The 72089-nt window shown below is 38.9% G+C and overlaps 1 protein-coding gene across 1 annotated transcript; it reads right to left on the reverse strand.

The window, feature by feature from the left end:
- Window positions 1-25950: 25950 nt before the first annotated feature.
- On the reverse strand, window positions 25951-52597 carry LOC124121632 (dnaJ homolog shv-like). The gene is made up of 10 exons (XM_046484669.2): window positions 52501-52597; window positions 46835-46991; window positions 39112-39203; window positions 38810-38936; window positions 36589-36731; window positions 34880-34962; window positions 32524-32581; window positions 32131-32242; window positions 29850-30009; window positions 25951-28611 (listed from the first exon to the last, which is right to left on the reverse strand). Exons 1-10 carry the CDS (start codon window positions 52569-52571, stop codon window positions 28547-28549), a joined length of 1068 nt encoding a protein of 355 aa, XP_046340625.1. The 5' UTR covers window positions 52572-52597; the 3' UTR covers window positions 25951-28546.
- Between the last annotated feature and the right edge of the window lie 19492 nt (window positions 52598-72089).

Here is a 72089-nt window from a genome sequence, read left to right on the forward strand (position 1 = left end):
CATCACACCTTACATTAACTTCACCCCAAGAGTATATAGACACAAAACATCACACCTTACATGAACTTCCCTCCAAGAGTGTATAGACATAAACCATAACACCTTACATGATCTTCCCTCCAAGAGTATATAGACATAAAACATCACGCCTTACATGATCTTCCCTTCAAGAGTGTATAGACATAAAATATCACGCCTTACATGAACTTCCCTCCACTAGTGTATAGACACAAAACATCACACCTTACATGAACTTCACTCCAAGAGAGTATAGACATAAAACATCACACCTTACATGATCTTCCCTCCAAGAGTGTATAGACATAAAATATCACGCCTTACATGAACTTCCCTCCAAGAGTGTATAGAGATAAAATATCACGCCTTACATGAACTTCCCTTCAAGATTGTGTTTAGACACTTCCCTCCAATAGTGTATAGACACAAAACATCACACCTTACATGATCTTCCCTCCAAGAGTGTATAGACATAAAACATCACACCTTACATGAACTTCCCTCCAAGAGTGTATAGACATAAACCATCACACCTTATATGATCTTCCCTCCAAGAGTATATACACATAAAACATCACACCTTACATGATCTTCCCTCCAAGAGTGTATAGACATAAAATATCACGCCTTACATTAACTTCACCCCAAGAGTGTATAGACAGAAAAGATCACACCTTACATGATCTTCCCTCCAAGAGTGTATAGACATAAACCATCACACCTTACACGATCTTCCCTCCAAGAGTATATAGACATAAAAGATCACACCTTACATGATCTTCCCTCCAAGAGTGTATAGACATAAAATATCACACCTTACATGAACTTCCCTCCAAGAGTGTATAGACATTAAATATCACGCCTTACATGAACTTCCCTCCAAGAGTGTGTTTAGACACTTCCCTCCAAGAGTGTATAGACATAAAACATCACACCTTACATGAACATCCCTCCAAGAGTGTAAAGACATGAAAGATGATCACACCTTAAATGAACTTCCCTCCAAGGGTGAATGTACACAAAACATCACACCTTACATGATCTTCCCTCAAAGAGTGTATAGACATAAACCATCACACCTTACATTATCTTCCCTCCAAGAGTGTAAAGACATAAAACATCACACCTTACATTAACTTCACCCCAAGAGTGTATAGACACAAAACATCATACCTTACATGATCTTCCCTCCAAGAGTGTAAAGACATAAAACATCACACCTTACATTAACTTCACCCCAAGAGTATATAGACACAAAACATCACACCTTACATGAACTTCCCTCCAAGAGTGTATAGACATAAACCATAACACCTTACATGATCTTCCCTCCAAGAGTATATAGACATAAAACATCACGCCTTACATGATCTTCCCTTCAAGAGTGTATAGACATAAAATATCACGCCTTACATGAACTTCCCTCCACTAGTGTATAGACACAAAACATCACACCTTACATGAACTTCACTCCAAGAGAGTATAGACATAAAACATCACACCTTACATGATCTTCCCTCCAAGAGTGTATAGACATAAAATATCACGCCTTACATGAACTTCCCTCCAAGAGTGTATAGAGATAAAATATCACGCCTTACATGAACTTCCCTTCAAGATTGTGTTTAGACACTTCCCTCCAATAGTGTATAGACACAAAACATCACACCTTACATGATCTTCCCTCCAAGAGTGTATAGACATAAAACATCACACCTTACATGAACTTCCCTCCAAGAGTGTATAGACATAAACCATCACACCTTATATGATCTTCCCTCCAAGAGTATATACACATAAAACATCACACCTTACATGATCTTCCCTCCAAGAGTGTATAGACATAAAATATCACGCCTTACATGAACTTCTCTCCAATAGTGTATAGACACAAAACATCACATCTTACATGAACTTCCCTCCAAGAGAGTATAGACATAAAACATCACACCTTACATGATCTTCCCTCCAAGAGTGTATAGACATAAACCATCACACCTTACATGATCTTCCCTCCAAGAGTGTAAAGACATAAAACATCACACCTTACATTAACTTCACCCCAAGAGTGTATAGACACAAAACATCACACCTTACATGATCTTCCCTCCAAGAGTGTAAAGACATAAAACATCACGCCTTACATTAACTTCACCCGAAGAGTGTATAGACACAAAACATCACACCTTACATGAACTTCCCTCCAAGAGTATATAGACATAAAACATCACACCTTACATGATCTTCCCTTCAAGAGTGTATAGATATAAAATATCACGCCTTACATGAACTTCCCTCCACTAGTGTATAGACACAAAACATCACACCTTACATGAACTTCACTCCAAGAGAGTATAGACATAAAACATCACACCTTACATGATCTTCCCTCCAAGAGTGTATAGACATAAAATATCACGCCTAACATGAACTTCCCTCCAAGAGTGTATAGACATAAAATATCACGCCTTAGATGAACTTCCCTCCAAGAGTGTGTTTAGACACTTCCCTCCAATAGTGTATAGACACAAAAGATCACACCTTACATGATCTTCCCTCCAAGAGTGTATAGACATAAAACATCACACCTTACATGAACTTCCCTTCAATAGTATATAGACACAAAACATCACACCTGATATGAACTTCCCACACAGAGTATATAGACACAAAAGATCACACCTTACTTGAACTTCCCTCCAAGAGTATATAGACACAAAAGATCACACCTTACATGAACTTCTCTCGAAGAGTATATAGGCATTAACCATCACACCTTACATGAACTTCCCTCCAAGAGTATATAGACATAAAACATTACATCTTACATGAACTTCCCTCAAAGAGTGTATACAAACAAAACATCACACCTTACATGAAGATCCCTCTAAGAGTATATAGACACAAAACATTACACCTCACATGAACTTCCCTCCAAGAGTGTATAGACACTTCCCTCCAATAGTGTATAGACACAAAACATCACACCTAACATGATCTTTCCACCAAGAGTGTATAGACATAAACCATCACACCTTACATGATCTTCCCTCCAAGAGTGTATAGACATAAAATATCACGCCTTACATGAACTTCCCTCCAAGAGTGTATAGACTTTAAATATCACGCCTTACATGAACTTCCCTCCAAGAGTGTGTTTAGACACTTCCCTCCAAGAGTGTATAGACATAAAACATCACACCTTACATGAACTTCCCTCCAAGAGTGTAAAGACATGAAAGATCATCACACCTTAAATGAACTTCCCTCCAAGGGTGAATGTACACAAAACATCACACCTTACATGAACTTCCCTCCAAGAGTGTATAGACACTTCCCTCCAATAGTGTATAGACACAAAACATCACACCTAACATGATCTTTCCACCAAGAGTGTATAGACATAAACCATCACACCTTACATGATCTTCCCTCCAAGAGTGTATAGACATAAAATATCAAGCCTTACATGAACTTCCCTCCAAGAGTGTATAGACTTTAAATATCACGCCTTACATGAACTTCCCTCCAAGAGTGTGTTTAGACACTTCCCTCCAAGAGTGTATAGACATAAAACATCACACCTTACATGAACTTCCCTCCAAGAGTGTAAAGACATGAAAGATCATCACACCTTAAATGAACTTCCCTCCAAGGGTGAATGTACACAAAACATCACACCTTACATGATCTTCCCTCAAAGAGTGTATAGACATAAACCATCACACCTTACATGATCTTCCCTCCAAGAGTGTAAAGACATAAAACATCACGCCTTACATTAACTTCACCCCAAGAGTGTATAGACACAAAACATCACACCTTACATGATCTTCCCTCCAAGAGTGTAAAGACATAAAACATCACACCTTACATTAACTTCCCTCCAAGAGTGTATAGACATAAACCATCACACCTTACATGATCTTCCCTCCAAGAGTATATAGACATAAAACATCACACCTTACATGATCTTCCCTCCAAGAGTGTATAGACATAAAATATTACGCCTTACATGAACTTCCCTCCAAGAGTGTATAGACATAAAATATCACGCCTTACATTGACTTCCCTCCAAGAGTGTGTTTAGACACTTCCCTCCAATAGTGTATAGACACAAAACATCACACCTTACATGATCTTCCCTCCAAGAGTGTACAGACATAACACATCACACCTTACATGAACTTCCCTCCAAGAGTGTGTTTAGACACTTCACTCCAAGAGTGTATAGACACAAAACATCACACCTTACATGATCTTCCCTCCAAGAGTGTATAGACATAACACATCACACCTTACATGAACTTCCCTTCAATAGTATATAGACACAAAACATCACACCTGACATGAACTTCCCACAAAGAGTATATAGACACAAAACATCACACCTTACATTAACTTCACCCCAAGAGTGTATAGACACAAAACATCACACCTTACATGATCTTCCCTCCAAGAGTGTAAAGACATAAAACATCACGCCTTACATTAACTTCACCCGAAGAGTGTATAGACACAAAACATCACACCTTACATGAACTTCCCTCCAAGAGTATATAGACATAAAACATCACACCTTACATGATCTTCCCTTCAAGAGTGTATAGATATAAAATATCACGCCTTACATGAACTTCCCTCCACTAGTGTATAGACACAAAACATCACACCTTACATGAACTTCACTCCAAGAGAGTATAGACATAAAACATCACACCTTACATGATCTTCCCTCCAAGAGTGTATAGACATAAAATATCACGCCTAACATGAACTTCCCTCCAAGAGTGTATAGACATAAAATATCACGCCTTAGATGAACTTCCCTCCAAGAGTGTGTTTAGACACTTCCCTCCAATAGTGTATAGACACAAAAGATCACACCTTACATGATCTTCCCTCCAAGAGTGTATAGACATAAAACATCACACCTTACATGAACTTCCCTTCAATAGTATATAGACACAAAACATCACACCTGATATGAACTTCCCACACAGAGTATATAGACACAAAAGATCACACCTTACTTGAACTTCCCTCCAAGAGTATATAGACACAAAAGATCACACCTTACATGAACTTCTCTCGAAGAGTATATAGGCATTAACCATCACACCTTACATGAACTTCCCTCCAAGAGTATATAGACATAAAACATTACATCTTACATGAACTTCCCTCAAAGAGTGTATACAAACAAAACATCACACCTTACATGAAGATCCCTCTAAGAGTATATAGACACAAAACATTACACCTCACATGAACTTCCCTCCAAGAGTGTATAGACACTTCCCTCCAATAGTGTATAGACACAAAACATCACACCTAACATGATCTTTCCACCAAGAGTGTATAGACATAAACCATCACACCTTACATGATCTTCCCTCCAAGAGTGTATAGACATAAAATATCACGCCTTACATGAACTTCCCTCCAAGAGTGTATAGACTTTAAATATCACGCCTTACATGAAGTTCCCTCCAAGAGTGTGTTTAGACACTTCCCTCCAAGAGTGTATAGACATAAAACATCACACCTTACATGAACTTCCCTCCAAGAGTGTAAAGACATGAAAGATCATCACACCTTAAATGAACTTCCCTCCAAGGGTGAATGTACACAAAACATCACACCTTACATGAACTTCCCTCCAAGAGTGTATAGACACTTCCCTCCAATAGTGTATAGACACAAAACATCACACCTAACATGATCTTTCCACCAAGAGTGTATAGACATAAACCATCACACCTTACATGATCTTCCCTCCAAGAGTGTATAGACATAAAATATCAAGCCTTACATGAACTTCCCTCCAAGAGTGTATAGACTTTAAATATCACGCCTTACATGAACTTCCCTCCAAGAGTGTGTTTAGACACTTCCCTCCAAGAGTGTATAGACATAAAACATCACACCTTACATGAACTTCCCTCCAAGAGTGTAAAGACATGAAAGATCATCACACCTTAAATGAACTTCCCTCCAAGGGTGAATGTACACAAAACATCACACCTTACATGATCTTCCCTCAAAGAGTGTATAGACATAAACCATCACACCTTACATGATCTTCCCTCCAAGAGTGTAAAGACATAAAACATCACGCCTTACATTAACTTCACCCCAAGAGTGTATAGACACAAAACATCACACCTTACATGATCTTCCCTCCAAGAGTGTAAAGACATAAAACATCACACCTTACATTAACTTCCCTCCAAGAGTGTATAGACATAAACCATCACACCTTACATGATCTTCCCTCCAAGAGTATATAGACATAAAACATCACACCTTACATGATCTTCCCTCCAAGAGTGTATAGACATAAAATATTACGCCTTACATGAACTTCCCTCCAAGAGTGTATAGACATAAAATATCACGCCTTACATTGACTTCCCTCCAAGAGTGTGTTTAGACACTTCCCTCCAATAGTGTATAGACACAAAACATCACACCTTACATGATCTTCCCTCCAAGAGTGTACAGACATAACACATCACACCTTACATGAACTTCCCTCCAAGAGTGTGTTTAGACACTTCACTCCAAGAGTGTATAGACACAAAACATCACACCTTACATGATCTTCCCTCCAAGAGTGTATAGACATAACACATCACACCTTACATGAACTTCCCTTCAATAGTATATAGACACAAAACATCACACCTGACATGAACTTCCCACAAAGAGTATATAGACACAAAACATCACACCTTACATGAACTTCCCTCCAAGAGTATATAGACACAAAAGATCACACCTTACATGAACTTCTCTCCAAGAGTATATAGACATAAACCATCACACCTTACATGAACTTCCCTCCAAGAGTATATAGACATAAAACATCACACCTTACATGAACTTCCCTCCAAGAGTGTATAGACATAAAATATCACGCCTTACATGAACTTCCCTCCAAGAGTGTGTTTAGACACTTCCCTCCAATAGTGTATAGACACAAAACATCACACCTTACATGATCTTCCCTCCAAGAGTGTATAGACATAAAACATCACACCTTACATGAACTTCCCTTCAATAGTATATAGACACAAAACATCACACCTGACATGAACTTCCCACAAAGAGCATATAGACACAAAACATCACACCTTACATGAACTTCCCTCCAAGAGTATATAGACACAAAAGATCACACCTTACATGAACTTCTCTCCAAGAGTATATAGGCATAAACCATCACACCTTACATGAACTTCCCTCCAAGAGTATATAGACATAAAACATTACATCTGACATGAACTTCCCTCAAAGAGTGTATATAAACATAACATCACACCTAACATGAAGATCCCTCTTAGAGTATATAGACACAAAACATCACACCTTACATGAACATCCCTCCAAGCGTGTATAGACATAAAATATCACGCCTTACATGATATTCCCTCCAAGGGTGTGGTTAGACACTTCCCTCCAATAGTGTATAGACACAAAACATCACAACTTACATGAACTTCCCTCCAAGAGTGTATGGACATAAAAGATCCGCCTTACATGAACTTCCCTCCAATAGTGTATAGACACAAAACATCACACCTTACATGAACTTCCCTCCAAGAGAGTATAGACATAAAACATCACACCTTACATGATCTTCCCTCCAAGAGTGTATAGACATAAAAATATCACGCCTTATATGAATTTTCCTCCAAGAGTGTATAGACATAAAATATCACGCCTTACATGAACTTTCCTTCAAGAGTGTGTTTAGATACTTCCCTCCAATAGTGTATAGACACAAAACATCACACCTTACATGATCTTCCCTCCAAGAGTGTATAGACATAAAACATCACACCTTACATGAACTTCCCTACAATAGTATATAGACACAAAACATCACACCTGACATGAACTTCCCACAAAGAGTATATAGACACAAACCATCACACCTTACATGAACTTTCCTCCAAGAGTATATAGACACAAAAGATCACACCTTACATGAACTTCTCTCCAAGAGTATATAGGCATAAAACATCACACCTTACATGATCTTCCCTCCAAGAGTGTATAGACACAAAAGATCACACCTTACATGATCTTCCCTCCAAGAGTATATAGACATAAAACATCACACCTTACATGATCTTCCCTCCAAGAGTATATAGACATAAAACATCACACCTTACATGAACTTTCCTCAAAGAGTATATAGACACAATAGATCACACCTTACATGAACTTCTCTCCAAGAGTATATAGGCATAAAACATCACACCTTACATGATCTTCTCTCCAAGAGTGTAAAGACACAAAAGATCACACCTTACATGATCTTCCCTCCAAGAGTATATAGACATAAAACATCACACCTTACATGATCTTCCCTCCAAGAGTGTATAGACATAAAATATCACGCCTTACATGAACTTCCTTCCAAGAGTGTATAGACATAAAAATATCACGCCTTACATGAACTTTCCTCCAAGAGTATATAGACATAAAACATCACACCTTACATGATCTTCCCTCCAAGAGTGTATAGACATAAAACATCATACCTTACATGAACTTCCCTTCAATAGTATATAGACACAAAACATCACACCTGACATGAACTTCCCACAAAGAGTATATAGACACAAAACATCACACCTTACATGAACTTTCCTCCAAGAGTATATAGACACAAAAGATCACACCTTACATGAACTTCTCTCCATGAGTATATAGGCATAAAACATCACACCTTACATGATCTTCCCTCCAAGAGTGTATAGACACAAAAGATCACACCTTACATGATCTTCCCTCCAAGAGTATATAGACATAAAACATCACACCTTACATGATCTTCCCTCCAAGAGTGTATAGACATAAAATATCACGCCTTACATGAACTTTCCTCCAGGAGTGTATAGACATAAAATATCACGCCTTACATGAACTTCCCTCCAAGAGTGTGTTTAGACACTTCCCTCCAATAGTGTATAGACACAAAACATCACACCTTACATGATCTTCCCTCCAAGAGTGTATAGACATAAAACATCACACCTTACATGAACTTCTCTCCAAGAGTATATAGGCATAAAACATCACACCTTACATGAACTTCCCACAAAGAGTATATAGACACAAAATATCACACCTTACATGAACTTCTCTCCAAGAGTATATAGGCATAAAACATCACACCTTACATGAACTTTCCTCCAAGAGTATATAGACACAATAGATCACACCTTACATGAACTTCTCTCCAAGAGTATATAGGCATAAAACATCACACCTTACATGATCTTCCCTCCAAGAGTGTATAGACACAAAAGATCACACCTTACATGATCTTCCCTCCAAGAGTATATAGACATAAAACATCACACCTTACATGAACTTTCCTCCAAGAGTATATAGACACAAAAGATCACACCTTACATGAACTTCCCTCCAAGAGTGTATAGACATAAAATATCACGCCTTACATGAACTTCCCTCCAAGAGCGTATAGACATTAAATATCACGCCTTACATGAACTTCCCTCCAAGAGTGTGTTTAGACACTTCCCTCCAAGAGTGTATAGACATAAAACATCACACCTTACATGAACTTCCCTCCAAGAGTGTAAAGACATGATAGATCATCACACCTTAAATGAACTTCCCTCCAAGGGTGAATGTACACAAAACATCACACCTTACATGATCTTCCCTCAAAGAGTGTATAGACATAAACCATCACACCTTACATGATCTTCCCTCCAAGAGTGTAAAGACATAAAACATCACACCTTACATTAACTTCACCCCAAGAGTGTATAGACACAAAACATCACACCTTACATGATCTTCCCTCCAAGAGTGTAAAGACATAAAACATCACACCTTACATTAACTTCACCCCAAGAGTGTATAGACACAAAACATCACACCTTACATGAACTTCCCTCCAAGAGTGTATAGACACAAAACATCACACCTTACATGAACTTCCCTCCAAGAGTATATAGACACAAAAGATCACACCTTACATGAACTTCTCTCCAAGAGTATATAGGCATAAACCATCACACCTTACATGAACGTCCCTCCAAGAGTATATAGACATAAAACATCACACCTTACATGATCTCCCTCCAAGAGTGTATAGAAACAAAACATCACACCTTACATGATCTTCCCTCCAAGAGTCTATAGACAGAAAACATCACACCTTACATGATTTTCCCTCCAAGAGTGTAAAGACATAAAACATCACACCTTACATTAACTTCACCCGAAGACTGTATAGACACGAAACATCACACCTTACATGATCTTCCCTCCAAGAGTGTATAGACATAAACCATCACACCTTACATGATCTTCCCTCCAGGAGTGTATAGACATAAACCATCACACCTTATATGATCTTCCCTCCAATAGTGTATAGACACAAAACATCACACCTTACATGATCTTCCCTCCAAGAGTGTATAGACATAAAACATCACACCTTACATCATCTTCCCTCCAAGAGTGTATAGACACTTCCCTCCAATAGTGTATGGACATAAACCATCACACCTTACATGATCTTCCCTCCAATGGTTTATAGACACAAAACATCACACCTTACATGAACTTCCCTCCAAGAGTGTATAGACATAAAATATCACGCCTTACATGAACTTCCCTCCAAGAGTATGTTTAAACAATTCCCTCCAATAGTGTATAGACACAAAACATCACACCTTACATGATCTTCCCTCCAAGAGTGTATAGACATAAAACATCACACCTTACAAGAACTTTCCTCCAAGAGTATATAGACACAAAAGATCACACCTTACATGAACTTCTCTCGAAGAGTATATAGGCATAAAACATCACACCTTACATGATCTTCCCTCCAAGAGTGTATAGACACAAAAGATCACACCTTAAATGATCTTCCCTCCAAGAGTATATAGACATAAAACATCACACCTTACATGATCTTCCCTCCAAGAGTATATAGACATAAAACATCACACCTTACATGAACTTTCCTCAAAGAGTATATAGACACAATAGATCACACCTTACATGAACTTCTCTCCAAGAGTATATAGGCATAAAACATCACACCTTACATGATCTTCTCTCCAAGAGTGTATAGACACAAAAGATCACACCTTACATGATCTTCCCTCCAAGAGTATATAGACATAAAACATCACACCTGACATGATCTTCCCTCCAAGAGTGTATAGACATAAAATATCACGCCTTACATGAACTTCCTTCCAAGAGTGTATAGACATAAAAATATCACGCCTTACATGAACTTTCCTCCAAGAGTATATAGACATAAAACATCACACCTTACATGATCTTCCCTCCAAGAGTGTATAGACATAAAATATCAGGCCTTACATGAACTTTCCTCCAGGAGTGTATAGACATAAAATATCACGCCTTACATGAACTTCCCTCCAAGAGTGTATAGACATAAAAATATCACGCCTTACATGAACTTTCCTCCAAGAGTGTATAGACATAAAATATCACGCCTTACATGAACTTCCCTCCAAGAGTGTGTTTAGACACTTCCTTCCAATAGTGTATAGACACAAAACATCACACCTTACATGATCTTCCCTCCAAGAGTGTATAGACATAAAACATCATACCTTACATGAACTTCCCTTCAATAGTATATAGACAGAAAACATCACACCTGACATGAACTTCCCACAAAGAGTATATAGACACAAAACATCACACCTTACATGAACTTTCCTCCAAGAGTATATAGACACAAAAGATCACACCTTACATGAACTTCTCTCCAAGAGTATATAGGCATAAAACATCACACCTTACATGATCTTCCCTCCAAGAGTGTATAGACACAAAACATCACACCTTACATGATCTTCCCTCCAAGAGTATATAGACATAAAACATCACACCTTACATGATCTTCCCTCCAAGAGTGTATAGACATAAAATATCACGCCTTACATGAACTTTCCTCCAAGAGTGTATAGACATAAAATATCACGCCTTACATGAACTTCCCTCCAAGAGTGTGTTTAGACACTTCCCTCCAAGAGTGTATAGACACAAAACATCACACCTTACATGATCTTCCCTCCAAGAGTGTATAGACATAAAACATCATACCTTACATGAACTTCCCTTCAATAGTATATAGACACAAAACATCACACCTGACATGAACTTCCCACAAAGAGTATATAGACACAAAACATCACACCTTACATGAACTTTCCTCCAAGAGTATATAGACACAAAAGATCACACCTTACATGAACTTCTCTCCAAGAGTATATAGGCATAAAACATCACACCTTACATGATCTTCCCTCCAAGAGTGTATAGACACAAAACATCACACCTTACATGATCTTCCCTCCAAGAGTATATAGACATAAAACATCACACCTTACATGATCTTCCCTCCAAGAGTGTATAGACATAAAATATCACGCCTTACATGAACTTTCCTCCAAGAGTGTATAGACATAAAATATCACGCCTTACATGAACTTCCCTCCAAGAGTGTGTTTAGACACTTCCCTCCAATAGTGTATAGACACAAAACATCACACCTTACATGATCTTCCCTCCAAGAGTGTATAGACATAAAACATCACACCTTACATGATCTTCCCTTCAATAGTATATAGACACAAAACATCACACCTGACATGAACTTCCCACAAAGAGTATATAGACACAAAACATCACACCTTACATGAACTTTCCTCCAAGAGTATATAGACACAAAAGATCACACCTTACATGAACTTCTCTCCAAGAGTATATAGGCATAAAACATCACACCTTACATGAACTTTCCTCCAAGAGTATATAGACACAATAGATCACACCTTACATGAACTTCTCTCCAAGAGTATATAGGCATAAAACATCACACCTTACATGATCTTCCCTCCAAGAGTGTATAGACACAAAAGATCACACCTTACATGATCTTCCCTCCAAGAGTATATAGACATAAAACATCACACCTTACATGAACTTCCCTCCAAGAGTATATAGACACAAAAGATCACACCTTACATGAACTTCCCTCCAAGAGTGTATAGACATAAAATATCACGCCTTACATGAACTTCCCTCCAAGAGCGTATAGACATTAAATATCACGCCTTACATGAACTTCCCTCCAAGAGTGTGTTTAGACACTTCCCTCCAAGAGTGTATAGACATAAAACATCACACCTTACATGAACTTCCCTCCAAGAGTGTAAAGACATGATAGATCATCACACCTTAAATGAACTTCCCTCCAAGGGTGAATGTACACAAAACATCACACCTTACATGATCTTCCCTCAAAGAGTGTATAGACATAAACCATCACACCTTACATGATCTTCCCTCCAAGAGTGTAAAGACATAAAACATCACACCTTACATTAACTTCACCCCAAGAGTGTATAGACACAAAACATCACACCTTACATGATCTTCCCTCCAAGAGTGTAAAGACATAAAACATCACACCTTACATTAACTTCACCCCAAGAGTGTATAGACACAAAACATCACACCTTACATGAACTTCCCTCCAAGAGTGTATAGACACAAAACATCACACCTTACATGAACTTCCCTCCAAGAGTATATAGACACAAAAGATCACACCTTACATGAACTTCTCTCCAAGAGTATATAGGCATAAACCATCACACCTTACATGAACGTCCCTCCAAGAGTATATAGACATAAAACATCACACCTTACATGATGTCCCTCCAAGAGTGTATAGAAACAAAACATCACACCTTACATGATCTTCCCTCCAAGAGTCTATAGACAGAAAACATCACACCTTACATGATTTTCCCTCCAAGAGTGTAAAGACATAAAACATCACACCTTACATTAACTTCACCCGAAGACTGTATAGACACAAAACATCACACCTTACATGATCTTCCCTCCAAGAGTGTATAGACATAAACCATCACACCTTACATGATCTTCCCTCCAGGAGTGTATAGACATAAACCATCACACCTTACATGATCTTCCCTCCAATAGTGTATAGACACAAAACATCACACCTTACATGATCTTCCCTCCAAGAGTGTATAGACATAAAACATCACACCTTACATCATCTTCCCTCCAAGAGTGTATAGACACTTCCCTCCAATAGTGTATGGACATAAACCATCACACCTTACATGATCTTCCCTCCAATGGTTTATAGACACAAAACATCACACCTTACATGAACTTCCCTCCAAGAGTGTATAGACATAAAATATCACGCCTTACATGAACTTCCCTCCAAGAGTATGTTTAGACAATTCCCTCCAATAGTGTATAGACACAAAACATCACACCTTACATGATCTTCCCTCCAAGAGTGTATAGACATAAAACATCATACCTTACATGATCTTCCCTCCAATAGTGTATAGACAAAAACCATCATACCTTACATGGTCTTCCCTCCAATAGTGTATAGACACAAAACATCACACCTTACATAATCTTCACTCCAATAGTGTATAGATACAAAACATTACACCTTACATGAACTTCCCTCCAAGAGTATATAGACATAAAATATCACGCCTTACATGAACTTCCCTCCAAGAGTGTATAGACACTTCCCTCCAATAGTGTATAGACATAAAACATCACACCTAACATGATCTTCCCTCCAAGAGTGTATAGACATACAACATCATCACATCTAACATGAACTTCCTTCCAAGAGTATATAGACCCTTCTCTCCAATAGTGTATATACATAAAATTTCACACCTTACATGAACTTCCCTCCAAGAGCGTATAGACACTTCCCTCCAAGAGTGTATAGACATAAAACATCACACCTTAAATGAACTTCCCTCCAAGGGTGAATGTACACAAAACATCACACCTTACATGAACTTCAATCCAAGAGTATATAGACATAAACCATCACACCTTACATGAACTTCCCTCCAAAGGTGTATAGACATTAAACATCACACCTTACATGAACTTCCCTCCGTGAGTGTATAGACATAAAACAGGCAAACTTGTAATGATGGAATAGCAAAAGAATTATATGACTTCTACAAACTGTACTGACTGAAATTCTTATGAACTACAAAAGCAAAACATTTACAGACGGTTGGCATTGTCCGTGACAAAAACGAACCTTTGCCTTTTACTTTTTTTAAGCGTTAAGCTTGTATTTTCATTGAAAATTCACGAAATTCAAACGCTCAGCTATGTCCATGACAATTTGTTTCTGAAGGAAAACAAACCTTTAGAAGAATGGGTGATGTTCTCGGATGTCATCAGCTGTCCCACAGACGACACAGCGGCCATCTTGAATCGTCTGGTGATCAGTGGTGTACAATCAAGTTAGACGGAGACTTGAAACCAGTAATGGGCGATTTGGGACAGCAGGCCACTATTGTTTTTCATTACGACCTAATGATTCCCCGGTGAATATCATTTCCACGTTAATGTATCTTTGATAGCTTGTGTCCACCGCAGTATCTCCAACTATCATCGATAGGACAATGTCCGATAACCAATAGCAATGATTTCCTACCATGGACATGTGTATGCTCGCTGTAATTTGCACGGACACAATGGTCGTTCCGAATGAAGGATTTCATTTTGTTTGCTGAATAAAAATTATGAACCTATATAATGTATACTTTGAATGACCATTCTAGATGATTAAGACAACGTTACGGTCATAAAGTCCTCCGAAGCTGAAGGTATTGTCGTATGATACTTGCTCTCATTTCCGAAATAAAAGGTGAATGTTAAAAACAACTCATAAGGCTGATAATAAGAACCTCGCTGTGATGTTGCCAGCTACATATACTTGTGAACAAAATATGCAGAAGAGAAGCCAGGTCAGCGTACAGTCGCATGTGCGTGCTATTTAATTTTCATTTGATTCAGAACCTTTTCGAATATGTCATCAATAGTCACCGGCCGACCGCAAACAAGAGAATCATCTTCAGCTATAGCCAGATTTTTCCACGTAGCATGAAGCACCATTACAAACCTGTGGAACCGTTATCAGACACACGGGATAACACGGGACCTTCTTCGAACACGTGTCACCAGTTTTGAGAAAGAACCACCATGGCCACCTGTACAACTACGACAATACCAGGATTGCGTACGATATCAAGCCTCACTTTCTACCATGGACATGTGTATGCTCGCTGTGATAAGTTACGAGGGATGTCAGCTTCACTGTCTACCATGGACATGTGTATGCTCGCTGTAATAAGTTACGTGGGATATCAAGCCTCACTGTCTACCAGTGACATGTGTATGCTCGCTGTAATAAGTTACGTAGGATGTCAGCCTCACTGTCTACCAGTGACATGTGTATGCTCGCTGTAATAAGTTACGTAGGATGTCAGCCTCACTGTCTACCAGTGACATGTGTATGCTCGCTGTAATAAGTTACGTAGGATGTCAGCCTCACTGTCTACCAGTGACATGTGTATGCTCACTGTAATAAGTTACGTAGCATATCAGCCTCACTGTCTACCATGGACATGTGTATGCTCGCTGTAATAAGTTACGTAGGATGTCAGCCTCACTGTCTACCATGGATATGTGTATGCTCGCTGTAATAAGTTACGTAGGATGTCAGCCTCACTGTCTACCATGGACATGTGTACGCTCGCTGTAATAAGTTACGTAGGATGTCAGCCTCACTGTCTACCATGGACATGTGTATGCTCGCTGTAATAAGTTACGTAGGATGTCAGCCTCACTGTCTACCAGTGACATGTGTATGCTCACTGTAATAAGTTACGTAGGATATCAGCCTCACTGTCTACCATGGACATGTGTATGCTCGCTGTAATAAGTTACGTAGCATATCAGCCTCACTGTCTACCATGGACATGTGTATGCTCGCTGTCATAAGTTACGAAGGATATCAGGCTCACTGTCTACCATGGACATGTGTATGCTCGCTGTAATAAGTTACGTAGGATATCAGCCTCACTGTTTACCATGGAATGTGTTTGCTCGCTGTAATAAGTTACGTAAGATATCAGCCTCACTGTCTACCATGGATATGTGTATGCTCGCTGTAATAAGTTACGTAAGATATCAGCCTCACTGTCTACCATGGATATGTGTATGCTCGCTGTAATAAGTTACGTAGGATATCAGGTTCACTGTCTACAATGGACATGTGTATGCTCGCTGTAATAAGTTACATGGGATATCAGTCTCACTGTCTACCATGAACATGTGTATGCTCGCTGTAATAAGTTACGTAGGATGTCAGCCTCACTGTCTACCATGGACATGTGTATGCTCGCTGTAATAAGCTACGTAGGATGTCAGCCTCACTGTCTACCTTGGACATCTGTATGCTCGCTGTAATAAGTTACATAGGATATCAGCCTCACTGTCTACCATGGATATGTGTATGCTCGCTGTAATAAGTTACATAGGATATCAGCCTCACTGTCTACCATGGATATGTGTATGCTCGCTGTAATAAGTTACGAAGGATGTCAGCCACACTGTCTACCATGGACATGTGTATGCTCGCTGTGATAAGTTACGTAGGATGTCAGCCTCACTGTCTATCATGGACATGTGTATGCTCGCTGTGATAAGTTACATAGGGTGTCAGCCTCACTGTCTACCAGTGACATGTGTATGCTCGCTGTAATAAGTTACGTAGGATATCAGGCTCACTGTCTACAATGGACATGTGTATGCTCGCTGTAATAAGCTACGTAGGATGTCAGCCTCACTGTCTACCTTGGACATCTGTATGCTCGCTGTAATAAGTTACATAGGATATCAGCCTCACTGTCTACCATGGATATGTGTATGCTCGCTGTAATAAGTTACATAGGATATTAGCCTCACTGTCTACCATGGATATGTGTATGCTCGCTGTAATAAGTTACAAAGGATGTCAGCCTCACTGTCTACCATGGACATCTGTATGCTCGCTGTAATAAGTTACATAGGATATCAGCCTCACTGTCTACCATGGATATGTGTATGCTCGCTGTAATAAGTTACGTAGGATGTCAGCCTCACTTTCTACCATGGACATGTGTATGCTCGCTGTAATAAGTTACGTAGGATATCAGCCTCACTGTTTACCATGGAATGTGTTTGCTCGCTGTAATAAGTTACGTAAGATATCAGCCTCACTGTCTACCATGGATATGTGTATGCTCGCTGTAATAAGTTACGTAAGATATCAGCCTCACTGTCTACCATGGATATGTGTATGCTCGCTGTAATAAGTTACGTAGGATATCAGGTTCACTGTCTACAATGGACATGTGTATGCTCGCTGTAATAAGTTACATGGGATATCAGTCTCACTGTCTACCATGAACATGTGTATGCTCGCTGTAATAAGTTACGTAGGATGTCAGCCTCACTGTCTACCATGGACATGTGTATGCTCGCTGTAATAAGCTACGTAGGATGTCAGCCTCACTGTCTACCTTGGACATCTGTATGCTCGCTGTAATAAGTTACATAGGATATCAGCCTCACTGTCTACCATGGATATGTGTATGCTCGCTGTAATAAGTTACATAGGATATCAGCCTCACTGTCTACCATGGATATGTGTATGCTCGCTGTAATAAGTTACGAAGGATGTCAGCCACACTGTCTACCATGGACATGTGTATGCTCGCTGTGATAAGTTACGTAGGATGTCAGCCTCACTGTCTATCATGGACATGTGTATGCTCGCTGTGATAAGTTACGTAGGGTGTCAGCCTCACTGTCTACCAGTGACATGTGTATGCTCGCTGTAATAAGTTACGTAGGATATCAGGCTCACTGTCTACAATGGACATGTGTATGCTCGCTGTAATAAGCTACGTAGGATGTCAGCCTCACTGTCTACCTTGGACATCTGTATGCTCGCTGTAATAAGTTACATAGGATATCAGCCTCACTGTCTACCATGGATATGTGTATGCTCGCTGTAATAAGTTACATAGGATATTAGCCTCACTGTCTACCATGGATATGTGTATGCTCGCTGTAATAAGTTACAAAGGATGTCAGCCTCACTGTCTACCATGGACATCTGTATGCTCGCTGTAATAAGTTACATAGGATATCAGCCTCACTGTCTACCATGGATATGTGTATGCTCGCTGTAATAAGTTACGTAGGATGTCAGCCTCACTTTCTACCATGGACATGTGTATGCTCGCTGTAATAAGTTACAAAGGATGTCAGCCTCACTGTCTACCATGGACATCTGTATGCTCGCTGTAATAAGTTACATAGGATATCAGCCTCACTGTCTACCATGGATATGTGTATGCTCGCTGTAATAAGTTACGTAGGATGTCAGCCTCACTTTCTACCATGGACATGTGTATGCTCGCTGTAATAAGTTACGTAGGATATCAGCCTCACTGTTTACCATGGAATGTGTTTGCTCGCTGTAATAAGTTACGTAAGATATCAGCCTCACTGTCTACCATGGATATGTGTATGCTCGCTGTAATAAGTTACATAGGATATTAGCCTCACTGTCTACCATGGATATGTGTATGCTCGCTGTAATAAGTTACAAAGGATGTCAGCCTCACTGTCTACCATGGACATCTGTATGCTCGCTGTAATAAGTTACATAGGATATCAGCCTCACTGTCTACCATGGATATGTGTATGCTCGCTGTAATAAGTTACATAGGATATTAGCCTCACTGTCTACCATGGATATGTGTATGCTCGCTGTAATAAGTTACAAAGGATGTCAGCCTCACTGTCTACCATGGACATCTGTATGCTCGCTGTAATAAGTTACATAGGATATCAGCCTCACTGTCTACCATGGATATGTGTATGCTCGCTGTAATAAGTTACGTAGGATGTCAGCCTCACTTTCTACCATGGACATGTGTATGCTCGCTGTAATAAGTTACGTAGGATATCAGCCTCACTGTTTACCATGGAATGTGTTTGCTCGCTGTAATAAGTTACGTAAGATATCAGCCTCACTGTCTACCATGGATATGTGTATGCTCGCTGTAATAAGTTACGTAAGATATCAGCCTCACTGTCTACCATGGATATGTGTATGCTCGCTGTAATAAGTTACGTAGGATATCAGGTTCACTGTCTACAATGGACATGTGTATGCTCGCTGTAATAAGTTACATGGGATATCAGTCTCACTGTCTACCATGAACATGTGTATGCTCGCTGTAATAAGTTACGTAGGATGTCAGCCTCACTGTCTACCATGGACATGTGTATGCTCGCTGTAATAAGCTACGTAGGATGTCAGCCTCACTGTCTACCTTGGACATCTGTATGCTCGCTGTAATAAGTTACATAGGATATCAGCCTCACTGTCTACCATGGATATGTGTATGCTCGCTGTAATAAGTTACATAGGATATCAGCCTCACTGTCTACCATGGATATGTGTATGCTCGCTGTAATAAGTTACGAAGGATGTCAGCCACACTGTCTACCATGGACATGTGTATGCTCGCTGTGATAAGTTACGTAGGATGTCAGCCTCACTGTCTATCATGGACATGTGTATGCTCGCTGTGATAAGTTACGTAGGGTGTCAGCCTCACTGTCTACCAGTGACATGTGTATGCTCGCTGTAATAAGTTACGTAGGATATCAGGCTCACTGTCTACAATGGACATGTGTATGCTCGCTGTAATAAGCTACGTAGGATGTCAGCCTCACTGTCTACCTTGGACATCTGTATGCTCGCTGTAATAAGTTACATAGGATATCAGCCTCACTGTCTACCATGGATATGTGTATGCTCGCTGTAATAAGTTACATAGGATATTAGCCTCACTGTCTACCATGGATATGTGTATGCTCGCTGTAATAAGTTACAAAGGATGTCAGCCTCACTGTCTACCATGGACATCTGTATGCTCGCTGTAATAAGTTACATAGGATATCAGCCTCACTGTCTACCATGGATATGTGTATGCTCGCTGTAATAAGTTACGTAGGATGTCAGCCTCACTTTCTACCATGGACATGTGTATGCTCGCTGTAATAAGTTACGTAGGATGTCAGCCTCACTTTCTACCATGGACATGTGTATGCTAGCTGTAATAAGTTACGTAGGATATCAGCCTCACTGTCTACCATGGATATGTGTATGCTCGCTGTAATAAGTTACGAAGGATGTCAGCCACACTGTCTACCATGGACATGTGTATGCTCGCTGTGATAAGTTACGTAGGATGTCAGCCTCACTGTCTATCATGGACATGTGTATGCTCGCTGTGATAAGTTACGTAGGGTGTCAGCCTCACTGTCTACCAGTGACATGTGTATGCTCGCTGTAATAAGTTACGTAGGATATCAGGCTCACTGTCTACAATGGACATGTGTATGCTCGCTGTAATAAGTTACGTAGGATGTCAGCCTCACTGTCTACCTTGGACATCTGTATGCTCGCTGTAATAAGTTACATAGGATATCAGCCTCACTGTCTACCATGGATATGTGTATGCTCGCTGTAATAAGTTACATAGGATATCAGCCTCACTGTCTACCATGGATATGTGTATGCTCGCTGTAATAAGTTACATAGGATATTAGCCTCACTGTCTACCATGGATATGTGTATGCTCGCTGTAATAAGTTACAAAGGATGTCAGCCTCACTGTCTACCATGGACATCTGTATGCTCGCTGTAATAAGTTACATAGGATATCAGCCTCACTGTCTACCATGGATATGTGTATGCTCGCTGTAATAAGTTACGTAGGATGTCAGCCTCACTTTCTACCATGGACATGTGTATGCTCGCTGTAATAAGTTACGTAGGATGTCAGCCTCACTTTCTACCATGGACATGTGTATGCTCGCTGTAATAAGTTACGTAGGATGTCAGCCTCACTGTCTACCATGGACATCTGTATGCTCGCTGTAATAAGTTACATAGGATATCAGCCTCACTGTCTACCATGGATATGTGTATGCTCGCTGTAATAAGTTACGTAGGATGTCAGCCTCACTTTCTACCATGGACATGTGTATGCTCGCTGTAATAAGTTACGTAGGATGTCAGCCTCACTGTCTACCAGTGACATGTGTATGCTCGCTGTAATAAGTTACGTAGGATGTCAACCTCACTGTCTACCAGTGACATGTGTATGCTCGCTATAAAAAGTTACGTAGGATGTCAGCCTCACTGTCTACCATGGACATGTGTATGCTCGCTATAAAAAGTTACGTTGGATGTCAGCCTCACTGTCTACCATGGACATCTGTATGCTCACTGTAATAAGCAACGACCACAATGGTCGTTACGAATGAAGGATGTTTGGATTAGCCGTCGATTTCATTGTGTTTGCTGAATACAAATAATGAACCTTTATACTATATACTTTGAATGATCACTCAGACAATGAAGAACCGTTTTGGCGCTGAAGGTGTATCGTGCTAGACGAACGTTTTGACGGACAATGGTGTCAAGGATATGGCCACTACTGCGAAGACAAGTTTGGTTTCGTGATGAGTCACGTGTTATGCTTATTAACGGTTGTCGCGGGGAACGTTAAGCACGAAGATGCATACATGAGTTGGTAGCGGTAGTGCGATGATGTGGGCAGCCATCTCTTACACTGGTAGAACAGACCTGGTGCAAGTTCTGGGGAATTTAACGGCACAACGTTACACGGATGATTCTTCCCATTATGCAACAAACGGACGTCAGTTTCCAAAAAGAAGACAACGCCCGAGCTCACACCCAAGACTGACAACAGTCTTTTTCAGGACTCACAACATCCAGGTCCTGCCATGGTCCCCTAGGTCTCCAGATTAAAACCCAATCGAACATTTATGGGATGCACTGGATCAACGACTGCGAGCACGTCAGCAACAACCACATAACATCCGACACTTGGCACAAGCACTGCAGGCCGAGTTGGGAACATTCCCCAGGCCACAAGTCGGGATCTGATTGCTTCCATGGGACGACGATACCAGTCAGTTTTGGACTCAAAATGTGGCCTTACAAGATATTGAGAACAGATTACCTTCACCTTGAAAATCTACTGTTCCATGTGTGCCATGTGAAGCCTGGGTCAATGACAATGATGTGCGCCAATTTTGAACAATCGATTACCATATGATTACTTATATGATGAATAAATTATACATCTAAAAATCACTTTTGCAGAAAATATGTGTCTAATACAAATTGGCCTTATTGATATTGATATTATTTCAATGTAATATATAGAAAACATGACATCTAAAAACTAGGAAAGTAGTTTCTAGGTTTAAAGTTCCAGGTATCATATTTCCCTATATAAATCTTTCCAATCATCACGTTGTGGATGCAATGACATTATTTCTTCTGTTTGTTTATGATGGTGTTACCTTGTAGATTAATGAAGAAATGTGGTGTTTTGGGAGATACCAGTGGGGTTAGGGGGAACCCCTAGATCTGAAACCCTGACTGGTAATACCTGGATACGTTTTGTTTGTTGTTTAACGTCGCCCTCAGCAATATTCCAGCTATATGACGGCGGTCTGTAAATAATCGAGTATGGACCAGACAATCCAGTGATTGACATCATGAGCATCGATCCACGCAATTGGGATACGATGACATGCATCAACCAAGTCAGCGAGCCTGACCATCCGATCCCATAAGTCGCCTCTTACGACAAGAATAGTTGCCTTTTACGGCAAGCATGGGTTGCTGAAGACCCCGTATCTTCAAGGGTCTCGGACACGTTGACTTGTGACCTAATAATTAACCCCATATGACTGTGTATGAGGTCCGCTCACTGGCGCGTACCATTGTGAAGAAAGCTGTACGATGGATATGTGCGTGTCCCATCTCGGCTGACGAGTTCTTGTGGCGAGTTCAATAGCACATGATGGTGCTGCTAATGTGAGGTATCCGATGACAGTGAAAACGGTGACAACAAATTTGCAAAGATAATAATTGAGAAGTATCTTGACAATGATAGGAATTCATTTGCGGTTAAAATGGAATACATTTTACCCCAGAACGTGCGATATCTTCTGCTCTGATGAGCTTTAGCGTAGACAGACCAGTGGCAATGCTAGCTTTTGACAATGCTTGAGATATATTTGTACATGCTTCACATGTAATTTATGACATTAAAGCCCAATTCACGAGCCTGAGAATGTATGATTTGGCCATACTTACCTAACTTAGACATGTGTATTTGTTTGTAATTTACTTCTATCCAACGACGTTCAAAGAATTCTGGTATCGACTTGTCACACAGACCTCTTAATTGTCTTACGAACAACACGTGTCAATTTCATCGTCATGACCTGCACGTATAGAACATACGCACATCTTCTCTACCTGTAACAAACCAAATGTTTGCCCAAATTGTGTGCACTGGCTTCTTGTCTCAAACGCGTTTGTGAGTTGGTCAAAATTTGACTGGATTACTAAATGTATCCAGGAAAAAGAGTGTTGACTCCGAGTTCTTGTTTTATCTTTTTAATGGCGAGCGCCCGGCAGGTTAAGTACAATCGTTTAACGTCTTCTGGTATGACGAGACAGGGCATCAACCACCGAGCTGTGGCTCTGGGCTTACGCTCTATCCACAAGACCACGCAGGCGGTCTTGGGCATGTGGTAACATGTGAACACATCTGATAACTACCCAGACATGAACATGCATGTGCAAATGATAGTTACTCTTACCGGCTTCACGAGTCACGGCAGCACATATGGCCATTTTCACTGGTCTTTTGAAAAGACGGTCTCGCTGATGACACGTTCGCCATAAACAAGACAGAAACAACACAGTTGTATTTAGAGTGGCTGTATTGTTTTTTTCCCTTAGTTCATGGCGTCTGTGCTTAACAGCGATGTCCTGTTGGTGACGTTGTCCATGGGCCCAGATCAGTGCACTTCTTTTCCGTGGGTGTCCAGTTTGAGAGTGATGGAACTTCACATTCGTTTTGGGCCTTTACCCAGCATGCATATGCCGTATGTAATGAAATTATTTCTATAATAAACCAGGCTAAAACTATATGAAGAGTGACTGGGGATGGAATCTGCCCTGTGCATTTCAGTGCGTCATTTTGTTATCGGTAGTTTTGTATCCCTGGACCATTTAGCCATCCTTTAATACATTTATAAGAAAGTGTTATAAATGGATTTGAATCCCATTTAATTAGCATAAGTTCAAGGGCAGGAATTTCCGTTTGCACCAGACAAGAAATGATGGCCTGGCTAGTTAGGATCAGTAGAAAGTATACCAAGTTATTCACAGAATAGTAACATTAAACATAAGCAAAGACACGGAACATTTCCTATCATGCCTATGTGGAAGTGGACACTTTAGTAACACATTTTAACACTGGCTCCAATCTCAATACATTGTAACGATATTTTCAAACTTGTATAAGTAGACTTACATATTGTACATACTACTATATTAGAAATCCTGGTGATAAAACGACCTGAGTAACGAAACTACCAGGATACGAAATGACACGGAACCATTCGAATCATAACGGCAGTTCCCATACCCCCTAATGTTAAACAAAACGCTACAGACAACAAAGTTCCTGCACGATATTGTACGACCGCTTCGGAGCAGTGGCAGCCAGCAGTTTACACTTTCATGATCTCCACCTATAAAATGCATCCAATGGTGATGTGTCCTGCGGCAGAAATTCTGCCTTGAAAGGGCAACCTCGCTTGAAGACGAACAGTTTCGGACTGCTTATTGCGATTGGTCTTTGGACTATATAATATTTTCATGACCCTCCCCACCAATACAATACAATATAACATTTTTCAATGATCACTATTGGCTTTCCTCCCACATTTAGTACTCACTGCCTCATTCATTACTGATAAAACCAGCCCAGTCCAAAAAGAATCACTGCAAATGAAATGTTCGCAAAGGAAAAAACAACCATATGGTTTATTTGAAATACTTTTATTATTCTCAGTTTAGCATTCATACATCAGTCTCACAATTATTCGTTTCATATCAAAACCAGGTCTGTGCTGCTGTAACATAACCAATTGTTGTAAAATCTCACATCTACTTAAGAAAGCACATAATCTAGATTCATTGGCATTACAGAAAGTCAAGAATTCTCACATTTATTTGGTCCCATTCAGTCTGAGTGAAATGTGTTAACTCAGCATGGGCAGACCATGCCAATGGCTACAACAGAGGTAAGAAAACAACAGCCTCGTCCCAAAACAACCAGTGATGCCAAGTACCTAGAAGATACACTTACATTTGAATTATAACTACCAAGATACACCTGCCCAGTATTTGAATACTACCCACCCTGGTTGTTTTATTACTGGACTGTGACATCAAAACACAATGGATTTCAGTGAACAGAGTTATGAGCAACCGCCAGGCACCAAACAAAGACCAGGGTTTATGTCCAGATGGCGGCCTGTGCATGCAGATTGAAAAAACTTGAGCATAAGCAACATGTCCAAGTCGGCAGCAGATTCTGTAGCTAAATTCTTTTACAGTCTGGCAATATCTGATACTAAATCACACAGAACTTCCATGGCATTAAAACCCCAACAATTACATGATAGTTTGTTAAACAACTCTGTCTCTACTTCATGACAATGTCTGAAATTATGGTGTCGAGTTAGTATGGACAAATAAATAACTTTCATGCCATTTAAGATGGATTGTTGCTTTCAGATTTATACGCATCTTGCATTTCATTGGTACTATTTTGCAGTTAACGGACTGTGGTAAAAAGCCCTCGACAGTCACCCCTCATGGAGGCATTAGCAATAAGACTCTCAGTCCCTTACCATGGCTTCACAGTAAATGGATGGTTCGAAGACTGCTTTCTTCAAGTGGAACCCAGTAGTAAACACACTATGGATTCCTTGTAATACTTTTAAATATTTCACATAATCTCTGTACAACTTTTAGAGCACTGTTTTTATACATGTCATAAATTGTGGTAAGATAATAGATAATCAACGCATGATCAACCAAGCACAGTAACCAGTAATGTGTATATACAAGACAAGTTGTAACCAGGTGTAACACAAGGAAGTGTACTGATAGGGGTGCCACAAATATCTCCATGGTATCACACTACACAATTTATTGTCATCTTTTCAATATCATGAAGTCAATTAAGAAATCTTTAACATGATTAATACTTAAATTTATGAAGCTATTGTCCCTTTACACAAAGCTAGCAGCAATAGTGCTGTATGGTTGGTTGTAACAGTGACATGCCATGAAGTACTGCACTACACCCAGTCTCACATAGCATGGCAGCGGAGGTATACACAACCACCTACAATCTCCATGTCTTCAGCACCTCTAAAAATTAAAGTACACAATGCAATTGTATAAATAAGCAACTGTACATAATCAATGTGTGAATCAAGGTAACAAAACACACTTTATGAAGGTGAGATGCTGCCAGGCAGGTCAGGTGTAACCGGCAACAATAATGTCAATCATTCTGCTTCTGTACCACCGTATGGAGATTGTAACAATGAAGTATCCACATTGACCAACTACAGATGATATGTATTAGTTATAACACTTTGTGATGCTTCAACATAATTAGGTCCCATTTCTACTTGTTCTTTACTGCTATTTTGCATTATTTGTCACATAAAAAAAATATTAGTTAATTAAATATATGCTTTGACAATACATATACATTGCATTACTTACTGTGCAAGGTTTCTGTTGCGATAAGAACATTTATGGTTGTTTAACTTCTTACCATCAGCATATAAATATACAACTGAATATTGACGTTTGATGATCAAGTGCTTGTGGCAGTATCAGATTGTAAACAAATCTAAAATAAATCAAATTTAACAATCGTAAAAATCTCATGTACAACCTCGTAGTAGACGGCCATCCACCAGACACCATGCTACATAACAATCAGAAAACAAACACTCCATCTCCCACATCAAACACCAGCACAACAGTCAGTCTCCATGGCAGCATGTTCAATACAGCAAATTTGCTGAGGTGTGTTTGACTCAAAAAACTGTTTCAATTGGTTGAGTTCTTATATACATAACAAACCATGCAATATTATCCTGATGTTTCCCATATTTACAGTAAATTGTTCACACTTGTATAGCAGGAGCTACTGCAGCACGAACTCCAAACCACCTGCAGACAACAGTCGTACATTTCACAATGTTGAAATAAACATCTACTGATAATATCGACAGTTTGTGCAAACATGGATAATGATAGTATTAATTTTTTTTATGTATGAATTGAGGATGAAAAAAACTTTATCAAACAAGTGAGCTAGTTAAAATTTACCATTGCATCAGCATTATTTCAGCCACAGAGCAACCTATCACATCAATAAGAGCCTTTCTTGGTATGGCATATCTAACCTTCCCATCAGATCCCCACTGGGATGTAGCTTCATTCAAGTACTGTCCTTTGTATGTCAACCATCAAACACACCAGCTATTGTTGAAAACAACAGGAACAGGAGCATGTTGTAAAATATTTATAACCTAACAATGAGTGCAATCAAAATCCTTGCAGCCCATTGTAAACTGTGTGTTTTGATTCCATATTGAGCAGTTTCTTCAGGTCTGAAACAAGAATACAGGGCATTAGCAGTCACTGCCTACCTTGACATGCTCAATATTTGCGACAAAATATACATCACCTCAAAGTCTGGTTGACATATGACAATTGTGGGGGTTTTCTCTTCAAGAAAACAAGAGGGCGTCACTGTGAATTCACTTTAGTCACAGTACTTTACAAATAGGGGATGCCAATAATAAACAGCTTCATCAGACAATTTAATCAAAGATGCTTACATTTCTAATGCACATGTGCTTAGTATATTTAACACTAAACACAAGTGATCATACAATCACTCATAATAGATGATGGTTTGGCTACCTCATGCTTACTTTATAAGTGCTCATTATCATTGAAGTATATTTGGGATGTTTAACACTTTTTAATAGTTGTAAGTAACCATACATACTCATTATCACAACACAACAAACTGTAAACATATCTTCAGTTATGGTCAAACCTGTGAAGATCCAGGTTAGACTAAGTCTTCAGCAACTTATGCTTGTCGTAAGAGGCGACTAACGTGATTGGGGTGACAGACTCGCTGACTTGATTGATGATGATCATATCCCAAATGTGTGGATTGATGCTCATGATATCAATCACTGGATTGTCTGGTCCAGACTTGATTATTTACAGATTGCCATCATATAGCTGGAATATCGCTGAGTGCAGCGTTAACAACACACAAAGAAACAAAAGTTATGGTCAAAGATTCTTAAAGTTTCATATCTGGTAAAAACTGGGTTATCATGGTTATTTGACTTAGTTTCCTGAACTTCAAAATAAATATAATGATTTTGTATCAACTGATAATGACCAGTGGTAGATAATAAACTCACAACTGATTCCCAACAGCACTATATATACACCCACCCTTAGCCAAAAAGCACCAGAAGCAGTCATATAAATCACCACAATTTGCTGTGCAGAGTTGCATCCATTTGATGCAGGAATTTCTCATTCTACCCAGTTATGACTTTGGCCTATTTGTATGTCTGGAGCAACTGAAATCTACAACAGGATCTTTCCAGTCTGACTTCTACAGCTTACCTGGCAATTTACAAAGAATTCAATGATGATTATGTTTGTGATGTTTAGCAATATATTATAAATGTGAAAGTTACAGCTTAATATAAGCTTTGTGAAGTATGCTGATTGGGGCTGATGTGACCAGAAGCATCTGTAATTGTCAATGTCAGTAGATGATGAAGAACCAACACACATCTTGTAAGACTGTTACCTGCTCGCACTTCTTCTGTCAGTGTTCCTTTTGGGAAGTCAATATCAAACGTGATGTACAGGGATCCTTTAACATTGTTATTCTCATAGTTGGGCATCCCTTCATTGGACTTCCTCATGCGGGCGCCAGGCCAGGTGATCTTGTCTCGCACGATGTGAACCTGTTGCAGTCAAACAATTAACACACTGTGTCACCACATTCACCCTTAGCCATGCTGAAGGAAACTAAACCGTTGGAACATGGAGTGGACATGTGCTGAAAAAATATGAGGCAGATGAGGGTTGTGATGGAAATGTGTAAACTGAATGCAAACAAATCAAGCTGCACTGCCATAGGAAAAAGGAGCACAAAATGCTAGAGAATCAATGATATTACCATACAGGTCAAGTTGTAAACTTAATTATATGCAAAAGAGCTTCTTTTGAGAACAGTAGAAACAGGAGATTTTCACTACAAATAACACTTAGGCGACAATTGTTTTATTTTTTGGTTTACGGATTTCAAACTCATTTCAAAAGTGAGGCAGGCCAATTTAAAAAAGAAAAGCCTCTCACATTCTTATTACTTGAATTTTGTCCTAAAAGGTTAGGTAGGTATGAAAAAAAATATCCTGGAATAACAAAAGTAAATAACTCAATTTTATTATATTTATTACATTTTATTATATCCCTGGCACTCAGCTTGTGCACAAATGGCAATATAACAATACTCATGTCACAGGTGGAAATGCATGAAAGACGCGGCTATTTTGGCAGCATGGGCAACATTTAACTCCTTCAATACCAGCCAACCAGAAGATTATTGCTGGGACACCAAGTTCCCAGAGACTCTTGTGTGATAGATGAAGCCAACATTATCAAGGAAATTATCTGCTTATAAAACATCTTTCTTACTACATGTTTGGTCATACACTATTTGAAAGGTCTAATTTATCATATTGTTTATAAATATGAAATTTATGTGTATTACATTATTTAAAATATAGCTGCAAAACAGCAATGGCGGGCTCCAAGTTACACTGTGCACAAACATCCATGTTCGAACCCTCAAAGGGTTTCCTTGTACCAAATCTGTCACATGTAGGCACGCTGCTACGAAATTGGAGTGTGGTAAATTTGTTCTAAACCCATTTCCAACATCAAACATGTTCGAATCCTCAAAGGGTTTGTTTGTACCAACTCTGTCAAAAGATAGTCACCGTTTGCAGGACATCTTCGCTACGAAATTGGCGTGTTCCAGTGGTGTCCCCAATATAAATCAAATATTACCACCAAGTTTTGTTACCTTTTCCATGCACCCAAGAACAGAAAATAAGATGCATATGACACATCAACTTCGTGTAAACTTGCAATAGTTTCTGTCAACAAACTAACAAAATATGATCTTTAAATTTCGGTAATTTTTTTTCAAAATCCAATACAACCGCAACTAAAAGAGATATCCAAAAACGGCTATTACAGTTTGTTGTGTTCTGTATGGAGACAATTCTCAGAAAGTTTGGAAGCATTTCATGCAGTGGACTCGGATTTGTTTGCGTTTGAAGACACTGTGAAAACCTTGAATCCAATATGGATGCCAAACCACGTGACCAATGACCAAAGTCAAAGAACAAAAAATAAGGTACATATGGCACACTAACTTCATGTAAACTATCAATGGTTTCTTCGGAGAACCTTACAAGAAATGATCTTTAAAGTAAAATCTTGGTGAAAAAAATGATCAAAATCAAAATCCAACATGGCCGCAACTAAAAAAGATATCCAAAATTTATGGATGGATAGTGCTAGGTTCTTTATGGATGCATAGTGCTAGGTTACGAGCTGTGACAAAGATTTCTTAACCATATATTTTGGCAATAAAGACATTGCGTCCGAGCCGAGATGTCATTTGACTTACGATTACACGCGATCGCAAGAAAAAATGGAAATAATAACTTAGATGTCAGTTTGGCAACTTTTAGATATTTTTTTTGCTGATTTTATTACTTTGTATAATATATTCAAAGATTTGCTTGAAACGTCTTTATTTTGCTGTTCGACATGTTCGATGACGACCCGTTGTCGAAGTGTGTCCAAGAATTTTATTTTCAATAACATTGCGGGAAATAGTGTCCAGTGAATACATTTTTAATCTACAAGATAAAAAATGATAAAATCAAATGAAATACGTATTTCAGACATTGTGAAATTTATCACATTAAAAGTGTCGCCCTAGCTGACAAATAATTGTGTAAAATGCTTCCAATAAATATTGAAAGACATCAGTGAGAAGTGGGACTTACTTTGTGACCATCCAAATGTTTGATGTCCATCTCAAACCCTGCTAGTGCATCCATCAATGATATTGTCACATTTGTGTACAAGTCGTCTCCTCTACGCTCAAACTTCTTATGTCTAAAAAAAACAACCCAGCAAATTTGCAAACATGTTAAAATGTCTCTTTTACTCTTGCATCACATGTTGATATGTCCAGTACAATATGAATGCTGCATAGAGAGTAGTAAATTAGAGATAGATACAGCATGATGCAGTCCATAAGAAACTAACATCTCATCATATCATGATCAGGTGTGAGAAGGGAATGCAATGGGAAGCAATGGACCTTTACACCAGGTTTTCATAATCGCATGCATTACACATATCCATCTTTCAGTAAGATATTATCAATTACTTACTTAGTTTGTTTTATTTTGAATCTAAGATCTCCTGGCTCGCCATCAATATGAGGTTCACCTACAACAACAAGGTGTAATGACAACATGGACACTTGACTGAATGGATTTATATGCAAATAAGAGAATATACTTATATCTACTGTGTATAAAAGTTTGTTCTCAGTTCATGCCCCAGAGCACTGTGAACTGCTGGAACTGATCTAGGAGTTTTCAGTTCATACCCCAGAGCACTGAACTGCTGGAACTGATCTAGTTGTCAGTTCATGACCCAGAGCACTGAACTGCTGGAACTGATCTAGGAGTTCTCAGTTCATACCCCAGAGCACTGAACTGCCAGGGCTGATCTAGGAGTTCTTAGTTCATACCCAAGAGCACTGTGAACTGCCGAAACTGATCTAGGAATTCTCAGTGTCCCTTCAAGGCCACATGTCTACAAGAAATGTTAGTAATAATTCCCAAATTCTCAAAATATGGAATATATGCATGAATATATATAAACAAGAGGCCCATAGGGCCTGTATCCTCACCTGGATATTTACACAATCATGACAAGATATTCATTTGCATTGTACATGTATATAATACTGCAAATATTTCGTAATTTTGACTGTCAGCATTTAAAAGCCCCTCCATTTCTCCAATTTAAATCCTCACCATTGGAGAATGCTTCCACCCAAATATGGTTGATATCTATCTCTTTGTTTTACTTAGTTTCTGAGAGCAGTTGAAATCACATCATAGCGATAGTTTTGTTAATTTATTTTTTTGTTAAAAGCAACGCTCAGCAATATTCCTGCTATATCCCGGTGGTCTGTAAATAATCAAGACAGACAATCTACTGATCAACATCATGAGCATTGATATATGCAAATGGATACAATGACTCATGCTGATCGTGAATTATAGGCATGTGAGGTGTGGTGACCTTGTCATACTCAATACTACAACTAAGTGTTACCATGGTCACAACATTAACATTGAACGCATACAAAAGATTCTGAGTAATTAAAAGATTTGCTGTTCGATAAAATGGTCATAAATAAAGCACATAGTTTGATTAATTGACATAAAATGGCAAACTAGTGTACACAAAAAGGGATATTTTTGGACTGCCACAGTTCTTTTCTCTGATGTGAGTATGCCTATATCCACTCAAACAGCTGGACACAACGTACTGCCACCTGTATTACCCTACAGACCTTCTCAAAGGTGAGGCAAAGGTGCGACAGTGAGTGTAGTGGACAAAAAATTATGTGTTTGTGCAGTAGACACTACTATCAGTGCAGCGGTAGACACTACTTTCAGTGCAGCGGTAGACACTACTATCAGTGCAGCGGTAGACACTACTATCAGTGCAGCGGTAGATACTACTATCAGTGCAGCGGTAGACACTACTATCAGTGCAGCGGTAGACACTACTATCAGTGCAGCGGTAGATACTACTATCAGTGCAGCGGTAGACACTACTATCAGTGCATCCCTAGACAGTACTATCAGTGCAGCGGTAGATACTACTATCAGTGCAGTGGTAGACACTACTATCAGTGCATCCCTATACACTACTTTCAGTGCAGCGGTAGACACTACTATCAGTGCAGCGGTAAACACTACTATCAGTGCAGCGGTAGATACTACTATCAGTGCAGTGGTAGACACTACTATCAGTACATCCCTAGACACTACTATCAGTGCATCCCTAGACATTACTATCACTGCATCCCTAGACACTACTATCAGTGCAGCGGTAGACACTACTATCAGTGCAGGGGTAGACACTACTATCAGTGCATCCCTAGACAGTACTATCAGTGCAGCGGTAGATACTACTACCAGTGCAGCGGTAGATATTACTATCAGTGCAGCGGTAGATACTACTATCAGTGCAGCGGTAGATACTACTATCAGTGCAGCGGTAGACACTACTATCAGTGCATCCATAGACACTCCAATCAGTGCAGCGGTAGATACTACTATCAGTGCTGCGGTAGACATTACTATCAGTGCTGCGGTAGACACTACAATCAGTGCATCCCTAGACACTACTATCAGTGCAGCAGTAGACACTACTATCAGTGCAGCGGTAGACACTACTATTAGTGCATCCCTAGACACTACTATCAGTGCATCCCTAGACACTACTATCAGTGTATCGGAAGACACTACTATCAGTGCAGCGGTAGGCACTACTATCAGTGCAGCGGTACATACTACTATCAGTGTATCGGAAGACACTACTTTCAGTGCAGCGGTAGACACTACTATCAGTGCAGCGGTACATACTACTATCAGTGTATCGGAAGACACTACCATCAGTGCCCGTTAGACACTACTATCATTGCTGCAGCATCATACATACCCTCAGCAACAAATGGATATTCCTGCCCATCTCTCATGCCAGATTCAATCTCTATTTCTAACAGCTTCTCTTCAGGTACAAACCTGCAACAAACCAGTATGTGTGTGATGTGAACATGTAAATGACTAACTTGATGAAGAAGATGTGACAGGGACCTGGATGTTCAAGTCATGTAAATAGCTTGTGTATTTCCCCAACATATGCATTCAACAAGTAAGTTTATACAGACTTCAGTGGTAAAATTATCTGAAACCAAAAGTTGTGTTCTGAAGATACACAGAAGATCTGTAGCAGTTTTTGCTATTCACTACAGTATAAAGAAATGCAAGGTGTAACAGTAATGTTTCTGGAGACATGATAATAAACTAACCTCCACACCTAAGTGTGCTCAAAGTGCTTACAAAAGTCGCTATCATACCTCCATGTCAGAATGATGAGATCTGATTATTTCATGATCTTGATAAAATACCATGTATGACGTCTGGGAGGGAAATACATCCCAGAGTGTAGGAGTAAATCCCTTATACCCTGCCAGAAAGCACACAGGCTGCACATGGATTTCTGAGAGGCAGAATAATCCCTTATACCATGCTTCAAAGGAAAAAGCTGCACGCTTTCACTGAGTCAATGTAAGTCATGTGACACAGCACAAGTTAACCTCAGCTCAATTAAACAGCTGTTTATCAATTTAGCTAACGTGTGGGAATAAAACCAAATGTACCCCTCTTGATACTCCTGCAACTAACAATATGTATTAATATTAAACGAACAACAAAACAGGTATTTCTTTAGCTGTTTCTTGAACTGACTGAGTGTAGAAAGTGTGTCGTATATATACAGGAAGTGAAATCTACTCAACGGCTGCATTATAGGTGAAAGACCTCACTCCGGATGTACTAAGCTGCACTTAACATGCTTAAGAGACCTCAAGTAACATCAAGTAACATCTGATGATGAGTGTAGGGGTGTTGAAGGACAGTACTCCTATCACTACATCACACAGATAAGCAGGGGCTGTGCTGTTGACACACTGATATGTGAGGATCTCGTACTGTATCCATTGCTTGACCAGAAGCCAGTGAAGATACTTCAAAATCGGAGTGATGTGATATGATTTCCGGTATTTTGTTACCATGGTTACAATTCTTGTAGCTTAGTTTGTATCTGTGTACAGCTGAAGCTCCTGCAAGCAGGCTATTACAATCATCTGCTGCAAGTGCTGCTGTCTACTGAGAAGGTGGCACATGTTGCCAATATTACAGAGATGGGTACAGCATGTTTTCACAAGGTCATTGATGTGCTGTTCCATTGTAAGTGACATTTCAAGCGTAATCCCTTTTGATAACACAAATCCTTCTCAAGTGTCTCTCTCATATCACCGATCTCTCTCTATCACTGGTGTCACTGACACCTTTCTATCACTGAGAGTCATATCAAAAGACGTTAAAAGATGGTACTTGTTGTTACCTTGTCTGGTACTCAGCATTAAGGGGCTAAAACAAGGACTGGTCAGCTCGGAGTCAGCATACTGTGTCTGAGTGGAGTATTCATTTGAAACTGTGGCATGGTATCTCAGTGTAAAACTAGCACTATAAATCGATCCGCGCGCGCGCACGCACGCACAGGTGCAATAATCTTGGATGTGACGTTAAAACCCATTTCACCTCACCTACCACTGGTGTCACTGACCTGTCTCTACAGTAACTGACCTGACATTAGGGCACTCGTCACAGACTTGTTGCTGCATCATCTGGAACCTTCCTGGCCCAAGTTGTTGTGTCACCATCTCCATCCTACAGTTACACTTCCGCGTTCCTTTAGCAGGTTTCGCAACGGGCTTGTATCTCACCACCTGGATATGAATATTGTACACATGACATATCTGGGTATGTTTTATTGGTTTCTCACATGATATTCTCTCCAACTTGGCATTGACAGTAAAATTTGAAAATTAAGAGACTTGCATGTTGGTTGGTAGCTTTGTTAGAGAATATATAATCTGATCATGAGTGAGTGAGTGAGTGAGTTGGGCTTAACGCCGCTTTTAACAGTATTCCAGTCATATCAAGGCGTGTCAGCATAATGTGGGAGGAAAGCCCGAAGTGATGCAGGTCTCAGACATTTACCACTTCGGTGAAACCCACGAGCACGGGTATGGTGCTGACAAACCTAGAAACATAATCAGGGCGAACCGGGATTCGACCCCACAATCATAGGTTTCTGGTGTGCCCAAGGGACGCAACTCTGCACAGCGAATCGCGGCGCCTTAGACGACTGGGCCACCCGTGCCCCCTCTGATCATGAGAGAAAGTGATGTCCATATTGATGATTAGTGATTTCTACTGGGAGGTTTTGTTTATGGCTTACATAAATATTGACCAGGAAATGTACAGTATCATACTGTCACTGCTTTTTTCACACCAGATTTAACAACAGATCTGTATATAGCCAGCAGGGGTAGATTTAACAACAGATCTGTATATAGCCAGCAGGGGTAGATTTAACAACAGATCTGTATATAGCCAGCAGGGGTTGCTCTGAGATTATATCTTGACTTCCATTTGCCTCATTTTGTGGCGATTTATGAGAAAATAAAGATGTTGTTGTACACAACATAACAGAATGGCCACCAGTTGTGTCATTCTATTGTGATGATCGGGATATGTCCTTCTTTGAGTTAATTATTAACACGACCTCATCCCCCCTAAATATTTTCTCATTGAAATTACATGATTCACGAGCAGTGGCCAATTGAAACAAGAGTCATCCAAAGATGACATATCCCCTCGACGTGGCATGTCGGTAAATTGTGTGTACCTTCAAATGTATTTAGATTGGCAAGGAAATCTTTTTCCTTGATGCCGAAACTAGAAATATAATGAAGGTTATTAAATATTGGTTCATGTAGCTCACTTTCTGATGATCTCATGAAATTGTAATAACAATAACTTCGCAGATTCGCATATGAATAGCTCTGTAGTAGCCTCATGACACAAAGGCATAGAGAGAATGTACTAGGTTATGTAGCTCACATCATATATAGTATATGATATCAGTAAATAGTACACCTTAGAATTATATGTCGGGCTACAAATTAAAAAGATTAAAATCTATAAATAACAAACTGCACTACTAGTGAACATGATTGATATGTGCATAAAGTTTGGTGAATCTCTGTTGCATGGTTTAGAAGATATGCTCCAGACTAGGACATTACCCTAAGTTCATCAATTTTCAATATAAAATGAAAAAAGAAAAAAAAGAAAAAATCTGTTAATAGCAAAGGCACCACTACATAACCTGCTTGATAGCCGTAAAAACTTTTGAGAAACTAAGTTGTATGGTTCGGGAGATATGCTCCGGACAAGAGCACTACCCTCAAATTTCCTAAGTTCATCATATTTCCATGGAAACGACAAAAATATAAAATTCTAAAAACCTCTAAATAGCAAAAGGCACTACTACTGAGCCTGATTGGTAAGTGTATCAAGTTTTGTGAAGCTAGGTTGTACAGTTTAGGAAATATGCTCCGGACAAACAATGATTACAGATGGACGGACAGACATACTGATGGCTATATCCCCCCGTCATTATATGTCGGGGGGATAAAAATCAAATATACACAGAGAAGGAGTGACATTTTGTGTTTAACGCCGCTTTTAACAGTATTCCAGTTATATAAAGGCGTGTCAGCTTAATGTGGGAGGAAAGCCCGAAGTGATGCAGGTCTCAAGACGTTTACCACTTCGGTGAAACCCACGAGCACGGGTATGGTGCTGACAAACCTAGAAACATAATTTGGGCTAAATGGGATTCGAACCCACACACAATTTTAGAAATAGTATAGGTGGTAAATGTTTTTTGTTTGTTTTTTTTCCTTTTGAAAGCAAAACATACCCTTGAAGTGTAATTTGTTTCTAAGCCCCTCACCTCAACAAAGTTGCCGGAGTAGAGTTCCTCCAGTGTCACGTCGAGGTCCATGATGACATCACCTCCTTTAGGAACCTCTTGCTCTTGCTCCTTCATACCAAACCCAAAGCCAAAGTCACCAAAGAAACTGTCAAGAAATATGCAACTTTTACTTCTAGGAAACTACTGTACACAGACAAACGTAATGAAAACATGACATAGAACAAGGGGTAACTGTTGCAGCACAATTGCTTCAATGGCTAACAAGGACAACCCATCATGTGCATTGTTCATGTGGATGTAGTAGAAAGAATATTTCTCACCTGGAAAAGGGATCTCCTCCCATGTCACCTTTAGAGAGTCCCTCTTCCCCATGGCGATCATACACCTTCCTCTTCTCCTGATCTGACAATACCTGTGGAGAGTCGGGTCATTAGTGGTTACTGTGTCTCAAAGTTCATGTGGCACTCCTACAACTGGTACATCATGGAATGAATGGTGTTTAAATACTGAGTCAGAAACATTACACTTATCTGTGCCATACTCCATCATCCTGATGTTTCCTCATCCAATGAGGAGAAACAAACTCAGTCAATCTACCTTTGGAACAACTTCACAAACATGATCAAATATCATAAACAGAGGATGGTGCTGTCTCAAATATTTCAGTACCTATATGCAAACAAACAAAAGAATGGGACGAGTCAATCAGTTTGCAGGAATACTTAATAATTCTCAGTGAGTCAGTGAGTATCGTTTTACACCGTTATTAAGCAATAGTCTACGGGTAATATCTGACCTTTTAATACTTATTGTCATTATCTTGATCTGTTTAATGTTAAATGTCATGTTTTCATGGTTTTAATCTTGTATCCAGAGTGGTAGCAAGAATGGTTATCCAACATTTCTTAAAAACTCATCTTCCCATTAACAATCATTCCAGGATCCATTTCCTGATATTTTGTTACACTATTTTATATATTTATTTGATAATTATTTCATAAATAATATAAGGCATTCCAGAGAAAAATAGTAACACCGAGTCATTGTACAATTGAGAGTAATTAATTTAATGCCAAGAGACTTTCACTAAGAGGTGTATTTTATATATTTAGTGATTGTATGAACATTTGGTGTTAAAACAAAGAGATTCATTATTTGTCAATTGTTTTCAGAACTCCGTCATCAGATTGAATAAATAGGTGTTCGGAAGCCCTCCCGTTTTCCCATTCTTCTTTGTCCAAACCAAAAAATTCTGAAGAGTGAAGAGGTTCTTCAAGAGAGTAGAGAGATACAGAATGGCCGAGAGAGGAGTGATAGAGGCAGAGATTCATGAAGAACAAGAGTCAGAAGTACAAGATGGAAAAGGGAAAACAGAGAAGACACAAGAGTCAAACTATGAGTATGTGAAAACCAGACGAAGGGTGCTAAGAGGTAAAATTACAAGATCAATTCGCAGAATAAATGACCAGATCCAAAAAGAAACCCTGTCAGAGAAGATAGCAGATAAAGAGTTAAAAGATCTAAGAAGAGACTTTGACAGCGCATTGAACTTTCACATTGAACTGTATGGGTATGATGAGGAAGATAAACTAGAAAGATGGGAAAATGACCTCACAAGAGATGTCCAATCAATTGAAGTGAAAGTCGAGGACTATTTTACTGTGGAAGGTACTCAGAGTGAAATAAACAGTGTTTCAAAGAGTCCCATGGACACCTGGATAGACAACTTGGCAGAATTTACAGAAACTATACACCCAAAACCAAAAGTAAAAATGTCCATAGCTGAAGCATTGTATCGCCTTGAATCAACAAGAGAAATGCCTGCTAGCAGATCAATGACTTTCAATGGTGATCCGTTACAGTATGTAGAGTTCATTGAGACATTTAAGATTCAGGTTCATGACAAAATTCACTTGAATGATGATCAGAGAATGCAACACCTGAAGACAGCATTAACAGGAGATGCTGCCAGAGCTATAACTGGCCTGGGATGTGCAGGAGTCATGTACACAACTGCTTTGAAGATGGTCAAAGAACAGTTTGGACAAAGATCAGTAATTGCCAGAGCACACATCAAGAAGTTGACAAGCGGGGAGAGACTTCGACCCAATGACAGATATGGACTCAGATCACTTTCACTGGACATCACAAACTGTCTAGCTAATCTAGACAGATTGCAGTTTATCTCAGACGCTAACGCCACGGCCACCAGTCATGCCACTGATCTTAGAGAGAGAGGTGAAATCCCAGACCTACAGACCATCAACAACTACCTTCGTAAGCAGGTGAAGACAGAATTTGACCCAGATTACGGAGACATTGACAAGAGTTACAGAGACAAAGAGAGAGATCAACGAAGAGGGATCCATTCGGTAAGAGATCAAATGTCATGTCTGCAGTGAAGGTCACAGAGTTCCAGACTGTCCTACATTCAGAAATTCAACTGTCCCCAACAGAGTAGACCTGATAAAGAAGAATAGACTATGTTTCTCCTGCCTCAACAAGGGACATGTCACAAGAGACTGTAGACTGAAGAAGGCCTGTGGAAAAGACAACTGTACGAGGACACATCATATGCTAATACATACAGATCCAATAAGATTGGGTTGTGCATCATCAGTGCTAGATCATGACAGCATCTTGCCAGTAGTCAGGGTAAATTTCATATCAATAAATGGAAGAGTAAAAGAGGGAAATGTACTGATAGATGGGGGAGCGGGGACTTCAATAATCAGAAAAGGCTTTGCTAAAACACTAGGTCTACAAGGAGTGAAAGAGGTACTGGAGATAGGGGTAGTAGGAGGCGAGAGGCATGTTAACAGAGATAGTCGTCGTCATAAATTCTGGATATGCCCCCTTGATAGAGATGAAGATTACGAAATCGAAGCTCATGAACTTGACCAGACTGTACTGAGTGTTCCTGATCTGAATAGAGAATGGCTGTCAACGTTTGAGCATTTGAAAGGTATCTCCTTCCCACATGAGGGAGGTGACATTGACATGATACTAGGAGTACAATACAGTCATCTCCATGCAGAACAGGAAGTACGAGAGTGGCGTCCGTTTGAACCAGTAGCAAAACTGACCAGACTTGGATGGTGTGTAATCGGCTCAGACCATAAGCAGAAGACTGGTAGCTCAAGTGTCAACTTCTGTCAAAGACTAACTAATCCAGACATCGCGAGAATGTATGACATGGAGACCATAGGAGTTCAAGCATCACATTGCACCTGTCCCAGAGATATCCTATCAGAAGATGACAGAAATGCACTGGCGCTAATGGAATCTTCATGTCAGAAACAAGGGGATAGATATGTCATAGGATTACCCTGGAAGAGAGACAAATCAGAATTACCAAACAACTATGCCTTGGCTGCAAAACGACTGACGTCACTGGAGAGGGGATTGAAATCTAAACCCCAAAAAACAGAACTATACAAGAAAGCGATGAAGGAATTCATAGACAAGGGATGGGCTGAAAAAGTACAGACTGCAGAGAAGGGAACTGTAATCCATTACCTACCACATCATGGGGTCTACAGGGAAGATAAAGAAAGTACACCCTTGAGAATAGTCTTTGATCCAGCAAGCACATTCCAGAGAGTCTCCTTAAACTCTTTTCTGTACAAGGGTCCATCACTGCTGGGTAATCTGCTCGGTATCCTCATACGCTTCAGAGAAAGAGCGGTAGCATTTCAAGGTGATATATCAAAGATGTTCTTACAGATCTGCCTACCAGAAGCTGATACACAAGTACACCGATTCCTGTGGAGAGATCTAGATACAACAAGAGAGCCTACAGTATATCGTCTGATGAGAGTGACATTCGGTGATAAACCATCTCCTGATATGGCCAACTTCGTCATGTTAAAGATAGCAAGAGAAAATGAAGAAGAGTATCCAGAGGCTACAGAGATATTGACAAATGTCAGATACATAGATGACATAATTCATTCCTGCGACTTACCAGAAGAGGCAGCTAAACTGATGGGAGAACTTGACCACATACTTGCATCAGGTTCTTTCAGGATAAAGAAATGGTATAAATCAGTTGATTCAAGTCCAACAAACACAAGAATGACAGACCTGAGAGACATATCCACACCAGATAAAAGTGAAGAGACTGTGAAGACCTTGGGAGTGTTCTGGAACTGTGAAAGTGACACAATACACTTCAAAGTAGAAATGAAAATGGAAGAGCAGCTAACGAAGAGAATAGTTCTATCCAGACTATCTATGATATATGATCCACTTGGTATTGCAACCATCACAACCATCAGAACAAGAATAGCCATTCAAGTTTCACAAGACTGATCCATGTAACATCATATTGCCTCAGATTTCTCAGAAATCTCAGGTCAGCAGTAAAAGAGAGAAATCTTAACAAGTGTCTGCTTCCAGAAGAGAGAAAATCAGCAGAAACATGGTGGATAAAGCAGGCACAGAAGGAAATTCCAGACTGGAGAAGAACATGCAGTGAGTTATCTCCCTTTGTAGAAGATGCCATCATCAGAGTAGGAGGTAGAGTAAAACATTCATATCTAAACTATGACCAAGTTCATCCCGTGCTGTTAAGTGGTTCCAGTCACGTTGCCAAGCTCATCCTAAGAGAAGTACACAACAAAACATACCATGCTGGTGTCGAGAGAACACGGTCTGAAAGCAGAAGAAAATACTGGATAGTGAAAGGTAGAAATGCAGTGAAAGGTATGGTGTGAAAATGTGTAATCTGCAGGGAAATGCGACAACCTGCGCATTCGACACTAATGAGTGACCTGCCTTCAGAAAGACTGAAGATATATTCACCGCCGTTCACAACAACCGGTGTAGACTTGTTTGGACCATTTCACCTAAAGTATGGAAGAAATAAGAAAATTAAAGCATGGGGTGCTTTGTTTACATGTGCTACAACTAGGGCAGTGCATTTGGAAATAGTAGAAAGTTTGTCAACAGATTCATTTCTGCACGCTCTGAGAAGATTTGCATCACATCATGGCTGGCCATCGACAATCATCTCGGATAATGGTACGTCATTCGTTGGAGCAGAGAGAGAATTGAAGAAAATCTTAAAGGACGGACAGCAGGACATCAAAGAAGTGAGTGCTTTCAACAATGTGAAATGGATTTTCACAACACCTCTAAGTCCACATCAAGGAGGTATCTATAAAAGCCTGATAAAGCAAGCCAAACGAGCAATCCGTGTCGCGGTTGGAGACCATACTTTGTCGTGGAATGAGATGTCAACAATATTCAGTGCATCTGTATCGGACAGTTTGGAGGTGGGTAAACCTTCAGAATACAGAAACCTCAATAATTCACACCCCGAAAACACAACACAAGTTGGTGGATAAACCGTGAAGCGGAAATGTTCAGAAAAAACGTCATTACAGTAGGGTTGTTCAAATATCAAACAGATTGAACATAAGAATTAAACAGTAGTTACCTATACACATTTAGTGGATTGAATTAATTTTGTTAAGAAAAGATTCAATTTATAATTTTGTAATACATTTTCTATTTTAAAAGCTTAAGTTGTCTTTTTGTACTTCTCGGTCGAAAGTCATATTATTTCTTTTGTCGACAGAGAATCATCAATAAATTCTAACTATATCGATTGTTTCGGGTAGATAGTATTTTTTAACTCATTGTATTTCCGCCCGTGCGGCACGAGCACTTGATCACATGCTTTCCAACAGAAAGAGTCAAGCGAGCGAGCGAGAGAGAATGTAACAAATATGGGAGGTTTACTCTTCAGGTAATTAATTGTACTTTATATTGTTTATTAATGCTTAGAGTAGCTTTTCATGTATTATTTCATGTAATTTAATATTTATGCATATTTGAAGGAAAAGTGTAGGATTTTGACAACTGTTGACTCATGGAACAGTCCATTATATTCTAGCGTAGGGATGTTTTCTTAAGTGTACATTTATTAGCGCCAAAGTCACTCTATTTTCAATTTCTTACCAATATTTGTAATGTTTAGCGTTTTCGCTTTATTTAGGCGTTTGTTAGGCTTTCCTTTTTGAGTACATTTACTTGAGCGCACAACCAATTTCCCCTCGAGTAAAATAGACTAGTCCAAATCTCGGCATTAGGCCGACTGGCAGTGTCACACTAGTTTCAGTGTTTGTTTACATTTTGGAGTCAGGTAAATGTTGTTATATATTCAAAAGCGTTAATTCTTTCGCTATTTTGGTATTTTATAGAATATCTAAAGATATTTCCGAGTATTTTGCAATTATTTTCGTAAGAAAAGTGAATTTTCAATTGAGTTTTTTTTTGTAAGCAACAAGTGTATGAAAGCTTCCAGAGATTTTTGCGTGCACTTTATTTTTGAGTAAGTGCAAAAGAGATTATATAGTATGGGTTTCCTGACATTTTGTTACACTATTTTATATATTTATTTGATAAAACATGGGTATATATAACCGTTTCATAACCACGCATAGTCTTGGAGTGGCGGATGAAAACTTAAAGTGCTCGCACCGAGCCCAGGAGAAGTTCACCCTTATCTACGGCGCCAACAATAGTCGATATTGGTGGGATGGTGAAGGAACGTTTGGGTTGGCCTGGTAGTTGATTCTTGCAATAAAATCCCAGCACAACCTGAGATGTACCGCTCCTTGCGTCCCATGCTCAAAACGGACCCACTTAATGTCAATTGGATGCAGTTCTCTCACCCGTGTTGCCGTGGCTAATGCCAAGAGAAAATATTTTTCCCTTGGTGAGGTCATAAAATGAGGATGCTCGAAGGGGGGCCCTGACAAACCTCGAAGTACCACGTTCAAGTCCCATGCATGTTGGCGGAACTTGATCTTCTGATCCTCAAGCCTGAATGAGCGTAGTAGGGCCTGTAGTTCCGTGATCTTAGTCATCTTGCGATTTTCCAGAACGGACAATACTGAGTTAAATGTAACCAAACACGTAGTAATGGTGCTACCCTTCAAGCGTCTCTGGGTACGCAAATGTAGGAGGTATTCCGCTAGGAATTGTTGTGACGCAATTAAAGGGTCTTGATTCCTTTGCCTTGCAAAAAGTCTCGAATGATCCCCACTTGTCATTGTATAGTCCTCTGGGAGAGGAATGATGAGCTAAAGCTATAGCTCTCGCTGCCCACGCCGAATAGCCCTTTTAAAGACGAACCAAGCATGCAGATGCAACCTGTCTGATGTTGGGTGAGGCAATTTTGCTGTGAGGGTGGATGAGTAGGTTCGACCACTGTGTATTTTTTCGAGCTCGACAAACCACCCTCTCGTTTGCCACCAGGACGCAACCAAGATTCCTTGTCTCCTTGATCCCTTGTATCATCGTGGGAAGTAAAATTGGTGGCAGAAAAGTGTACTCTTTTAGCCCTTCCCAAGGAATGCCAAAAGCGTCCACCGCCCAAGCCTGCGGATCCAGTAATGGGAAGACATACATCATGAGTTGGTGGTTTAGGCAAGTAGCAAACAAGCCCAAACTTCTGAAGCAGTAACTGGAATGCTTCTGTGTGAAGTCTCCCCTCGGTGGGAGCCACCCTGTCTGGCGCGATAAGGCATCGGCTCGTAAGTTCTGACATTCGGGAATGCACTGAACTATGAGCTGTAGTTCCAGATGATCCACTAGAAGGAACTACCTGAATGTCTGTTGAAACAGGGAGTGGGAGTGCGTTGTTCCCTGATTGAAATATGAAAAGAATACATCACCCATCGCAGATCAGTTTAAGAATTGTAGTCGAAAACTGAAGGTCTAAATTAATCAAAAGGGAGAGCTCCGCTGGGACACATCCTTGCTGTAGTGCGACAAGAAGTGATGTGAAGAAGGTGACCACAGGTGTCATCAAGGTCACAGGACAGGTGGTGGTCAGTAAAAATTTCTTCACTCAGGACCATCGCTGTTGCGCTGTCCTTTTGTTGTAAGGTAAACAGTGAATGCATTAAGAAGTGATACAGGATAAGTAAACATTTTCTGTATTCATACATTTATATCATTTATATGTACTAATGCGGATGCTATGACATGAGAAAATGGGCTACAAAATGAGGCCTTGTTAAAAATCACCTCATATGCAGCACCAAGATCCTGAAATCTTTCTGCAGCCTCAGGGTCATCGCGGTTCTTATCAGGATGGAGCTCCTTGGCCAACTTCCGATATGCCTTCTTGATCTGATTGGTCGTGGCTGACTTGGACACTCCCAGAATGTTGTAGAAGTCTCTCCTGGAACAAAAGAATCACTGATGATGCTCCTGTATCTAAAGCCATGCATCATAACTATTTCTATCACTTTTAGATGCCAATGTAAAGTCAGTAGGTTTACACTTCAAATAAACATTGATTTATTTACCGTAAACAAGCTGACCATGTGACCATTTAAATGTCAACTAAATACTAATTGGTCATAACACATGAAGAATATCCTGGGAATTCTTTGGTGCAAAGTGCTTTGTCCCCAACAAAATGTAACTTATGTTGATTCTACCAACTGTCAAGATTGTCTGACTATGAAAAACAAGAGTCATCAGAAGATGACAAATCCCCCTGACCCCCACAAAATCCAAAGAATTTCTATGTCAGGCACACAGCTCTATGACAAGAGTCAAAATCATACAGGAAAAAATAAGTTTTGTTAAAATTCCTAAATCATGTAAATAGCAAAAGGGACCACTTCAACCAAGTTTGGATGAAATATGTTGAATAGCTTTTTAGGCGACATTTTTTTTTATATCTTGGTTTACGGATTTCAAATACACTTCAAAAGTGAGGCAGGCCAATTTGAAAAAAGCCTCAGTTTTTTTTTACTTGAAGTTTGTTCTAAAAACTTAGGTAGATATATAAACGTTATTCTGGAGTAACAAAACTATAACAACTCAATTTTTGAAGAACATTTTATCATATCTCTGGCACTCAGCATGTGCACAAATGGCAATATAACAACATTCATGTCATGGGTGGAAATGCATGAAAGACGCGGCTATTTTGGCAACATAGTTGACGTTTAACTCTCTCAACACCAGCCAACCAGAAGATTTCTGCTGTGACACCGAGTTCCCAGAGACTCTTGTGTGATAGATAAAGCCAACATTTATCAAGGAAATTATCTGCTTGTAAAACATCTTTACTACTACGTGTTTGGCTATACACTATTTGAAAGGTCTAATTAATACTATTGTTTATAAATATGAAAGTTCTGTGTATTACATTACTTAAATAATTCATTAACAACTTAATAAATTTTGTTTTAAGTAAATAATGTAAGCTAAAACATTCACAACGTCCAGATTAAGGACCAATGAAGCGAAAATTTAATGATTTTCAGCTATAAAAGATTTCATAAAATCCACTTATCTATTTCTTATTTATTTCCATTTGTTAGTGTAGTCGGAACATTATTTTAAAAAGAATTACAAATAATATCTGTCATCACCAATTTCCTGATGGTTGTGGCTGTCCGCTCACTAACATGAGGAAATAAGCTTCGTATGAATAAATTGTACGCCGAAGGCTGCCAAGTCAAAATACAAAAAAACAAACTTATATTGTTTCACGGACATAATCTGCTACAAGGTTCGTGATTGGTCAAATTTAAGCATGTGACCTAAGGCAGCCAATCAAATAACAACGGCACTGTCCTCGTGTATGATAATTTTCAGACTTTGATGAAAGGTTTGGGTTAAATCATGTTATTCTGAACCTTTTAAGCATGAAATCGTGATATATATTAAAAATATGGAACTTCATGGATATATAGTTCTAGGTTACGAGCAGTGACAAAGATTTCTTATGCATATATTTTGACATTAAAGACATCGTGTCCAAGCCGAGAAACTGAGGCGACAAAAGCCGAGATGTCATTTGACTTAGTCTAGATTACATGCGATTGCACAAAAAGATGGAAATAATAACTTAGATGTCAGTTTGGCAACTTTGAGATATATTTTTGTTGATTTTATTACTTTGTAAAATGTATTTAAAGATTTGCTTGAAACATTTTTATTTTGCTGTTTGATATGTGTGATGAGGACCCGTTGTCAAAGCATGGCCTAGAATTTTATTTTCAATAACATTGCGGGAAATAGTAAATGATTTTTTAATCTTTATCTATTGACAAAAAATGATAAAATCAAATGGAATATGTATTTCAGACATTGCGAAATGTGAATTAATAAATGAATGATATGACAGGTAGGTTAATAAACTTATAAACTATTTTCACGTGACTTGGCCGGCCTACCCTGCGGTTTCTGGTGACTCGTGGCTTCTTGGCCAGTGTACTGGCCATCAGTGTTGAAAGTGTTAAATTGGTCACCACTGCGCTTTGACAAGCTTTCATGGTATTAGAGAAGTATCCCAACAAGAAATATCAGAGTGACTTCCCTTTGCTTTACACTTGCAGAGCAAATGGAACTAATTTCTTTTGTTTGAACTTTTAATGCATTTTTAAAGTGAAGATCAGCGGTAATAAAAAAGGAGTAGTTGTTTTAAAAAAAATAATTCATCATTTGGACTTTGAAAGTATGGCGCATCCATAAACCAAGTAATAAAAATAAATGTTGCCTTACTTCTGCTCCGGAAAAGACATCTATCTCCGTTTCAGCCAAGTCTAACTACTTTCCACGGAACAGGGGGGAGGGGAAAAATCAAATTAAGAAAACTTTCCTAAGTAGCAAAAGGCACTACTTCAGCGCTTGGTTAATACATGTACCAGGTGTGGATTGAAAGTTTTCGAGTTGTGCTGTTTCAACGCCCCACTTCTGAGACTAAGTCCAAATTGTTTCCATGGAAATCAAGAAAAATAAAAATGCGGACGGACGGACTGACAGACGAGGCTGTGATTATCATGATTATGCCAGGGGGATAAAAATCAGCTAATATCATTATGATGTGATGTGGGAGGAAAGCCAGGGACAAGGTGCTGACAAACCTAGAAACAATTGCGGCAAACAGGGATTCCCATATATCATGTTTCTGGGTGCCTTAGATTTGTGATGCCTTAGATGAAAGGGCCACCTGTGCCCGAACATATAGGACAATAAGCATGATAAGACTGTTGTGGAAGATGATTGAACCGTATGATATACAATTCTTCAAATTGAAAGCTGTGAAGTCCCACTGGCAGGTGGTAAAAGGTATGCCTATGTAAAGTCTTATCGATTGTAAGAGATATGATTTACAGCTGCCCAACTGTATGTTCACATTGTTGCCGAGTACATCTAATACAATAAACCCACTGTTAGATCACAGGAGTAAGGAGTGTGGGCAGAGCTGCAAGTACAAGAGCATGTTGCCCTATCATGCCTATAACCTTTATTAAAATGATTAAGACAAGCCTATTCAGAAAATGACAAATCCCCCCGGCCCCCATAAATTCAAAAGAACAAATTATCTGACCATGCTGACTGTTGCTTTAAGTCCAACTTGATGAGATAATATCTATCCAATCTGTCTGTTTGTATACAAGAGTAGTTATTGAGCTATTAAAACAATACCATGGAATAGGGATTCAGAACTTTGTATTTCTATTAAAGACTAGGTCTGGATAAACACACCAATACTTTACTTTTCTCTTCATGATCCCTAGGGTTGGGCATCACTTTCCACTCAGACACCCCATTACGATCCTTCGGGATAATTGTGAGGTAGGTACTGGATTAGCTATCACTCTTAATAAATTAATTCGATGTAATTTGAGGGAAATTTGTAAATGTGTATCAAGATTAGTGGAGAAAATGGAAACCGAAAAAGTGTGTGTGGTATATTTGGACCCCATGGTACCGCGGCATTCATCGTATCGCGGCATTTGTGATTTCCGGTAGTTCACGCGGGACACGCCTCATAGCGGCTGTCTATTAATGCAAATCAGTAACCGGGAAGTGCTCACTTCGTAAACAATTTCAATTTCCTCGGAATGTTCCGTGTCTGCTGTAAGTAAGGAGTTATTAATCCGTCGATACATATTTCTGGCATCTGTTGTAATATTGCCTTACCCCCATCTATCAATGGCCAACGATATAACCCGCAGTTCCCCAAGTAAACTTTCTCTATCGACCTGAACTAGATCATCTGCATATTCATGGCGACTAATGAGGTAACGGAAGTTACGTAGTCCGCACATTTTTTCCCGCTCTGTGCCCAGAATCTATTGGGAGATCATAAGGGCCATAATGCCAAACTTAGAAATACGTTCTTCACTAGTAACCAAAAGATAAATACATACTTTGGGCATACTAGGAGTGCTTTTTATATATTTATTGTTGACTTTAAACATTTTTCCATTTTGTGATAAATTATTGTCATCCAATTTTTTTTAAACAATCTTAAAATATCATTTCTAATATTTTGATGTTGACTTATAAAAATATTTTTCTCTTACTTTTCGGTAAATATGCATTGAATACCTATTGCTGATAACACATTTAGAATTTTACTTGTGCTGTCTTTGCACTTGTCTGGACAAATCACTGATGTCTGGCATGATCATACCAAGTGGTTGGTAGAATTATGTCCTCTGTTTGTCCAATTCGGACCTCCATACACAACTTTTCTCTGTACCGCGATACGATGGAGTTCTCTCCCTTGTCAAACAGAGCGCGAGGCCTGGCTTTTACTCGGAGCTACTAATGTAAATAATGAACTTTTATCAGTAAAATATGCATTGTTTGATAACATGAATGATATCTGGTACAGAGAACACGAATAAACATAAAGGTTAGTGAGTGCATTTTGTTCCGTTTAGCGTACATGACAAGTACCGCGATACCCCGAGGTTGCAGGCTACTTCCAAATCAAAGTTTGTTTGTTGACGAGGATCAGCAAACTGCTAGGACATTTACATCTTACAACGTTAATGTAGAATATCTTTTTTTATGTGTATTATTATATATTTGCGGGTTATAGCTAAAACGGCACCTCAGCAAAACTGCACTGATTGGCGAAAACGTCACCTCGCCTCAAGCGAAAACGGTTACTATTACCTGGCGGAAACGGCAAATGGTAATTTACTCGCTGTTTGCTGATCCTCGTGCATGACAACTTCCTTCTTGTTCTGTGCATGCTTAGTGTGGAAGGTTGCGGTCTGTGTGTTATAGTGATGGCGTTTCCATGTTTTCAACAGCATGCTCTCAGATTTATGATGCTATTTCTTAGTTTTTGGTTATGTTCTCAATGTTTTTTTACAGCCCGATTTCTTGTGTATTGTAGACATGTACGACAGTATTATGTTGCAGTGTGTCAGCTTTCATTAGTCGGCTTGCAAGTCGCCTCTTACGACCAGAATCTATTGCTAGAGAACAATTCTAAGCCGGAATCGTCACGGGTTAGAAAACCAAAACCACACCATCTAACACTGAAGAATATGTATTAAACCATCCCGAAGTTAGGATACGTCGCAGTGAAGAAATTTAGAAGACGAATTAGAATCTCAGTGAAATATATAAACAGTTTAAAACTCGAATTCATAGAGATTATTTAACCACAAAATAGAAATAGTCAATCCATATGGACGCAATTAACATATACATAAAAGAAAAGGACAACGTAAATAAACAACACGAACTACACATACACTTGTACACGTGGGCCAATGGCATTCGGGCACGCATTCATTTCACCGGCATCAAGTCTAAAACATTGTTCAGAACAAAACTAAACTGGAAAAACTTATTTAAACGAACAGAACATGATATCAACGCTATTCCAACAACGACCACAACACAATGAATATTCCTACCCTGCCAAAACTTGTTCTGTCAGCAATATAACAGTGACAGCGACAACACTCCACGATACAGACGACGCCATGTTTACACTTCCTGGCACAACTGACGAGATGCATTGTGGGTAAGACAAGGGTTTCTGGTGACTGTGTTTTGGCGATGCAAACAGTATTTTTAGAAACATTAAAGTTTGGTGAATTTACATTTATGATAGCATGGGTAGGTTTATCGGCGGGATATAAAGCCAACGGATAAAGACGGTATCCATTGGGACCATTTACAGATAAATATGCAAATATAAAAGGTCAGGTACGTACGTACTACCTTCCGTTTTTACAAACATTATATGGCGTTGCCTTAGTCTATTGGCGTAAGATACCGAGGCGAAGCTGAGGTCTTTCACACCTATAGGGTTGGATTTGCCAGAAATATATCCGAAATCTTAGTTTCGGAATCTAAATATGTACAAATTGTTTAATAGATCGCTGTTTGGTATAACTCACTGCTATTCGTTTATCTCGAAACGAAACTTTATGACAGGTCATGTAAACTATTAAAAATACGTGACATTTTATAGACTAGAGTAGCTTTCCTTTGATAAAGGGCAATTACTCGATTGCCGCAAAAGTTTAATAATTATCTGTAGGAAATTCTCATTTTGCCTTTACGCCACTGTCTAAAAGACAAGTTTCTGTTGGAAGTATATATTAATTGACTGTTGTTTCTGACTGACTAGTTAATTAGGAGATAAACCTACTGTGTTTTGAAATTTGATGTAGTCCGAAAAGTAGAGTAGATACCTGTTATTTATACATTTGAAACCTCGCGCTAAAGCTCTCGGTTCCAAATTAAAATAAGAGGTATCTACTCTACAGTGGGATTACATCAAATTTCAAAACACAGTCCGAAAAGTAGAGTAGATACCTGTTATTTATACATTTGAAACCTCGCGCTGAAGCTCTCGGTTCCAATTTCAAATAAGAGGTATCTACTCTACAGTGGGACTACATCAAATTTCAAAACACAGTAGGTTTATCTCCATTCTACCATGACGGCAACAATGCTTTGAAAACGTTGCTCTCTTGCAACGTGTAACAACACAGGTACAAAGGTCCACAATCTAAGAACATTCCGAAAAGTGGTCAAAGGAAGTTACATATATAACAGCTATTACTAAAATACCCATAGTCTTGAGTAGTCCAAAATAAGTGTTCAAAACACATATTTTTTTTCATAAAGAAGTTGACAAATAACCCTCCGAACTTAGTCCAAAGATAGATGTTTTAATTTCATCGCAACCTGCTGTGCATTGTTTGGACTCACCAAGTCATTTCTTGGAAATCGAACATGCCATTTCCCGTTGTAGGGGTAACAGGTTGTAGAAATAGTTTTAACAATGCTATACGAATATATTTCTCCAACAAACTTAAGGGATTAATTATTAACTCAACATTCTACTATTTATTTTACATGTGTAAGTCTTATAAGTAGTGAGCAATTACCCCCGGTAAAAAAATAATAAAAATTAAAATAAATGTCTCTCCACCCCGAACTTGGATGTGGCCGAACTTTACATACATCACGGTTATTCACACCTCACAACTGTCAACATGACTGAAAATGTTGTTGTCTACATTTCCGGAGACACGTTACGAAAAGCAGTATGGCAACCCCGATCTATGATGTGGTTCAACATTAACCTGTAGATTCACTGGGAATGAGCTTACTGGTACAATGTGATTACTAATATAACTGAGTATGACTGAACAGCTCCTTTTTAAGCTGCAGACGAGCCGGCTATGTTGTTGACACAAGGAATCTGGATGATTTGACCTGTCAATTTCAAAATTTCAAGGATACAAAGCCAGTGTGTGAAAGCAATGCGACTGTTGTGGCCCAGATATATTAGTTCGTGTATTATTTTCTTAAATATGCGTGTTCTGAAATGAATTTCATCAAGTTTGATAAGCTGTGTCTTCAATGATGTCGGGACATTGTAGAAGGGACTAGTGTTTTCTGATGGACTTTCAAATCCCCTCCTGCCAAATCCTTACGGTGGTGGTTGACGGAGATGGCAATGAATATCGATCACTAAAAGGTTTGTAAACAACATGTTGTCATGAATAAACTTCTTCACACACATTTTATAATGTCATATTTTACTTTCATTGTCGATTGTTTCAATGACGAAATAGCCTGTTACGAGTCTGTTCGCTTCGAACATGTCCCTAACAGTTTCATAAACATTTCATTTGTCTGCAAAAGATATACCTTCGTAAAGTCTCGCATTCGTCACCAACGGCCCCTTTCCGTAACCTGCATGAAGACTCGTCCCCCTATCGATGAATGTTATGTGCAAAAATACGACAAACCAATCAGAATGCGCGTATGATTTCAAGTACTTCGTCAAAGAATCCCTCAGAAATAATTTTTGATTTTACATATGTCTTGCATCTAAAAATATACCCAAGACACAGTTAAATGTGTTCAATCATACTGTATAATTCCGCAAGTCCCGATGTGCTTAAATTGCATCTGAAATATATATGATATATTGTGAAATATATGTGAACCATTACGCAACGAATCGCCAATTGTTTTAGGTATGCCCGTTTGCGCTAAGACGGAACCCCGTCGCAAAAATGGCCACGAGAGGGGCACGAGTCGCTATTCGGCTTGTCTCGGAATAACACGAGTTGGTCACGAATGAAAGTCTCGTAGTCTCATCATCGAAGCAGTCAGTGTTACATCATATCGTCGCCAAAAACATCCGACATCAAACTACCGTATTTCCTCTATTAGACACCAGGCCGTCTATTAATTTTGCGGGAGCTGTTGACCCAGCAAGTATTATAGACCTGGCTTGTTTTAGCGACCAAGCGTGTAATAGAGGAAATATCGATGCGTTTTACATTTCCTATATGTGTGGTCGATCGGCAGCCATTGTTTATGAATCGATATGTGGCTATAGGCTACCGATGTATTCGTGCGCACGTTTTTTTATGTGAAAAGTCTTAATATATTTAAAAGGGGTTTCCGGAGAAGAAAGGAAACCTCTTTTTAACCAATCAGAGTCAAGCATTCTTCAATGTCATGGTAGAACCACTAACATTGTGACTTGTTATATTCATGCGCACATTTCAGGAAAACTTGCAATGTTTAGATACCGTTTGTGAGAGATTGAAATACAATGTACTTATTTTGATGACAGATTTAACAATGGCATCATATAATATAGATGTTATCAAGCTTGCGAGTTTTGGATTGTAAATATCATGTATTAGGAATAAACACTATGGGCTTAGCTCTCCAAGACTCGCTAAATACAATGTTTATTCCTAATATCTACCACTTGCTTGATAAATATATGTATCACTTTCGACACCGCCTGGAATATTTTGACAAACTTGGATGTTTTGAGCAGCTTGCGTCGTTCCCGTGGCTAGCACCCAGTGTTGATCATAGGGATACCGGAGAACACCTGCACCAACCTGCTTGATAATATATGCATGAGAGAGAGAGAGAGAGAGAGAGAGAGAGAGAGAGAGAGAGAGAGAGAGAGAGAGAGAGAGAGAGAGGGGTCCGAGCATCATGGTGTGGGGTGGAATTGGTCTTGCACAGAGGGTCGGGCCTGTGGTCTTCCAGAACATTGGTCCAGGGAGAGGCAATGGTGTCACAGCAGCTCGGTACATTGATCAAGTCTTGAGACCACACGCTATACCTCATTTGGTACATCTCCGCAACCACGAGTTTCAGCATGATAACGCCCGTGCCCACACTGCGAGAGCAACAAGAGACTTCCTCCAGCAGAATGGCATCAGAACTATGCAATGGCCTGCCCTCAGTCCCTATTTAAATCCCATTGAGCACATGTGGGACGAGATTCAAAGACGGCTGAATGACGTCCGACCACTGTGTTTACAGTGTTTGGACAAATAAGGTTTCTCATATATCTATCCATACAGCCAACCAACCACCCGTAGCACGATTATTTAGGCTCGACTTTCACAACCAAATGTCCGCATTATTTTGAAATGTCAATACAAAAACCAAATGCGCAGTCGATCATATACTTTTCTAAGTCCTTTTAAAACATTCACCTCAAAATACTGTAACTTGGCGTTTAGGGGTTAGTAATCATAGTTCATTACACGTTTGTTTAGAAGTGGTACACGTCTGAGACCTGCATCACTTCGGGCTTTCCTCCCACATTAAGCTGACACGCCGTGATACTGGAATACTGTTAAAAGCGGCGTTAAACCCAACTCATTCACTCACTATTATGCTGGAGATGGTTATTGTCAAAATGGTTTACATTTTAAAATCATAGACTCTTTAAACACTCTAAAAGGAGTTTGTGTGTTTTCAGAGGTTTAGAATTTTATGGTTTATTGGCATCAGATAGATATGTTGCCACTTTGGGAAGATTTTCTCCTTTGTCATACTTTTAATTTCGTTTTTTGATACTAGTAGCTTGATGCTTACTTCTTCTAATTTTAGTGCTGATTTGGCTGCTTTGTCTGTGTGTTCGTTGCCAACGTGGGCAGGGATCCAAACTATTTCTATGTCTGTACCTAGTTTACGTAGATTGTTGGCGCTTTTAATTGTCTGTTGTATTAGTTTTGGGCGCTTTTTGTGTTTTTGTTTTTTATGGCCTGGAGCCCACTTAATGAGTCTGAAAGGATGAGGTTTTTTTTGGTGTCTATTTATTTGATCGCCGTGCAGGGCTGTTATTATCCCCATTAATTCGGCTGTGAAAATTGATTGATTTTTTGGGAGCCTATAGGATTTTGTTTCTTTTGGGGGTTTGTTGATATGGATGCCGAATCATGTGCGTTTTGAGCCCGAGTCTGTGTAAATGTGACACCAATTTGGCCATTTTTCGTGAATGTATGTTAGTGTGATGGATTTAGCGGTATTTGGATCAGTTTCTTTATTTAGTCTGGTGGAGAGAGATATGTAGATTTAGGGGGTTTGGAGGTGAAGGTGTTATTTGGGGCTGTGTTTAACTGTAAATCATTTAGGTTGTGTGTATTTAGGTAATTTATTATGCGTTGCGAGATTGATGTTAATTGAGGGTTTTTGCAAGGTAGAGCTTGGAGTCTGGGGCTTATGTTAGTTTTAAGGATCTGTTGGATTTGTTGGTTTTGTTGGATTGAGGCTCATTAATTTATTGTTAGATGTTCTCGGCGTAGATCCAGGAGTATTTCGCCTGTTAGTGCCTGTAACGATATGCGCGGCGTGTCATGCTCAGTGCTTGATATTGAATTGAGTTTAGTTTATCGCTTATTGAGGAGTTTAAGGTGTTGTATATTTGGCATCCAGTCTATTTTTGATCTAATTAGTGATTTGTAAAGTGACAGTAGGGTCTCCTTGGAGGCCCCCCGGTTGGAACCTGTCAGGCAGCGTAGTGTGTTTAGGTCTTAAGTGCGTCTATTTGTTAAGTTTTTAATATGAGCACCCTAGGTGAGGTGTTCATCAAAGATTAGTCCAAGGAATTTGGTTTCTTTTTGGAATTGTATGGTTTTTTTGTTTAGTTGTAGTTTGGGGGTGTTTGCACGCATATTTCTGTGTTTGAATACTATCCCTGTGGGTTTTTTCGGCGTTTAGTGAGAAACCCCATTTAATTGCCCATATTTGAATTTTATTTAATGCATTCTGCAGTAATTTTTGAGCCATAATTATGCTTCTGGTGCGGACCCAGAGGGCTTGTTACGACGTAAATTGTAATAAAAAGGTAAATTGTAATGCTTGCAGCAAATTGTAATAATTTTGACGTAAATTGTAATAACAACGTAAATTGTAAAAATATTTGACGTAAATTGTAATACGCAAATTGTAATAAAAATTGACGTACATTGTAAAAACCTTACTACCGTAGTGTCCAAGACGCCAATTGACTAGAAATGATCTTTGTTAGTTGAGCTTGCGTTTCACATGTACAATTCGAGAAATACTGTATATGATGACAAAAGTACAAAACTGTTAAGTTAGGGATGGTTGGTATAGGCTTTATCGTACAATCGTCATTAAAGGGTGGTGTCTACATCGATAATTTAAATGACTGAAAGGTCCATCCACGGGTTCAAAATGATGGGTTACACAACCGTATATTCGACAAATAACTTAATTGTGACATATTGTTCAATACTCTTATAAGGCTATTCAAGATGTTTTTTGCATGACTTGCTTCAACAGTACGTTGACCAGTTCGACACGACTGAACGAGTGATGACGAAGTGTACAAACACAGGCTGGTCAACCAGTGTGTCGATTTGCAGTAGAAACGCTATACAAGTTGATAAGGAGTACATGATCCTTCTCTTGAAACAAACGAGGGAATTTAATCATATTTATACAATTCATTTTATTTTGACGAAGAATTCAAATACAACAAATGAGTTGACAGATCCCGTGCATACACAAATAACATCCGGTATCTTCGGATAACTCTTGTACAGTTTCAAAGAGTATACGAATTATCATAAATTTCTTGCAATCAATTGCTGAAATATATCTGCTTGTATCCAAATAGAAAGGAATTGAAAATTTATAATGAAAATATGTTTGTCACTAAAGTAAATTTTCTCTTTGACCTTGAAACGTACTTGAAGATCATTAAACTCGACAATCGTTGGTGGATTGCGGCAAGAAACCTTGATACGAAATATATACGTACAATAATCCCCTGAAAACATAACCTCCTCTGAAAGATTAAGAGGATTAAAGTAATTTGGGCTAACATCAAGCACTGTATTAACATACCCTCTTAAAATTCCAATAAAATGACTGGTGACTTACCAAAATGTCAAATTATATTTTGTTCCGATTTTTTTTTTACCTAGTTCTAATTGCTTACCCTTATCACTTTTTTTTCTGAAATTGAGGTAAAACTTCTAAATTTGAGACTGCAATATATGTCTTCAGAGGGTATTTCATACACTATGTAACAACTGTTTTACCCCATTTCAAATTTGGTTTCATGCTGAATCGCTCTTTTCAACTACTGCTAACACACTTTAAATGCAAGGAAAGCATCCCAAACATATATTTTTATATATAAATACATTGTGTTGATAACCACGTACTTTACCTACAGAAATAACATTCCAGTGAGTTTATATATATATACAACAATGTTCGATATATCAAGTTTCAAGTTCTCATACCCCACACTAAGTCATATTTAATGACGATTGTACGATAAATGCTATATTCGTACCGAAAAATTATATATATCGAGCTATATTCGTACCGTAAAATTATATATATAATTGTTCGGTACGAATATAGCTCGAGATACTTTTGTCATGCAGTGAGAAAACATGCATGTTTGACACACACAGTTATTATATTTGTGAACAGTAATCCTTATACAACTATTGATATGTAAAGGGACCTTGAATAGTAAACTTTGATATATACATCTTTACTTAATCCGTTACTTGTTGGGGACATGTCAAGTCAGTTGAATGTTTCCTTTTATGTGTTCACCAGTGCAAAATGCTTTTCTTTCTGATTATTATACCAATGAGTGAGTGAGTGAGTGAGTATGGTTTTACGCCGCTTTTAGCAATATTCCAGCAATATCGCGGCGGGGGACACCAGAAATGGGCTTCACACATTGTACCCATGTCGGGAATCGAACCCGGGTCTTCGGCGTGACGAGCGAACGCTTTAACCACTAGGCTACCCGACCGCCCCTTATACCAATGACATAGAGCTCACATTTACTGTCATTACATACACACCTACATGCGCGAACACACACACATAAATACATACATACGTACGTACATGTATACACACATATAGTGTTTGTGTGGGGATGTTTTTGTATGGGTATGTAGTGTGTGCAACACGTGTTTGTGTCTGTATCTGTGTGTGTGTGTGTGTGCGCGCGCGTGCGTGTGTTTGTGTGAATGGATGTGTGTGTACGTGCGTGTGCGTGTGCGTGTGCGTGTGTGTGTGTGTGTGTGTGTGTGTGTGTGTGTGTGTGTGTGTGTTTGTTTATGTTTGTGTTTGTGTGTCTATGCTGATGAGGCCCAAGTATCGCAGCAACAATATGATTTGGTTTCTTAGATATACTAGCCACATAAAGAAACTGTGCACGGAGAAAATATATTCTGGATTGAAATACAACACAGCAAGAACAAAATGATGCAGACGCTGTAGCAGCTGAATGACCGGACCATAAGAAAATGTCAACGGGACCTGAACAACATTTGTTACGATGACGTCAGAAGATCAAAATGGAGTAGGGGGTCAAACGACAAAGTCACAAAGTCAATAACGGGTATGACCACCCTGTGCGTGAATCACAGCAGTGCATCGGCGACGCATGGAGTCCACCAAATGGGCATGGAAGGCCTGGGGAATGGCCTGCCATATCCTCCTCAAATCCTGTGCCAAGTCACGGACGTTATCTGGAGGATGTGGAAGACGACGCAGACGGCTCTCCATTTCATCCCACACATGCTCTATTGGGGAGAGATCTGGAGAAATTGCAGGCCATGGCAGTAACATGACATTGTTATGGTGAAGGAAATCCATTGCGACCCTAGCCGTGTGAGGACGAGCGTTGTCCTGTTGAAATGTCAATCCCGGGCCATGACGTTGCAGGAAAGGAATGACCACAGGCCTCAGAATCTGATCTCTGTGGCCAACACCGGTGAGATTACCCTGAACAACCACCAAAGGGGTTCGGTGCCGTGCTGTTATCCCACCCAAAATCATCACAGAGCCACCTCCAAAACGATTCCTCTCCACAATACAGTTGCGTGCATAACGTTCTCCCAAACGCCGGTAGACACGTTGGCGCCCGTCACTGTGGGAAATGTTAAACCCCGATTCATCTGTAAAGACAACTTTTCTCCACCATATTCGAGGTTGGCGAACATGATTTCGACACCATCTTAGACGGTTGACTCGAGGACGGTGTGTCAGTATGGGGCGTATGGCAGGGCGTCGTGGTCGAATCCCGTACCGACGTAAACGATTCCTGACAGTGTTGGGATAGATACGGCGCAGTCCAGGAATTGTCTGGGACGTCGTTACTGCCGTTTGGAACCTGTGTCGGAGATGTGTAACTCGAATCCATCTGTCCTGTCTTGGCGTCGTTACTCGGGGGCGTCCTGAACGTGGGTGGTCGGCAACGTCATTTGTGTTCTGATAACGCCTCACCAATGCCGATATCGTGTTACGATGGCATTGGAAATGTGTTGCCACCTGTTGTTGCCTCATTTCCGCTCGGATAATTCCAATGGCTTCATGACGCTGTGCAGCTGTCAATCTTGGCATGATGTGCTTGTGATATGCTTGTGTCTGCGCCTGAGAAGTTTTGAATTTTTGAATGACCACAGATCATGCTTTCCAAAGTGACAGCGAATTTTGAGTTGCACATGCTGTGTACAGCTGCACAGATTGCACGTGCAGTAACACATTGCACGTCCTTAGGCCCCCATCAATGACGTCATATCGCATGGCACGTGCATGAGCGTTTGAATGTCTCCAATAATTGCTGTGTTCAAACCTATCTTTCATATATGGACGGCGTGCCCTTATAATTATATTTTCTCCGTGCACCGTTTCTTTATGTGGCTAGTATAGTTACTAGTCTTTTCATCAGAATTTTAACAAAGTTTGTTGTAATTTCATTACAGTGCTTGTTGTTTGTTGGAATTACTATAATCCTCTTAAACCCCCAGAGGAGGTTATGCTTTCAGGGGATTATTGTGCGTCTCAAATTAGTGATAAAAAATGAAAAACGTATTATCTACGAAGAATATACTTATGTCTTCGTTGGACATACTTTTATCTACGTAGAAGATACGTTTATCTAATGTATTTGCTACATTCTAATTCGTATATCTACATGTTTGTGTTTCTAATTTATCTTAAAAATATCTTACTTCATTTGTTACATTTTGTATAACCTTTAATTGCTTATATCAGCATTTTTGTGGGACCTCTCACAAAGTAGTGTCACTCATCTTTCACTTGGAACTATATGTAGAAGTGCAGTCATAGATCTGATACCAATGACATATAGATGTCGTATTTACTGGCATACATACATACATACATACATACATACATACATACATACATACATACATACATACATACATACATACATACATACATACATATATAGAATCGGAGATAAATATAATTTGGTTTCTTAGTTAGTCACTATTCTTTTCATTGGAATGTTAAGAAGGTATGCTATAATTTCAATATTTTATTACAGTGCTTAATGTTAGCTGGAATTATTTTAATCCTCTTAAACCCCCAGAGAAGATTATCCTCTGAGGTTATTTTTGTCCGTATATATGTCACAAATTAGTGATAACTTATGAAAAACGTAATTATCTGTTTCGAAAATTATGAACCGCATTATACGTGATGTACCAAATTTGGTATCAAGGTTGCTTGGCGCAGTCCACCAACGATTGCCGAGTTTAATGATTTTAGAATACTCTTCGTATAAGGTCAAAGAGAATATTTACGTTAGTGACAAAACCCTTTTCATTATAGATTTTCCATCCTTTCAATTTTGATAAGAACAGATATATTTCAGCAATAATTGATTGCAACAAATTTATTATACATTCTGATGCTCTTTGAAACTCAACAAGACATGCCCGAAGATACCGGATATTATTGTGTATGCTTTGAATTATGATTTCGTGCCGTTATCATGATGGATTCTGTTTTTGGTGCAAGGAGTTATTATCCCAGCAAAAGTTGTCAGTAAGTTGTTGTTAGTTCTTCATGACATATAAAAGGAATCCAGACAGTTACATTTATTCATTTATTTCATTAAATATACCTCTTCCTATGAAAGGAAATATTTTATGTTATATTAATGATCCATATGTTAATCATACATTGCTACAAATATTGCATAAGTTAACATGGTTGCATTTATTTATTATTATTTCTTTATCTGTGAGAAGTTCACATAGATCGAGAATACACAATATCTAATAGTATATGCAATGTAGGTAAAGAATATCCACGCCCCTCTTTTGATATAAATAAAAACATTGTATATAATGTTATGTATTAAGTATTCTCCTTTCCCATGCATGGGAAATCTATGCTGCATTTGCTGACGACTGTTTTTTTTCCTTTGACATTGCACAGGAGATCTGTCACACATTTGTTGTATTTGAATTCTTCGTCAAAATATAATGTATAAATACGATTGAATTGTCTCGTTTGTTTCAAGGAAACTGTCATGTGCTCCTTATCAAATTAAGTAAACCTCCAATGCAAATCGACATAATTTCAGGGTCCCGTTGCACAGAGCTCTCTTCGGTAACTCGTAAAAAAAACCTCAATGTTATTGCAATGGACTTTTAGCTAAGCTACTATTGGATGATAAATCAATTAACCTATTTGTCGAATAGACGTACCTAATGTAATCCATCATTTTAAACCCGAGGATGGATCTTTCAGTCATAAATTTCGATGTGTACAGTTGTTAGAGTATCATTCTAACAATACAGACATGATACAAGCTGCACGTAAAATAATTGATAAAGGTAGTACTTGCGGGTTCACATACCTACATGTACATCGCCCAGGACATTGTCATTATTTCCTTTACATCCTCCGAGCAACGTTAAAAAATTGAAACTTTATTCAAGTTTAAATAAATTGATATTATGTATATGAACATGTATAAATCAGCTTGCACACAGACTACTGCAGAATGACATGTCATCCATTTGCTAGTTTAGTTTAGTTTAAACATATGTTATTCACAGAACAAAATGAGAATTGTATTGGGGACAAGTTCTTTCAACTTAGTAAACCCCTCTCCGCATAAAATATGTACAAATATACAGTTGCAAAATAAATAAATTTGCTTCAGTCAGTAAATGTCAGACTTTCCAAATTTACACATCAATATATTTGTGTAAGTTTGTTACGTTATAATTATTCCATTGTGTATATTACTACCTACTTTACCAATTGAAATATGATTCCATTAGATTAATTATGAACAATTATGATGAAAATCGTCAATAGGATATATTACATTTAAGTACAAAACACACAGAGTATTTCTCAAATAAATAAGAAAACTAAGTTCATTCTAGTAATTAATCCTCTTCTGGACAACCATAGAAATGAAATTCCAATGCGTTTATATATACAAATAATTATACAACAATGTACGATAACGACCTCAATCCTCCCCCACACCCATACTTTAATGACGATTGTACGATAAACCCTGTACCAACCCTGACAAGGATAGGTTCTAGTCATTTAACGCCTTTGACACTAAACTTATAAGGTTATTACAATTTACGTAAAAAGTTATTACATTTTACCGCAAGTTGAGATTATTACATTTTACGTCAATTTTTATTACAATTTGCGTGTGACAATTTACGTCAAATTGTTTTACAATTTACGTTGTTATTACAATTTACGTCAAAATTATTACAATTTGCTGCAAGTATTACAATTTACCTTTTTATTACAATTTACGTCGTAACAGGGCTCCATCATCCGCGTATTTGGAAGTTTCAATTTTATTGGGTATTCCCTCGAATAGGTCATTAATCATAATGTTGAAAAGTGTTGGGCTCAGAATGCTACCTTGGGGTGTGCCATTTTAAAAGGGACACTGGTCCGATAGCGTTTGGTCGATACCCACGGCTATTTTGCGATTAGTTAGGAAGTCTTGGATATAGTTTACTATTTGGCATTTAAGTCCTGCTTTTTTCAGTTTTTGTATTAGCCCGTTATGCCATACCATATCGAAAGCTTTAGAGAAGTCTAGAAATATGCCTACTGTGTATTGTCGGTTTAGTTGGCCCGTTTTGATGTCTTGTTCTAATCGGGTGAGGTGTTGATATGAAATCAAGGACCTCTTTTTATAGTCTAAAACGTACTGGAAACACAACTGATCAACGTCGGAATTATCTTGACTGGCCAAAACTTACAATGTGTCCTTCAATTACAATTTTGGTTGGTTGATTAGGTACTTTACTAATAGGAATTTGATTGGACAGGCCGAAATGTGTTTTTATAGGATGTGTCACATGACCGTGACACGATGGTAATTGCGTTAGTTAGATCAGATTAATTATAGTTTGTTTTTACAGCTGCTGTCTGGATGTCTAATGAGTTTTGAGAGGGTGTGTCACATGACCGTGACACGGTGGAAACTGCGTTAATTACATAGTCGGGATGGCTATACAATGGTCATTAAGGTAATTTACAGGTAAAGAAATCAATAGATTGGATTTTAAGTGGACACTGGCAACAGCATATGGTTGATATTAATTAGGTTTGCTAGGTCAGCTTGGCCTTGACATGATGGGTAATTAAAGTGACATTTCAATGTTAGTAACTGCATAGAAATAACTACATGAAATATATGGCAAATATTTGCAAAATATATACATACAAATAAAGTATAGAAATAATTACATGAAATATATGGGAAATATACGCAAAATATATACATACAAATTAACATAAAAATGTGAAATATTTTATCATAAATTGTGCACTGTCACAATACCCTCGGGTGACAACAAGCTTTTGTCCCCAAAATCAAATGATGAGAGTTCAAAGTTCTTCACAATAAATGTTCATATTTTCCTGGTATGATATACTGATAACACACTGTTTGCCGTTCTAACTACTAACACAACTGTGGTCAGTTAGCATGGAAGTCTGTTACCTATATTTGACTGTTGTCTGGATGAAGAATATTGTACAATCCATGATGGGATATAAAAATAGTAGCTGAAAATGGATGTTTTAAGATTGCACGAATGCGTCTAGCTTTAAAGCAGTTAACACGGAACTTTGTTGGGATATTGATAGGTTGGCATGAATACACATTTATAAATATATGGGTGGAAGTTGGATTGTGATACTCAAATGATGGTTGTTCCGATTTAACCAGAGAAGGTTGAGTAACTAAATAAAGTGTAGCAGCTAGTGCTCTATACTTGAAGAAGAGCCAAACAAATGTTGTTGATAATATAATTGATATATACTCACACGCAAAAGAAACGCAAGTCGAGTATGCAGTATACATGCTATACTGAACCAAATTAAAAACTTCACAATCCTAAAATTTCAACATTTTGACCAGTTATCATTGTGGGCCCTTATTGTGTATTTAAACAGTAATAATTTTTTAATTTGAAGTTTACACGATGTACGGCTTTTCCACTGGACGAGAGATCGGTCACATGACCGCGAAATTGACGTTCATAAGTGTATGAACGACACAATTTGACGTTCATACGTTTTTCACGAGACCGTGTTCTTGAAATGATGTAAACACTGACGGACTACTTCCACATTCCTGGGGAAACCCCTGGGAATTCCCTAGCACGAAAACATGAATAAGCGTTCTTTCTGATCATTTAGAACCTTCATTCTTGGTCTCAGTCTTTCAGTATACATTGAGTAGTATAGGTAATGGGGGTTCTGGACCACTCCACTGGAGCCGGATTTATATACCTATACCACCACTACAGATGGAATTTTTTATGTGTAAATGATGATGCGATTCAACTATCGTCATGCGATTAAGTTAAATTGACTCTAGCTCACCACCACCTGGAGTCAATCAATGATACCATTAGTACAAAAACGATGATGAGACTAAACTAAATTGTAATGAAAATATTCTCTATTATTTTTACTAATACGTATACCATTATTTTTTAACAAAGTGATATTCAACATTTTTACTTAGTTCTTCGTTCATTTTACTAGGAGACCAGACTATATACTCTTCTTGGTAATTGGAAAGAAACAATTGATGACCGTATTTTGGTTGGTTTGACATCACAAATATAATATATACCTTGTGGTAATTCTCTCCATTTGATAATTTTGTCCCTGAGCATAAATTCCGTTATCATATATTTATGTAAACATTCTTCTAAATGTGATCTAATGATAGTAAGCAATCTATTTTTAATCTCCAACCAGTTCTTTGGTTTTGGCACGGAATAACTGACGCGCTTGTTGCCTCCCCTGTTCTATGAACTTTTTTTTCTCGTCTTCGCTAATACCACTGGTCCTACGAGAATTTGATCGAATCTCCTGCTTCATTGCATTTTATTTGGTGAGTTCCGACAACATTAAACGAAACTCCTCCTCGGATATCTTACAATCAGCCATTGCTGTTGAAATATGATCCTCAATAATGTTCAACTTTGCTTCGGAGAGTATCCGAATATTATCGTGTTTTAATGCTTTCTTTTGCAACTTACGAGAAATGAATTTTATCGTTATTCCTGCCAGTCCTGAGACTCCGGTGGCTATTTCCATACCAAGTATGATAGGCGCGGCGATTATAGTTGATAATAAACCAACACAGGCTACACCAAGTCCCATGCCAGCTGTCACAAGCGCGGTGTCAACTCCGTCCAGAGCTTTCACGGCTCTGCGATACTTTTTATACAATCCAAGTCTAAACTCCCTCTCCTTCTCTATTCGATGTTTTATGTCGCTTATTTGATGTAATCAAAATCCATCAACAGTATCAATCTTTTCAAATGCCTCATCGAGCGCCGGATATAAACCCATAGTGTATATTACGGTCATATAATAGTCTTTAATTGATCTTGCTTAAATGTTTTGAGAGTATACATCAACCTTATCAAATGTATATTATACGGCAAGAATATCTTAGTAAGAGAAATGCTGTCACTTTTAATAATTTGGACCCCCTCAAGGGTTGCAACGGGTGATGCTCCAATATGAATAATACTGCAACGTCGACGCTCGTGCTGCTTGAGTCATTTAATCGATAGACCTGGTAATATTTTGAAGGCATTTTCCGGTGCATCTCCGAACAAGACTTCAATAATAAGCGTAGAAATATTAGGTATTGCACTCAAGTTCTGTTTAATATCATTGAATTCAGTAACCAAATTTAAACTAACATTTGACGATATTGAGTAGCCACTCGATGTTTGCTTCGACCATAGTCCATTTATTATCATTGTTGTGAGTAAGATTGTACGAAGTGTTTTTTTTAAGGAGTCTACTAACAACGTCGACATCGCTTAAATTTCCTAGATTACCTGTGAATGTAACTTCTTTCTGCTTGTATACATTATTTTGTAAGTGTAAAGCGTATAACTTACCATCAGTACCGGGTTTACCGAATCGTTCTGTGTCTCCGAGATCGGAAAGTGCAATTGTATTACATTGTCTAAGAGTTCCAGGGCCTGATGAATCAACCATTATTTATAATATGGAGTGTTACACTTAAGTATCCTATATGTACAGGTTTGTGTTTTACATCTAATACAGAAATTTTGAGGTCTGAAATAATACCACGCTTTATTTTTTTATATTGTAATGATAAGAAAGAGTCCGTTCTACCACTATTATATTTTTCATCTTTCACTGGAATAGATCTGAGTAGAGTTGAAGGACTTTCTAGTTGAATATTATCCGTCGTACTGATTTGATCAAGGTGGATGCACAACTCTTTATAGGGAACTAAATCGGGTAATTTATCTCCATCAAATGTTGACTTGATTAATGTTATATCTCCGATTGCAAATCCAAGTGTAATTGCTAAGTTCTCGAAAAGCTTTACATCCTTTTCTCCAGCGCTTAAAATCAATATCCCATTCGACTCATTTTGTGTGAGACTAATTCCATAAGGCTTAAAAATTTCATCATTGAGTGAGCATACGCTGTAATACCCATCAGGTATAATAATGTATTTGTCAATACCATTGCCATCTAATATATGTATCTTATTATTATTTCTCACAGCATTTATATTGGTCCACCGCGGGTAATACGTTACATCGCATAGGGCGACTTCAAGTTGACCAGCCGAGTTATCGATAGTATGAAGCAGTTCAATAGACTGACCATTTGTTATTCCCGGGAGTGTGACATACATATTAATATATACAATGATACTATATCATAACTTAAATATGAAATCAACTTATATTACTAATCAGTCGATTTTAGTAAGTGCCTCTGGTGCTAATTTTGTTGTTGAATTCCCTGATATCTTTGAAAAATACAGGTTCACGGCAAGTAGCGATATAATGGTGCATGATTGGTTCCACAATTCGATGCAATTTTGGCAGAACCAGTTAAACTTTGCCATATTGTGTACCACAACAGGAGTGGTGTATCCCTTTATGCCCCAGGATTTGAACTAAATAAGTCTGTTTTATCATTTCACGTGTACTATCAGATTAGACGTATACTTAAAGAAATTAGTGCTCCATTACCGCAGGATCGAGCATGGAATGCATCAAATAATCCGTACAATAGGTTCGCGTATGAACGTATCTGTCAGGAATTTAATATTTCTACGAGTAAAGATTGGGGTATTAAAGGAATTAACCATGGTCTAGGGGTTCCGTACAGCAGACAAAAAACTGTTAGAGGAGAAAGCGATGATTTAGTTAAAAAACTCATCAATCATTCGATCCATTTAAGTTGTTACAGAAAAACAATCTTTTTGTAAGATTACATTATCTTAATCATGGCTGGGAACTTTCGAGTAACGATTGGAGAGGTTCTCTTATGAGTTTTAAGGGTGGTTTGGCTTATATTGTTACAAAATTTGTACAACTGAACGATACCGCAAACGCTTGGAATGAATTTCTAAATTATAAAACAGAAAATAATTTTACTAACCCAGGAGTTGTAAGAGTTAATGAATCAATAAGAACTTATGTATGGGCAATTCTTGTTGCACAATCGCAAACACGAACGTCCATTATTGGTTCTGGGACGGCACTCGATGCACAAAAACAGTTTGTTGCAAATGTGGAGGATGCTATTAACTCAACAGTTGACATACCATCTTCTATAAAGCTTTATCAAGATGTATTACAGTACGCTCAATCCAAGGTAGACTACGTTTATGCGCCGGGACTATACATGTCTCCGAGTAATATGGAACTTAAGATCGGTCAAGTGATAGGTTATAATAATAAAATTGTTATTGCTACCGATCAACAAAAAACAGGTATAAATTCAGATATTAACACTGAATTAATAACCCAAACAAACACAGGCGAAACGGGAATAGTCAAGCCACAGATATCTACTAACACATCTACTAACGCACAACCAGAAGTGCCACCACATATTGCGGCTAAAAATCAACAACATATCGATGAAAAAACAGCGCTTGTAGTATGTTGAGTCGCGGCTGGTTTACTCATGATTTGGTTAGCGAACTGATTTGGTTAAATAGTCTTTAGCGGATACGTACAACAGCCCTGCAATTGCTACGATCAGTGCCCACAAGTTTTGACTAAGCCAAGTGGTGGTCTTAGCTAATAAATTCAAGAGCCAGGAATCAACACTCCCTATTATACCGGGAAGTGCAGACACGGCTTTCCCAGTGCTGAACCTAATGCTTTTAAATGCTTTTTTATCCACTCTTTTATACCATCCGACCTAGGGGGTGCACCACCTCCTGTACTGCCACCGGTTAACGCAAGAGTCAAAGGCGATATAATAAATCCCAATACGGTTAAAATACTGGCAATGGTTATCCCCTGTTCTCTGAACAATGTTTTAATTTTATCGGCCAGTGTAGTGTCATCGTTGAGGACTTGATCGATAGTGTCTCGAATTCGACTGATTTGTGAACGAAGTGCCTTTCTATTACTGGAAGCAGCCTCGAGGCGGGCCGATCTTTCGTCTTCTAAGTTACGCAATCTTTCTGCAACGTGACGTCTACTGAATTCATCACCCGCCTGTTCAAGTTTTGTTTTCTCATAAGCTATATGCTTGTCGATTTCGGATAGCTTGGCTATATTATTGATGAGTTCTCCTCGCACTGTTTGCATTGCCTTGTCAAGACCTCGTAATTCCCTAATACTGAACTCCGAGACCGTGGAATTATCGTAGTAGGTATCAAAGATTTCTCTGAGTCTGTCCGAGGCCACCTTCGAGCTTTCTTCCAAATTATCTATGTTACCGAGTTCAGTACGCACAGTCCAAGAACCTTAGTAGTCTTCGCGGAAAGTCTTGCTCCTCGTGAGTAGTCTACAAAACCTAATTCATCACGAACAATGTTGATTCTGTGTTTACTTTCTATCGTAGACAAAGCTAGCGGCTTACAGGTACGAGAATTCATAAGATCAATATTGGGTTTGCTACTCAGTCGCAATATTCCTTTACTATCTATCATAAACTTTGAATATTCACGAACAATAGTACTAACATCTTTAAAGGTATCCTAATAATCATTGACGGTTGATTGTAAAAGTTCATCGTTAAGATTCATGCCACCAAAGCTGGTTTCATCAGTAGCCTCTTCGATTGTACTAGGGTTATCAAAATCATCTAGATTAAAATCATCCATTTTTATATTAAACATAAGGTTACATAATTTCAATATAACAATGTCTTCGCAATAGGGACGCAAGTTAAACCCACAACGTAGACTTCGAGATCCATTAGGGGTCAAAGCAATTCGTCAGTCTGTAACTTTAACTAATAACCCGAGTACCATCGATCAGAATCAAACGCTTCTGGTTCGCTTTCCTAATCTCGGCGCACACGATGTGTTAGTTCCCGGAACTGTCCGACTAGCATTTACGTT

Source organism: Haliotis rufescens, unplaced genomic scaffold (assembly GCF_023055435.1).
Source record: "Haliotis rufescens isolate VD_foot unplaced genomic scaffold, xgHalRufe1.0.p SCAF_4, whole genome shotgun sequence".
In the NCBI taxonomy this organism is placed as follows: Eukaryota; Metazoa; Mollusca; class Gastropoda; order Lepetellida; family Haliotidae; genus Haliotis; species Haliotis rufescens.

Coding starts and splice junctions, on each gene's coding strand:
- LOC124121632 (XM_046484669.2), bottom strand. CDS start 52,571: ATGGCGTCGTCTGTATCGTGGAGTGTTGTCGCTGTCACTGTTATATTG. Junction 34,963..36,588: donor GACGAGTGCCCTAATGTCAG/GTCAGTTACTGT, acceptor GGTTTGTTGCAG/GTTTGTACCTGAAGAGAAGC. Junction 32,582..34,879: donor ATATCCATTTGTTGCTGAGG/GTATGTATGATG, acceptor TTGTTGTTGTAG/GTGAACCTCATATTGATGGC.